We start from the raw sequence: 72,089 nt of genomic DNA, 5'->3' as shown, positions 1-72,089 counted from the left end.
CACCGGCCCTGCCTGCACACAGATCATTCCCTGCAGTATAGAGCCCTTTAATATCACACTGCGTGTCAGTGGCTTCTATAAGTATTAATCTCACAGATCTCGCATTCTGGTCATACAGTAAGTAGCATGTATAACTAATTTGTAAAACTGACACTCAGCGTAATCTTTGCCTAAGAACAAGACTTAAAGTCAAAGTATATATGTACAATAGGACAACACACAAATGAGCTGATGTTATAACATAATGCTGTGTAAATATGCTGTAACCGCCAGCAACTAATCAGATGTTTGCTTATATTTTCTAAACTACACTAGGAAAACAAAAGCTAATATTTGCTTTGTTGCTGCAGGCTACAGCACATTTGTATGCATTGTACTATTTTACACAATAATATTTCACACCGATGATTTAGCAGAGCAAGCAGTGAGTAGGGGTTGTGCGCGGTACAAAGGTCTGGAGGTATGGTATAGGTTCTTTACATAGTTGAATGTGCTGTCAACAAAATCAACCATGGTGGTCTGGATTTGGAGTCACCCTCAAAATGAAAGTGGAAAAACAGACTACAGCTGATCCAACTTTGATGTAATGTCCTTAAAACAAGTCAAAATGAGGCTCAGTAGTGTCTGTGGCCTCCTCGTGCCTGTATGACCTCCCTACAATGCCTGGACATGCTCCTGATGAGGTGGCGGATGGTCTCTTGAGGGATCTCCTCCCAGACCTGGACTAAAGCATCCGCCAACTCCTGGACAGTCTGTGGTGCAACGTGGCATTGGTGGATGGAGCGAGACATGATGTCCCAGATGTGCTCAATTGGATTCAGGTCTGGGAAACGGGCGGGCCAGTCCATAGCATCAATGCCTTCATCTTGCAGGAACTGCTGACACATTCCAGCCACATGAGATCTAGCATTGTCTTGCATTAGGAGGAACCCAGGGCCAATCGCACCAGCATATGGTCTCACAAGGGGTCTGAGGATCTCATCTCGGTACCTAATGGCAGTCAGGCTACCTCTGGCGAGCACATGGAGGGCTGTGTGGCCCGCCAAAGAAATGTCACCCCACACCATTACTGACCCACTGCCAAACCGGTCAAGCTGGAGGATGTTGCAGGCAGCAGAACGTTCTCCTTCGCGTCTCCAGACTCTGTTACGTCTGTCACATGTGCTCAGTGGGAACCTGCTTTCATCTGTGAAGAGCACAGGGCGCCAGTGGCGAATTTGCCAATCTTGGTGTTCTCTGGCAAATGCCAAACGTCCTGCACGGTGTTGGGCTGTAAGCACAACCCCCACCTGTGGGCGTCGGGCCCTCATGCTACCGTCATGGAGTCTGTTTCTGATCGTTTGAGTAGACACATGCACATTTGTGGCTTGCTGGAGGTCAGTTTGCAGGGCTCTGGCAGTGCTCCTCCTGTTCCTCCTTGCACAAAGGCAGAGGTAGCGGTCCTGCTGCTGGGTTGTTGCCCTCCTACAGCCTCCTCCACGTCTCCACGCTGACAGACACAGCAAACCTTCTTGCCACAGCTCGCATTGATGTGCCATCCTGGATGAGCTGCACTACCTGAGCCACTTGTGTGGGTTGCAGGGAGGTCATACAGGCACGTGGAGGCCACACACACTACTGAGCCTCATTTTGACTTGTTTTAAGGACATTACATCAAGGTTGGATCAGCCTGTAGTGGGTTTTTCCACTTTAATTTTGAGGGTGACTCCAAATCCAGACCTCCATGGGTTAATAAATTTGATTTCCATTGACAATTTTGGTGTGATTTTGTTGTCAGCACATTCAACTATGTGAAGAACAAAGTATTTAATAAGAATATTTCATTCATTCAGATCTAGGATGTGTTATTTTAGTGTTCCCTTTATTTTTTTGTGGAGTGTAGTTATTGAAAAAAATACTTCAGTTTAATACATTTTTTGAAACCAGGGATAGTATCAGCAATAGGGAAAATCCAGTCCATTGCTTATTAATAAATAGTCCCAAATATGGGGAGGTACAATAATTCAGACTGGATCGCTGCAGCGGCAGTGATCGCAGTCTGAATTACTTTGTGGAGTGCGCACGTGCAGCGGCTACGGGCCTGACATGTGGGGCGGACTAGCCCAGTGCTGGGCGTCCCCCCGCATGTCAAATTACATTTCACAGACCACTCAGCACACATCTCTCCCCTCAATGTGTGCTGAGCGAGGGGGGGGGGGGGGTGTGCTCATTTAGCGATGTGCTAGATTGTTCCTGCATGCAGGCCAATCTAGCGCCGCCGATAGTGACGCGCGGGGCCGCGCATCGCTATCGATGTGGGGCATACACACAAGTCAGATTGCTTAGAATTGAAGCACGGATCTCTCCGTGAGCACCGTTCTTAAATGATCGTAGATGTGCTAAATTTAGCACATCTACGATTAACTCTGAATTACCCCCATAGTCAGAGTGGAGTATTGTGGCTCAGACGTGTCTCAATATTAGCAGGTTATAAAGTTAGATCCTCTCACCTTTGTAGGACATTCTCCCCTAAATGAACAAGACGGTATCCGTACTCCAGGTCGACAACAAAAAGGTCGACGCGCCTTAGGTCGACGCCAATTGGTCGACACACCTTAGGTCGACATGGACACAATGGCGACATGGACAAAAGGTCGACATGAGTTTTTCACAATTTTTTCCTTTTTTTTGAACCTTTTCATACTTAACGATCCACGTGGACTACGATTGGAACGGTAATCTGTGCCGAGCAAAGCAAAGGCACCATGCCCGAAGCATGGCGAGCGAAGCGAGCCATGCGAGGGGACGCGGTGCACTAATTGGGGTTCCCGGTCACTCTACAAAGAAAACGACACCAAAAAAACTAATGTCGACCTTTTTCCATGTCGACCTTGTTCCTGTCGACCTTTTGTCCATGTCTACCTTTTATCCATGTCTACATAAGGTGTGTCGACCAATTGGCATCGACCTAAGGTGTGTCGACCTTTTTGTTGTCGACCTGGAGTCCCAGACCCGAACAAGACTACACTCTTCTTACAACATATGTCTTCTCAGGGCCGGATTAACAATGAGGCGGATGGAGCTGCAGCTCCAGGCCCCCCATGAAAATAGGCCCACAGGATCCTGCATCTGCTGGAGGCTCAAAAAAAAGCTTCCTGCTAAAATCTGCAGTGGTCGCCCGTGGTCCCTATTGAGCTGGGCTGACATCACACATCTCCCTGCTTGCCTTGGGGTCAAGTCGCCGCTGGTAATGCGCTGGGAAGTCACTTGTCCCCAGCAGCGAACAGAGGTGGTGGGGAGCAGGGCGACATTCTCAGAGAGATGCCAGGATCCTGTCCCGCTGCGCGCACGGCATAGGAGGAGAGTTGTACGCGGCTCACAAACCCCATAGACGCTGTCACGATGATTGTGCTGGGATAGGTGTCTAATCCAGAGCCGGTTCTCTGACTTTTTGCGCCCGGGCGGGTAGTATGGGCGTGGCTTCATACAGGGGTGTGTGGTCAGTTACGCCCCCTGTACAGTAGTAGCGCCGCTGAAATGCTGTGCGGTGCGTGATGACACAAAGGTCCTCTCCACAAAGTGCTCTCATCGCGCACCGCACAGTAAAGGTCCTCCCCACGAAGGGAAACTAGACGCTACGCGTCTAGTTCCCTGACGCCCTTCGCAGCGGGACACAGCGGGGGGCACAGCACTGCAGTAGCGGATCTTGCCATGGTGCGGCGCCCTCCAGATGGCGATGGCGCTCCGGGCAAAGTCCTGCTTGCCCGTGGCAAGATCTGCTACTGATTAATACCAGATATTTCTATGGTACCTATGTGAAGATATGCTCAGCTCAGAACGTATAGTCTTGGACTTACTGTTTATACTTTATATGATATTGATTGTTAGGGTTCACGTCAGAAAGTTGGGATCTTCGGATCACTTTAGGTTAATTACAAGTTTAAAAATTTACAAAAACTTATATTGATGAGAGTATAATAATACACGTACTTTTCTTTCTTACTTGATCCTTTTTTTGCATCACAGATTATTGTTTTGTTGACTTGTTTTATATTTGCCGACTGTTCTGGCAATCGACTGTATGTACTGTATACAGCTCTTCCCTCTATGTGATATTGTTTATATTATGAGTGTATGTGCTGCTCTTTTTTCAAATAAAAAAAATACTCTATTAAAAAAAAAAAAATCTGCCCCCCAAGTCTTAGTACATTGACCAAATTTGTTATATTAAAAAAAAAAAAATTTAAATTAAACATTTCACGTCATAAATATATACAGTACAGTATGTGGACTTTTGGGAAGTAATACGTTTAATTTCAATAAAGAATATATTCAAGTGATGTAATCAATTATCACATTGCAGATTGGGTCGATTTTATCACATCCCATCAGCTCCTAGCTGCCATGTCACAGGTGTTTGAAAAATGACAGTTAGGAGCTGGTTGGCTGGTACTTTATCTCCATCCACTTTATGTCGCTCCAAGGCTTTAGTGCATAGACCCCTTACTGAGGCAGTTCACTGGGCCTGTGTAGAAGGTACAGGGCAGTAACTAGGGGTGCCTCGCACGGTATCCGGACTCCAGGTCGACAACAAAAAGGTCGACACACCTTAGGTCACCGCCAATTGGTCGACACACATTAGGTCGACATGGACAAAAGGTCGGCAGGAACAAGGTCGACATGAGTTTTTCACATTTTTTTTTCTTTTGGAACTGTTTCATACTTAACGATCCACGTGGACTACGATTGGAACGTTAATCTGTGCCGAGCGAAGCGAGCCATGCGAGGGGACGCGGTGCACTAATTGGGGTTCCCGGTCACTCTACGAAGAAAACGACACCAAAAAAACATAAAAAACCCATTTCGACCTTTTTCCATGTCGACCTTGTTCCTGTCGGCCTTTTGTCCATGTCGGCCTAAGGTGTGTCGACCAATTGGCGTCGACCCCTTTTTGTTGTCGACCTGGAGTCCCAGACCCGCCTCGCACACAGCGCATGTGCACTGAGGGCGCACCGCTCGGTGTGTCCAGAAGTTTCAGTAACTGCAGCACCCATCAGCAGATTGTGAGGCCGGGTGAGTTTGCAGTTTTTCCTGTGCCTCCTCTGCCAGGCCGCCCGGTGATTACTGTATAGTTTTTTCCCCTCAAAGGGGGCGTGGCCACGGGTCCCTGATTAGGCCACGCCCCCGACTTTCCCTGTGGTTTGTAGTGTCAGTGTCACTCAGCTCTTCTGGACTCGGAGGTAACACAGTGGGAGCAGGGTAGGGTGCGGAGAGTGAGTGTGTGTGTGTGTGTGTGTGTTTGTATTTGGGGAACAGACTGTGTGTGTAGGGGACAGGCTTTGTGTGTAGTGACTGGAGAGGACAGGGTGTGTGTGTGTGTGTGTGTGTGTGTGTGTGTGTGCGTAGGGGACAGGCTGTGTTTGTGTAGGGGACAGGCTGTGTGTGTGTTTGTGTGTGTAGGGGACAGGCTGCGTGTGTGTTTGTAGGGGACAGGCTGTGTGTGTAGGGGACAGGCTGTGCGTGTGTTTGTGTGTGTGTAGGGGACAGGCTGCGTGTGTGTTTGTAGGGGACAGGCTGTGTGTGTGTGTGTGTGTGTGTGTGTGTGTGTGTGTGTAGGGGACAGGCTGCGTGTGTGTTTGTGTGTAGGGGACAGGCTGCGTGTGTGTTTGTGTGTGTAGGGGACAGGCTGCGTGTGTGTGTGTGTTTGTAGGTGACAGGCTGTGTGTGTGTGTGTGTATGTGCAGGGGACAGGCTGTGCGTGTTTGTGTGTGTGTAGGGGACTGTGTGTAGGGGACAGGGTGTGTGTGTGTGTGTGTGTGTAGGGGACAGGCTGTGTGTGTGTGTGTAGGGGACAGAGTGGGTGTGTGTAGGGGACAGGGTGTGTTGACAATGCTAAATTCCTTTGTCGTATAAACAACCCTTTATGAAGTCTAAGAACACTGTACGCTGTTTGCTTAAGAAGTACCGTAAGGGTACGCTATCTGCGTAACGATCGCTCAGCCGTAGGCGAGACGCTCAAGCGTCACGTTCGCTCGCGGCCCAGTGATCACAGGACACGTTATTGGCTATGACTAGAGTAATGATTCGCTATGGCGTAGCTTACGCTCGAGACCACGAGGAGGTCACCAGCGGTGCAGACGCTCACAATGCTATACCTTTATGTCTAAACCTTATACCAATGAAATACACAGAATACCTTAATGTGAATACAGGGTGTAAGTGCAATCTTGTGTAACCTGACTAACTACAAAGCTGCTTGAGCGTTACCGACGCTCAAGTGAACACTTAACACTATAGAAAATACACAGATACTGGTTTAGGGTCCAAAGCCTATTAACTGTATTATATCTAATATACTTGTAAAAAGGGGATAACAGTACAAGTGATACACTACAATATAACAGAGACTTCCTAACCACAGAACTAAACAATAAATACAAAAAGACAATACTACACTGACCTAAATGCAATACAATACAATGCTATAATACTATGAGAGATATAAGAGAAAAGAGGAGAGAGAGAGAGAGAGAGAGAGAGAGAGAGAGAGAGAGAGAGAGAGACGGAGAGAGATGAGAGAAATTGGCTCACAGAAAGACAATGATTACGGAGAGAAAACTTACGCACAAAGGGTATGGTCGCATGCGCCTCGATATCCAGCTCCCGGCTATCAGCAGATAACCGTTGATGAGAGAGTGAAGTTGGATATGGTCGGCCTGCCTATTTATGCCCCACACACAATGCAATCTCATAGTCCCTACAATCCCATTGTCCATTGGATGAAGGAATTCGACCCTGTATCACAACAAAAGGTCATAGGGTGATTCATACAGGTGGGCTGTGACGATTTCCAACAGCTCAGGTGGGTGGGAAACTGGGTTTCCCGCCGCATACCTGAGTATGTGTAAATAATAGAAATGGACATAAACTTCTTATGTCCATAACTATTCGCACGAGCGATTAATACGCTCCAAACCAACACCGGAATATTACTAATTAAATACTCTTCCGATGGGTACCAAACACTGCTGTATGATTCCTGTTAGACCCTTCGTACAATACAAAGAGGGATTCCTTTAAACAGGGACCTTCTATATTAACCAAACTTTCAGAAACTATCAAAGGGATCATGATCTATAAACTACATTAATTGTGAAAATATGTAACGAATGAGTCGCACGCTACGACTACATAAACTCTACCGTAAATACGCATACCGCGCCTGCGAGTGCACGCTATTGCGGGTATGCGCCTTCACGGGAGAGCGTACGCATGCGCAGCGCGGACCAGTGTGCGGTGCAAATATGGCAACGTGCATAGAGACATTTTTCTGACTTTGACAGTCCACCCTTTGGCAGTCAATAATAACTGCCACCTTCTAAAATATTTAAGGAGAAAAATGTAAGTCAGGGGTTAATTGATTTCCATGGTGGGGTAAGGAAGAAGAGAGGAGTAGGTGTGAAAAGGGTATGACCTAGTGAGAAAGTAGAAGCATGTGTGTATGAGTCCATGTTTGGAGGGTCATGTATCATCGTGCCGTACGTGTGGTAAATCAAGCTTCGAGGTATTGCGAAGTATACATTTGAATTCCTTCTTATCCTGTGGTACAGGTCTGTGGATGGGCTGTCAAACTCTACCGAGCTCATTTCGGCTTTCAGTTGTAACAAAATGGGGATGCACACTTTAGTCGATGATACATGAATGGGGGAGGTATGTGGCTGCTGACATCTGTGCCTGTACTCCCTATCGTCCATGTGTGTCGTCACCTGAGGGCCGCAGGGATGAAGACAAAGAACACTTACGAAAAATGCAATGACACTATGTCAGGGAAATGTACATCTGTTGTTGAAGTTGTGTTCGGTATCTGTTGAGAGTCGTCTTCTTTGCGCTGTTTTGCTCCTTAGGCATGAGCAACAAGCTTTGTCTGAGCCATCAGATTTACAAAAAATGTTGGGCTAGCGTGAGTTTAAAAGTACTAGGGAAACTGGGGATCCATGGCAAAGTTCATCAAGTGTCCATATCATAGGTTGTCAGAACTTCATCTTTGGTGCTTGTCTGTTGTCTGTACAGCGTCTCGTCAACTTCCTCGTCCAAGGGGGTCTTTGTATCTTGGAGAAAAGCAGAAAAACAGGTGAAAGAAACGGACCGTATAATCGCATTTTCATCACATCCTGGTTTCTATCATTGGGTCATAAATCAAATCCAGGTTAATTACAGTTTCCTCGCTCCTCAAGCTCATCACTCTTGTACTTTGTTTGCACCTCATTAAAGCCTGCCCGCATCTAAATATCAATCCAATCGATATAACGACACCCAGGATACATAGTAGAAACTTTCCAACATCCATTATGACTCCTTGAGCCCAGTCTCCTAAACCGGAGAACCAATTTCGCGGGTTCAACCATGACACCCAACCAGTCAGCTCATTACCTACAGCAGCAAGGGTGAGATTGTGTTTTCGACGAAATTCCCACTTCAATTGGAGAATATCGTCCATCTTTTGGTCTATGACCTCTACCGGATCCTCGGTGCTATTTGTGATATACGTGCAACACTTTATGCCGTACTGTGTTGCCAATGTAACACAATATCCGCCTGTTACTGCTGTAAGATAATTAAGAACCATCCTATGCTGAACTAGTTCTGTTTTGTAAGCTTGAAGTTCTCTTCCAGTGTATCTAAACGTGTCATCATACATTTCAGTGATATTATCTAACAAATTGGCGAGTGCGGAAATGTATCTATAATTCATCACTCCTCGAGCGGTACGAGTGAAATCTAACGCTACCAGAACCTGAATCCCGGTGGATTCATGGATAAGATCAGAGGCCGGATGCTCTAACCTTTCTGACAGTTGTCTTTTAACTCGGTGCTCGTAATGAGTGTGAGTATAAGGAGCTTGGGCACCATGGTGTATGTCTTTCATTTTGTCATGTGTAACAGTCATCACTTCAGGCAATACCTTTCCAATATAACACAATCCTTCAGAGTTTGGGGCAAGCCACTTGTACGCCTTTCTCCCGCATATGAAATATGCATCATCGGGGAGAACATAAGGGACGGAGAAGGACATGACCATGTTACAAACCTTCCAGGTGAAATCTCCTGACCCTAATTCTTCCATCTGCTTAATGCACGTATCAGTTTGTACGATATGTGCACAGTATCCTGGTGATACCTCTCCAACTCTAGTAATCCTATTTCCTAAGGTATATCGATACCGGAAAGATTTTCCTCTACTGGCTATGTGGCGTACGAGCTCTGTATCTGTAGGCATTCTATCTGCTCTGTGTGAAAAGGTCATGGTAAGGTTGCTCCATGACACTTCCCAATTTCCCGGTTTTCTGGGATTGGAGATGTTGAAACATAAGAGGGACCTATCCACATGGTATTGGTGGAGCTTCAAACTAGGAGGGCTGGAGATGTTAAACCTCCGGTCCACCGGTCTCCCACCACTTAGCTCAAGTACCTCCCCTAACGTTAAAGGAAATGGTACTAGCCCTGATTTGCTGTGACTCTGAGGTACTTGAGAGCATACCCAACAATCTGTTTGGTTTAATACGTTACCCACTAAGGAGTGATAGTCACTCAATGGATGCCGGTCCATATGGATATTAAAACTGGACTGGCATTTCTTTATGCATCCATCTTCAACCAGATTATCACAGAGCCTACAGATACAATTTTCTTCAGCTAACAATCCATCACAATTTCTTCTATCGGATCGTTTTCTGATACTCGCCTTTGCTTGTTGGTTTGGTTGATCTTGGAAAACTACGCCTCCATCATCATAATCGGAACCCATTCCAGAACCTCTTTCGACCTCTATGGTACTCTCGCCGGAACAGACTGCTCTGGTCAACATCATGGTTAACATCAAAATCCGGATCACAGTCTCTTGGGGCAAGTCCATCTTTGAGGAGGAAATAGAGAAGAATGAGAAGGGGGAAAAAGAAGTTTTAAGGGAGAGGGGCTGGGAAGTGGAGAAAAACAATAAAAGGGAGAAGGGAGTCGACAGCTGCTTTCGATCTTCAAGGCTCAGGTGCCACCTCAGTCCTCCTGGAACAGACACTCCAGTGATACAACCTCTACCGTCTGTTCCTTATCACGGGACTTCTCTGGATCAGCAACCTTTTTGCAGTGGGATGAATGGACCCAAGTCTCTCTCTCAGCAACCTTCAATGCTGTGGTGCTAGTCAATAAGACCTGGTATGGTCCTTCCCATCTATCAATAAGACAACCTGAGCGTAGAAAATTTCGTATCATTACATAATCCCCAGGTTCAATGTCATGACAATTACTATCTGGTAAATCAGGAATCACCAACTTCAGATTATCATTTTGATTCCTCAACTGTTTACTCATGTTAATTAAGTATTTTACAGTTACTTCATTGTTACATTTCAAATCATCCTGAGGGTTAATCATGACATGCGGTTGTCGACCAAACAAGATTTCAAAAGGAGACAGATTAAGAGGGGACCTGGGAGTGGTTCTGATGCTATACAAAACAATGGGTAAAGCTTCTGGCCACGTCAATCCTGTCTCTGTCATTACTTTACTCAATTTATTTTTAATAGTGCTGTTCACTCTTTCGACCTTCGCACTCGCCTGTGGACGGTACGGAGTGTGCAGCTTACTATCAATTCCCATCAACTTACACATTCCTTGAAAGACATCACCTGTAAAATGGGTACCCCTATCACTTTCAATGATTCTAGGGATACCATATCTACATACAAATTCCTGCACAATTTTCTTAGCTGTAAACATAGCGGTATTTGTAGCTGCTGGAAAAGCTTCGACCCAATTCGAGAAAACATCTATACAAACAAGTACATATTTCAAATTTCGACATGGGGGTAATTGAATGAAGTCAATTTGTATTACCTGGAAAGGGCCGCCGGCAGGTGGGATATGGGATGGTTCTGTAGGTATTGCTTTTCCAATATTCTTTCTCAGACAGGTAAGGCATGACATTGCTCTTTTACTCGCATGAGAGGAGAATCCTGGGGCGCACCAGTATGCTCTTACCAATTTGCACATCCCCTCCCTGCCTATTTGAGTCAGCCCGTGAGCTGCTTCAGCCAGACATGGAAGGTATGCCCTGGGGGCCACTGGTTTACCATGTCCATCCGTCCAGAGCCCTGAGGACTCCTGGCCATATCCCTTTGCCCTCCAGACTGCTCTTTCCTGTGTGGAACACAAATTCTGCATCTCACACAACTTCTGTGTGTTGATGGTATTAAATACCATCAGTTGTGTGGTGTCTGTCCGTATGGGGGTAGCAGCTGCAAGCTTTGCGGCTTCGTCTGCTCGGCTGTTACCAAGGGATACTGGGTCTTGGCTATATGTATGTGCTTTACATTTGATAACAGCCACTCTGTCGGGTTCCTGTATCGCTGTTAGAAGCCTTTTTATGTGAGCTGCATGCGCTATCGGTGTACCAGCCGCCGTCATGAAATTTCTGAGCCGCCATAGCGCTCCGAAATCATGTACTACCCCGAAGGCGTATCTAGAATCGGTGTAGATATTGGCAGACTTACCCTTAGCCAATTCACATGCTCTGGTTAGGGCGACCAGTTCAGCAACCTGGGCTGAGTGAGGTGGGCCTAGCGGTTCCGCTTCTATGGTGTCTTGGTCATCTACGACTGCGTATCCAGTACACAAGTCTCCCGAGTCTGACTGTCTATGACAACTACCGTCCGTGTAGAACGTGAGTTCTGCATCTTCCAGTGGATTGTCACTGATGTCAGGCCTTGCGGTAAAATTTTGGGTCAAATATTCCATACAATCATGTGTATCTTCCTTTGCATTAAATCCTCCTTCCCCATCACTCTCACCTTCCACCCTTTGTGCCTGACCAGGCACACCTGGGAGAAATGTTGCAGGGTTTAATGCACTGCATCTCCTTATGGTGATGTTTACTGGGGCCATTAATGCCAATTCCCATCTTGTAAACCTTGCAGATGAGACGTGTCTGGTTTGGGCAGAATTCAATAAGGCAGATACCGCATGCGGTGTATGGATTGTGAGGTTGTGGCCTAGCACGACATCTTCGCTTTTTGTCACTAGCAATGCTATCGCCGCAACGCTACGCAAGCATGTGGGGAGGGATCGCGCTACCGTGTCTAGCTGAGCGCTGTAGTATGCAATTGGCCTGCTGGCGTCACCGTGTTTTTGTGTTAGTACACCTGCTGCGCACCCAGCACTTTCTGTTCCGTATAGTTCAAAGGGTTTCCCATAGTCTGGCATACCTAGTGCTGGTGCCTGCGTTAGGCATTGCTTAAGTCTCTCAAATGCTGTTTCGGATTCGTCTGTATGCGAAATCCGATCAGGTTTGTTTGAAGAGACCATTTCCTGCAGAGGTAGCGCCAATATGGAAAACCCTGGGATCCAATTACGGCAATACCCACACATTCCTAGAAACGTCCTGATCTGTTGCTGGGTTCTACAGTGTTACCTAGATCCCTGATGTATTTTTGGCTAGCAACTAAGTCCTTCCTGGGGTCAGGAAATTCGGACACTATTGTTCTTAATTCCATTCTGGAAAATGGAGTGTACATGGCAATGTTCCTTATGGGAGTGGCTCCAGACACATCTGTTTTTCCATTGGGAACTGCTATTACCCTTACAGGAGCAATTCTAACAGCCTCTTCCTGTGTAGATTCTACTGCTTGTTGTGGTACAATTGTTTCAGTGTAGTGCATGGTGCCGTACTTACCCGTTGACACGACCTCACCTATCCCTCCGCTAGGGGCTTTCACTAATCTCGTGGGTGTCGCTGTGCCTACTGTGGTCTCGGCTATGGTGGCCGCAAGAGAGAGAGATGAAATTGTTGCTGAATCGTCTTCTTGATCACACTCCTGAGGAAGGTTCAAAACAGGGTACATCTTGCACGGGTTAATAATTGCATGAGTTACTTGGTTAACATCATTTACATTTACAGAGTTACTGAGTGTTTGTGTTTTACAACCCAGTGCGTTTCTCTCCGCAATCAACTTCTCTCCTGCAATGTATGGTGGAGGAGGAGCTGTGGCTATCAGCTTCCTGACTGCCCCAGATCCTGCCGCCAGAGCCAAACCTCTCTGTATCTCACCTTCCTGGTGCCATAACTGTAAATAATCATGATGTTGAATTCGTCTCTTTGTTGATTTTACGAGACATATCCTCCTCCTTAAATTTTGTAACACTTCTGGACTAAAGCTACCTATTCTTGGGAATTTGTCCCTGTCTTGTACAGTCATTCTCTCCCATTCATCACATAAAGATTCGGTGTGACTTCCATATTTTTCACACATTACATATCGTGCCGACCCAACTGGTCGGTTCACAGAATCAACCTGAACCAAGGTTGATCGCCCCCTACCTGAGCAACTGGCCCCCATAGTCTGCAGGTGTTGCTTAGTCCTCCTTGGATTTCTGTATCAAGGTTTTCAGCAAGCCTTTACAGACAACCAAATTACTCCACAGTAGGCCGGCGGTGGCGGTTTACCGAGTACCCCACTCACTCGCCCACCTCGACCAATACGACCTGATCACACCGACGTGGTGCTGGCGTACTCGATACAGGGCCCTACCAAAAACCTTCTGTTTACTGGAACATATGAGGGTTACCCGCAGGACACTTACTCTTTCCAGTAAAGGTGGGGTTGCTAGATAGTTCCTGAGTGACCAGCGAACTTCCCTTTAAAAATAAAAAATTACACAAATCACGTCAGAATGTACAAATAGCGTTTGTGACCACTTTACTCTAATGGTATTAGGTCAGATTACTAACTACTGCACACAATTACGTGCGGTCCAATCGTTCAGTACATAAGCACTACCTGTTATGTACTGAGAGATTTAATGGAATCGATGTTTCCGGCCGCGATTCCTTCAGCAAGAGCTTATGGCCTATATGGGTTCTGCACCAACGCCCCCAGGGGTTGTGCCACTGGACTTTTATAGCGGACCTCTTTAGTACCTTACGACCTCCTGGTCTTGTTACCTTCTGTTAATGACCTCCTGGTCTGTTACCTTATGGTCCGCTATACTCTAATGCTCAAATATTATTTAACCAGGGATGCCTCCCTAGCCACCGTATATGTCACTTACACGTATGTCCCTTGACGAGTACCCGACTTTCCTTTTGGTTCAACCTCTAAGTTATATAAACTTATGTGATAAAAACACACTCACTCAACACATGTACACTTTTGTTTCTATATCTATTTCTGCGCAGAAATTGTCTTCAGTCCAACAGTGTTACCAATTAGGAGCAGGATCTGTTAAACTAAATTTCAGATTTTTCCAAAAATAGATTTGCGTTATTTACCGCTTCGCGTTATCTACCGCTGTGCGTTACTTATCGCCTTTGCGCTAATTATCGCTTTGCGCTAATTCAACTTTTCGTGACTTGAGCTACGTGGGCGTAACCGGACGCTACGTTGCGTAATGTACGCTGCGTGCGTCTGCCTTTTGGATTGCGTACGCTAGTCTTTGTTAGCGACACGTGTACGCAATGCAAAGATCCACCGTAACACAATATATACTTTTATCAATGTAAATGATCCCTGATCATCTACCGCAATCCACACTGGCTGCCTTGTCTCCTAGACAGACCGTGTGTTGTTCTATACTTTAACTATTACCTCTACTATGAAATAACAGCAAATCTCTTTTTAGCACTTTCTATCAACTATAAAAATTGGCAAACAGGAATAGTGATATACGAAATTGAAAAAGAAATGCAGATAAATGTATGCGTGCGTGTATATGCAAGACAGAAGAGAAATAAAACAGTTTTAAAAGACACAAGCGTTTTGTTCTTACTTCCGGTTCCCGGATTCCTTCAGCACTCTTTATCTAAGCGAAGCAAGCAGACGCTTATCCCGTCAGCACTGCGAGACAACCTCCCACCCTTTGCTGGAGGGATAATGTCTGCTGATCTACCTAGTGCAGATATGAGAAGGATCGGACGAGCCCCCAATTGACAATGCTAAATTCCTTTGTCGTATAAACAACCCTTTATGAAGTCTAAGAACACTGTACGCTGTTTGCTTAAGAAGTACCGTAAGGGTACGCTATCTGCGTAACGATCGCTCAGCCGTAGGCGAGACGCTCAAGCGTCACGTTCGCTCGCGGCCCAGTGATCACAGGACACGTTATTGGCTATGACTAGAGTAATGATTCGCTATGGCGTAGCTTACGCTCGAGACCACGAGGAGGTCACCAGGGGTGCAGACGCTCACAATGCTATACCTTTATGTCTAAACCTTATACCAATGAAATACACAGAATACCTTAATGTGAATACAGGGTGTAAGTGCAATCTTGTGTAACCTGACTAACTACAAAGCTGCTTGAGCGTTACCGACGCTCAAGTGAACACTTAACACTATAGAAAATACACAGATACTGGTTTAGGGTCCAAAGCCTATTAACTGTATTATATCTAATATACTTGTAAAAAGGGGATAACAGTACAAGTGATACACTACAATATAACAGAGACTTCCTAACCACAGAACTAAACAATAAATACAAAAAGACAATACTACACTGACCTAAATGCAATACAATACAATGCTATAATACTATGAGAGATATAAGAGAAAAGAGGAGAGAGAGAGAGAGAGAGAGAGAGAGAGAGAGAGAGACGGAGAGAGATGAGAGAAATTGGCTCACAGAAAGACAATGATTACGGAGAGAAAACTTACGCACAAAGGGTATGGTCGCATGCGCCTCGATATCCAGCTCCCGGCTATCAGCAGATAACCGTTGATGAGAGAGTGAAGTTGGATATGGTCGGCCTGCCTATTTATGCCCCACACACAATTCAATCTCATAGTCCCTACAATCCCATTGTCCATTGGATGAAGGAATTCGACCCTGTATCACAACAAAAGGTCATAGGGTGATTCATACAGGTGGGCTGTGACGATTTCCAACAGCTCAGGTGGGTGGGAAACTGGGTTTCCCGCCGCATACCTGAGTATGTGTAAATAATAGAAATGGACATAAACTTCTTATGTCCATAACTATTCGCACGAGCGATTAATACGCTCCAAACCAACACCGGAATATTACTAATTAAATACTCTTCCGATGGGTACCAAACACTGCTGTATGATTCCTGTTAGACCCTTCGTACAATACAAAGAGGGATTCCTTTAAACAGGGACCTTCTATATTAACCAAACTTTCAGAAACTATCAAAGGGATCATGATCTATAAACTACATTAATTGTGAAAATATGTAACGAATGAGTCGCACGCTACGACTACATAAACTCTACCGTAAATACGCATACCGCGCCTGCGAGTGCACGCTATTGCGGGTATGCTCCTTCACGGGAGAGCGTACGCATGCGCAGCGCGGACCAGTGTGCGGTGCAAATATGGCAACGTGCATAGAGACATTTTTCTGACTTTGACAGTGTGTGTGTGGGGGGGGGGGGGGACAGGGTGGGTGGGTGTGTGTGTGTAGGGGACAGGGTGTGTGTGTGCAGGGCCGGTTCAAGCCCGCTCTGCGCCCCGGGCAGGAAATGGGGCATGGCTTAATACAGGGGGCGTGGTCAGTTACGCCCCCTGTACATTAGTAGCGCCGCTTAAATGCCGAGTGGTGCGCGATGACGTCATCGCGCACCGCACAGCAAAAGGTCTTCTCCACGAAGGGAAACTAGACGCGTAGCTACGCGTCTAGTTCCCTTCACAGGAGGCACAGACGGGGGACACAGCGGGCAGCGGAGGGCACAGCAGTGGCGGATCTTGCCATGGTGCGGCGCCCTCTGGATGGCGCCAGCGCCCTCCGGAAGTCAGCGCCCCGGGCAAAAGTCCTGCTTGCCCGTGGCAAGATCCGCTACTGCAGGCTTTTTCAACCAGTGTGCCGTGGCACACTAGTGTGCCGCAACCAGTTGCAAGGTGTGCCGCGGAACCAGAGCAGCTTCCTGCACCTTCACAGTGAACTGTTGGCCCGGGCTCTCCTTAGAGGATCAGTCATGCTCTGGCTGTGACCTGTGCCTTGATGATGCGGGGGTGTGATATCATAGGTCACGGCTGCCGCGTCTCACCACCCAGCCAGCCCACCCGACTGCATACACATCATCCAGTTCCTTGCCCACTCACATCAAACACCTGCCCGACCGCCCGCTGCTCAGTATTCGCAGCAATCCACTATGAACAACCCCCACCACTGAGGGACAGGGAGGAGGACAGCTGACCGGTAGGGGCTAATATTTGTTATGTTATTTCTCCTGTGTGGAGCAAGAGGATTTATGGATTTATGGGGGGAACAATGTGAGTTCATGTGGGAAGCAACATGATTCATGTGGGGAGCAATGTGATTGGCCTACACAAAAAAACAATGTATGTGTGGATTTTTTTTTTACTGTGAAGGTCAATGTGTGTTTTGTTATGTTTTTTTTTTCCGTGGAGAACTGATGGTGTGCCTTGGCATTTTAAAATAGTGTTTGGTGTGCCGCGAGTAAAAAAAAAGGTGAAAATCACTGCGCTACTGAGTGTGTGTGTGTGTGTGTGTGTGTGTGTGTGTGTGTGTGTGTGGGGGACAGTGTGTGCGTGTGTGTGTGTGTGTGTGTAGGGGACAGGGTGTGTGTGTGTGTAGGGGACAGGGTGTGTGTGTGTGTGTGTGTGTGTGTGTGTGTGTGGGGGACAGGGTGTGTGTGTGTGTGTGCATTGGTGGAACAGACTATGTGTGCAGGGGACAGGGTGTGTGTTTGTGTGTGCGCGCATTGGTGGAACAGACTGTGTGTAGGAGACAGGGTGTGTGTGTAGTGACTGGAGGGGATAGGGTGTGTGTGTGTGTGTGTGTGTGTGTGTGTGTAGGGGACAGGCTGTGTGTGTGTGTAGGGGACAGGCTGTGCATGTGTTTGTGTGTTTAGAGGACAGGCTGTATGTGTGTGTGTGTGTGTGTGTTTGTAGGGGACAGGCTGTGTGTGTGTGTGTGTGTGTAGGGGACAGGCTGCGTGTGTGTGTGTGTGTGTTTGTAGGTGACAGGGTGTGTGTGTGTGTGTGTGTGTAGGGGACAGGCTGTGCGTGTGTTTGTGTAGGGGACAGGGTGTGTGTGTGTGTGTGTGTGTGTGTGTGTGTGTGTAGGGGACAGAGTGGGTGTGTGTAGGGGACAGGGTGTGTGTGTGTGTGGGGGGGACAGGGTGGGTGGGTGTGTGTGTGTAGGGGACAGGGTGTGTGTGTGTGTGTGTGTGTGTGTGTGTGTGTAGGGCCGGTTCAAGCCCGCTCTGCGCCCCAGGCAGGAAATGGGGCATGGCTTAATACAGGGGGCGTGGTCAGTTACGCCCCCTGTACATTAGTACCGCCGCTTAAATGCTGAGTGGTGCGCGATGACGTCATCGCGCACCGCACAGCAAAAGGTCTTCTCCACGAAGGGAAACTAGACGCGTAGATACGCGTCTAGTTCCCTTCACAGGAGGCACAGAGTGTAGGGGACAGAGTGTGTGTGTGTAGGGGACAGGGTGGGGGTGTGTGTGTAGGGGACAGGGTGTGTGTGTGTGTGTGTAGGGGACAGGGTGTGTGTGTGTGTGTGTGTGTGTGTGTGTGTGTAGGGGACAGGGTGTGTGTGCGCGCATTGGTGGAACAGACTGTGTGTGTAGGAGACACGGTGTGTGTGTGGGGGGGGGGGACAGGGTGTGTGTGTGTGTGTGTGTGTGTAGGGGACAGGGGGTGTGTGCGCATTGGTGGAACAGACTGTGTGTGTAGGAGACAGGGTGTGTGTGTTTGTGTGTGTGTGTAGGGGACATGGTGTGTGTGTAGGAGACAGGTTGTGTGTGTGCAGGGGACAGGGTGTGTGTGTTTGTGTGTGCGCGCATTGGTGGAACAGACTGTGTGTAGGAGACAGGGGGTGTGTGTGTAGGGGACAGGGTGTGTGTTTGTGTGTGCGCACATTGGTGTAACAGACTGTGTGTGTAGGAGACAGGGGGGTAAATTTACTAAGATGGGAGTTCTATTTAAGATGGGATGTTGCCCATAGCAACCAATCAGATTCTACTTCTCATTTATCTAGACCCTTCTAGACGATAATACCTGGAATCTGATTGGTTGCAACTTCCCATCTTAAATAGAACTCCCATCTTAGTAAATTTACCCCATGGGGGGGGTGGGGTGGGGTGGGGTGGGGTGGTGTGTGTGTGTGTGTGTGTGTGTGTGTGTGTGTGTGTGTGTGTGTGTGTGCGCGCGCATTGGTGGAACAGACTGTGTGTGTAGGAGACGGTGTGTGTGTGTGTGTGTGTGTAGGGGACAGGGTGTGTGTTTGTGTGCGCGCGCATTGGTGGAACAGACTGTGTGTGTAGGGACAGGCTTTGTGTGTAGTTACTGGAGAGGACAGGCTTTGTGTGACTGAATATAGATATAGCACTGCTCCTTTAAGTGGAAATTCAGTTTTTTTTTGGTAAGAGCACTTAACAGTGTATGTGTGCGAGTTATATTTGTTCTGCGGCACCTGTAATATAAAAAAAATAAAAAAAATTGTTAGTTATCATTTACAAACACTTTTTTGGGAATGCGAATGTCAGACCAGTCCACTAAGTGCTTCCACTTCTGTGATGGGAACTGATGGTGAACAGGAACTATCGATGGTCAGTCTAGGAGCCGATGGTGAACAGGAACGGATGACTTATCGGTCTGGGAACTGATGGCGACAACTCGGAATAAACGATGGTCGGCCTGGAAGCCGATGATGATTGGAAACTGAGCTTTACACAGATACTTGGCAATGTCGATGATCGGCCTGGAAACCGATGGTAATTTGAAAGAAACAGGAATTGTATAGGCAATTGGTAATGCAGATGATCGGCCTGGAAACCGATGGTAACTTGAAACAGGATTTGTACAGGCAATAGATAATGCAGATGATCGGCCTGGAAACTGATAGGAACTTGCCTCAGAGCTACACAGTCAATAGGCAATGCTTGCATACAACAATAGAACCAGGTTAGGTTATTGCAAGAGACAGCTGAACTTTAAGCTGGATGCTTTAGTGCAGGTTAAATAGCACAGTGCTGATGCAGAGTAGTAACAACACACAGGTGAGAATGATATGCAGCACCTGGAGAGAGTCTCTTACTGCAAGTGATTGTAGGAGCAGAGTGTACTGTAGCTGAAGACGAAAACAAACTGGATGGCTGGTATCTGTAGTTCCATGCAGCACTGAGCTGCAACTGAACTGGATGGCTGATGCCTGTAGTTCCACAAAGCACTGACACAGGAGAGTCTCAGGGGACTACTAGTGAATGCTGGAGCAGAATGCAGATGGAGCTGCAACTAAACTGGATGGCTGGTGCCTGTAGTTCCACGGAGCAGTGATACAGGGGAATCTCTGAAGACATGAGACTGGAGCCAGGAGCAGCTTGTTCACAGGATGTGACGCATTGTTCAAGGCCATGATACTGAGCAGGAACTCTGGCTATATACCCCCTGGTCAGCAGGGATTGGAGAATCAAGTCATGTGAGCGCTCCAGTGCACATGAGTGGATAGCACCAAGTCAGCTGACTGCAGGTATCATGGCGGCCTCCATACTCTGGAGATGGTGGGAATACATCGGGGTACACGCTGTATGGCAAGCAGGGTACACACTGGAGAGAGTCTCTGCACATTGCAGCCAATCATGGAAAATGCTGCCACGCTGAGGATGTGACCTTTGGAGGCCAGTACATCAGAGCACCTGTAAGTGACATGATGCAAAATGCAGATTCCTGACACTTGTGTAGTCACTCGTCTTTAGGTCCTGGGTCCTGTGCGTGGATTGGAGCAACAGACTGTGTGTGTAGGGGACAGGCTTTGTGTGTAGTGACTGGAGGGGACAGGCTGTGTGTGTGTGTGTGTGTAGGGACTGGGGCAAGGCCGTAACTAGGTGCGTGCCAGTGTTGCCTGGCACACAGCACATATGCACTGTGGGTGCACACCACTGGCAACACCTGCTGGCCTGTGCCGCTGCCGCATTGTGTGGGGTCCGCCCGGCCACTTGCCCACCGTGAATATCACCCGCGCCAAACCGCCGCCCAGCTACCTCTCTCACATAAAGCCGGGTAGCACTGCAACTCGTCCGCCCCACCTCCTTTGCCCCTGTCTTCTGGGAAAGATGACATCTCTCCCAGTTCGTCCCCAACCCACCCACAGGTGCCCTGCGCTGCGAAGAGCTGCAGCATAGGACAGGAAGGACAAGAGGACTGCTGGCTGGTGGATGCTGCTGAACATAAGTATAACACTCGCTCTGTCTGTCTCTCTTTCTCTCGCTCTCCCCCTCCCTCCCTTTTGCGTGCCATAATGTGTAAAAAGGGGACTCTGCACGCGTAATATGTAAAAAGAGGACTCTGTCTGCCGTAATCAGTAAAAAGGGGGACTCTGCTGCCGTACTGTGTAAAAGGTGACTGCCTGCCGTAATGTGTAAATAGGAGACTCTGACTGCCGTAATGTGAGAAAAGGAGGACTCTGCTCCATACGGTTTAAAAGAGGACTCTGCTGCCGTACTGTGTAAAAGGGGACTCTACCTGCCGTAATGTGTAAACGATAGCTCTACCTGCTGTAATGTGTAAAAAGGGACTCCACCTGCTGTAATGTGTAATAGGGAGCTCTACCTTCTGTAATGTGTAAAAGGGCACTCTAGCTGGTGTAATGTGTAAAAGGAAGCTCTAGCTGCCGTAATGTGTTTAAAGGGGACTCTACCTTCCGTAATGTGTAAAAGGGAGCTCTAGCTGCTGTAATGTGTAAAAGGGGGCTCTACCTGGCGTAATGTATAAAATAAGATTTTACTTACCGATAAATCTATTTCTCGTAGTCCGTAGTGGATGCTGGGGAATCCGTAAGGACCATGGGGAATAGACGGGCTCCGCAGGAGACAGGGCACTCTAAGAAAGAATTAGGACTACTGGTGTGCACTGGCTCCTCCCTCTATGCCCCTCCTCCAGACCTCAGTTAAGGAAACTGTGCCCGGAAGAGCTGACATTACAAGGAAAGGATTTTGGAATCCAGGGTAAGATTCATACCAGCCACACCAATCACACCGTATAACTTGTGATAACATACCCAGTCAACAGTATGAACAACAACAGAGCATCAGACAAACCTGATGCAACCATAACATAACCCTTATTTAAGCAATAACTATATACAAGTATTGCAGAAGAAGTTCGCACTTGGAACGGGCGCCCAGCATCCACTACGGACTACGAGAAATAGATTTATCGGTAAGTAAAATCTTATTTTCTCTAACGTCCTAGTGGATGCTGGGGACTCCGTAAGGACCATGGGGATTATACCAAAGCTCCCAAACGGGCGAGAGAGTGCGGATGACTCTGCAGCACCGAATGAGCACACAAGGTCCTCCTCAGCCAGGGTATCAAACTTGTAGAACTTTGCAAAGGTGTTTGAACCTGACCAAGTAGCCGCTCGGCAAAGCTGTAATGCCGAGACCCCTTGGGCAGCCGCCCAAGAAGAGCCCACCTTCCTTGTGGAGTGGGCCTTTACTGATTTTGGAAGCGGCAATCCAGCCGCAGAATGAGCCTGCTGAATCGAGTTACTGATCCAGCGAGCAATAGTTTGCTTTGAAGCAGGAGCACCCAGCTTGTTGGATGCATACAGGATAAACAGCGACTCAGTTTTTCTGACTCTAGCCGTTCTGGCTACATAAACCTTCAAAGCCCTGACTACATCCAGTAACTCGGAATCCTCCAAGTAACGAGTAGCCACAGGCACCACAATAGGTTGGTTCATATGAAAGATGACACCACATTTGGCAGAAATTGCGGACAAGTCCGCAATTCTGCCCTGTCCATATGGAAACCAAATAGGGGCTTTTATGTGACAAAGCCACCAATTTTGACACACGCCTAGCCGAAGCCAAGGCTAATATCATGACCACCTTCCACGTGAGATATTTTAACTCCACGGTTTTAAGCGGCTCAAACTAGTGTGATTTCAGGAAACTCAACACCACGTAAAGATCCCAAGGTGCCACTGGAGGCACAAACGGGGGCTGAATATGCAGCACTCCCTTTACAGACGTCTGAACTTCAGGTAGAGAAGCTAGTTCTTTTTGAAAGAAAATGGATAGGGACGAAATCTGGACCTTAATGGACCCCAATTTTAGGCCCAAAGTCACTCCCGACTGTAGGAAGTGAAGGAAACAGCCCAGCTGGAATTTCTCTGTGGAGGAATTCCTGGCCTCACACCAAGCAACATATTTTCGCCGTATACGGTGATAATGTTTAGCAGTCACGTCCCTCCTAGCCTTTATCAGCGTAGGAATAACCTCATCCGGAATCCCATTTTTCTACTAGGATCCGGCGTTCAACCGCCATGCCGTCAAACGCAGCTGCGGTAAGTCTTGGAACAGACAAGGTCCCTGCTGCAACAGATCCTGCCCTAGAGGCAGAGGCCATGGGTCCTCTGTGAGCAATTCTTGCAGCTCTGGATACCAAGTCCTTCTTGGCTAATCCGGAACAATGAGTATTGTTCTCACTCCTCTTTTCCTCATGATTCTCAGCACCTTGGGTATGAGAGGAAGAGGAGGAAACACATAAACCGACTGGAACATCCACGGTGTCACCAGTGCGTCTACAGCTATCGCCTGAGGGTCTCTTGACCTGGCGCAATACCTCTGTAGCTTTTTGTTGAGGCGGGATGCCATAATGTCCACCTGTGGCAGTTCCCCCCGACCTACAATCTGCGCGAAGACTTCTTGATGAAGTCCCCACTCTCCCGGGTGGAGGCCGTGCCTGCTGAGGAAGTCTGCTTCCCAGTTGTCCACTCCCGGAATGAACACTGCTGACAGTGCTCGTACGTGATTCTCCGCCCATCGAAGAATTCTGATGGCTTCCGCCATCGCCACCCTGCTCCTTGTGCCGCCTTGGCGGTTTACATGAGCCACTGCGGTGATGTTGTCTGATTGAATCAGCACCGATTGGTTGCGAAGCAGGGTCTCCGCTTGACTTAGGGCGTTGTATATGGCCCTTAGTTCCAGGATGTTGATGTGAAGGCAAGTCTCCTGACTTGACCACAGCCCTTGGAAACTTCTTCCCTGAGTGACTGCCCCCTACCCTCGGAGGCTTGCATCCGTGGTCACCAGGACCCAGTCCTGAATGCCGAACCTGCGGCCCTCGAGAAGGTGAGTACTCTGCAGCCACCACAGAAGAGACACCCTGGCCCTGGGGAATAGGGTGATCAGCCGATGCGCATCTGTAGATGCGATCCGGACCACTTGTCCAACAGATCCCATTGAAAAGGTCCTCGCATGGAACCTGCCGCAGGGAATGGCCTCGTATGACGCCACCATCTTTCCCAGGACTCTCGTGCAGTGATGCACCGACACCTGTCTTGGTTTTAAGAGGTCTCTGACCAGTGTCATGAGTTCCTGAGCCTTCTCCGTCGGGAGAAGAACCTTCTTCTGGTCTGTGTCCAGAATCATGCCCAGGAAGGGCAGACTCGTCGTAGGAATCAGCTGCGACTTTGGAATATTCAGAATCCAGCCGTGCTGTTGTAACACTTCCCGAGAGCGTGCTACACTAATCAGCAACTGCTCTCTGGACCTCGCCTTTATGAGGAGATCGTCCCAGTATGGGATAATTGTGACTCCTTGCATTTGCAGGAGCACCATCATTACTGCCATTACCTTGGTAAATATTCTCGGTGCCGTGGACAGACCAAACGGCAACGTCTGGAATTGGTAATGACAATCCTGTACCACAAATCGGAGGTACTCCTGATGAGGTGGATAAACTGGGACATGAAGGTAAGCATCCTTCATGTCCAGAGACACCATAAAATCCCCCTTTGAACTTGAACTTTTCAAGTATATGTTCAGGGATTTAAATTCAATATGGGTCTGACCGAACCATCTGGTTTCGGGACTACCACATGGTCGACAATAACCCCCTCCTTGTTGCAGGAGGGGAACCTTGACCACCACCTGTTGAAGATACAATTTGTGAATTGCAGTTAACCCTGTTTCCCTCTCGTGGGGGGAAGCCGGCAGGGCCGTCAGTGAGGAGGCATCTTTTTTTTTTTAAAGTCCAGCTTGTATCCCTGAGACACAGTATCTATTGCCCAGGGATCTAACAGGGAGTGAGTCCCCTTGTGGCTGAACTTACGAAAGCGTGCCCCCACCGAGTCTAGCTCCGCCTGTGGAGCCCCAGCGACATGCGGTGGATTTTCGTAGAGGCCGGGGAGGACTTCTGTTCCTGGGAACTAGCTGTGTTGTGCAGCTGGCTTCCTCTGCCCCCGCCTCTGGCAAGAAAGGACGCACCTCGGACTTTCTTGTTTCTTTGTTCGAAAGGCTGCATTTGATAATGACGTGCTTTCCTAGGCTGTGCAGGAATATAAGGCAAAATATCAGAATTACCAGCTATAGCTGTGGAGACCAGGTCCGAGAACCCTTCTCCACACAATCCTCAGCCTTCCATATGCCACTTAAGTTGGCATCATCGGTCCATTACATATTCTACAGGACACGTCAAGCAGAAATCGACATAGCTTTGCCTCTAGGACCCAGTATACTCATGTCTCTTTGGGCATGTTTTATGATATATCTCTTAAGACAGCATATTTAATATATATATATATATATATATATATATATATATACACACATATACATACATACATACTAGGGTCTCAATTTCTGCTGATAAGGTACCTGTCCACGCCGCCACAGCGCTATAAACCCATGCCGACACAATCGCCGGTCTGAGTGTGTATCAAAATGTGCACACTATCTGCAGGACCCCTGAGAATAGCTAGGGCTACCCTTTGGGCAAACGTGACACCCTAGGGGAAGATTCTCATTACATCCTGGCCCTAGTGGGGAAAGGATACTGCCTGAGAATTCTTTGTAGGAAGCTGCAGTCTCTTGTCTGGAGATTCCCGCTCTTTTTCCTCCTGAGAGGAGGGAAATTTACCTCAGCTTTCTTCCCCTTAAACATGTGTACCCTTGTGTCAGGGACATGAGTCATCCGTGATATGCAAATCATCTTTTATTACAATAATCATATATTGAATACTTTTCTGCCACTTTGGCTGTAACTTTGCATTATCGTAGTCGACACAGGAATCAAACTCCGTGTCGATATCAGTGTCTATTATTTTGGATATTGAGCATTGTGAGACTCTGAAGGTTCTGCGCCATAGAGACAGACATGTGTAGATTTCCTGTCTGTTCTCTAATCTTTTGTGCAATAAATTCACCTTATCACTTACACATATCCAAACAGGTGTCGGCGTTGTCGACGGAGACACCCTCTCACACACATTAGCTCCATCTCCTCCTTAGGGGAGCCCTTTACCTCAGACATGTCGACACACGTACCGACACACCACACACACAGGAAATGCTCTATTTGAAGACAGTTCCCCCACAAGGCCCTTTGGAGAGACAGAGAGAGAGTATGCCAGCACACACCCCAGCGCTATATTACCCAGGAATCACACAGTAACGTAGTGTTAACCCAGTAGCTGCTGTATACATTGTTTTTACGCCAAATTTATGTGCCCCCCTCTCTTTCACCCTCTTCTATCGTGCTTCTGCAGGGGAGAGCCAGCGGAGCTGTGGAGAGAATATGGCGCTGGTGAGTGCTGAGGAAGAAGCCCCGCCCCCTCAGCGGCGGGCTTCTGTCCCGCGATTTTGTGTAAAATAATGGCGGGGGCTCATGCATATATACAGTGCACAGCTGTATATATGCTCTATTTTGCCAGGAGGTACTTAATTGCTGCCCAGGGCGCCCCCCCCCCCTGCACCCTACAGTGACCGGAGTGTGTGGGTTAGTGTGGGAGCAATGGCGCACAGCTGCAGTGCTGTGCGCTACCTCATATGAAGACTGAAGTCTTCTGCCGCCGATTTTGATGTCTTCTTGCTTCACTCGCCGGCTTTTGTCTTCTGCCTCTGCGAGGGGGACGGCGGCGCGGCTCCGGGAACAGACGACCAAGGGTGAGTTCCTGTGTTCGATCCCTCTGGAGCTAATGGTGTCCAGTAGCCTAAGAAGCGCAACCTAGCCGCAGTTAGTAGGTTTGCTTCTCTCCCCTCAGTCCCACGTAGCAGAGAGTCTGTTGCCAGCAGATCTCTCTGAAAATAAAAAACCTAACAAAATACTTTCTTATTAGCAACCTCAGGAGAGCTCACTAAAATGCACCCAGCTCCGTCCGGGCACAGATTCTAACTGAGGTCTGGAGGAGGGGCATAGAGGGAGGAGCCAGTGCACACCAGTAGTCCTAATTCTTTCTTAGAGTGCCCTGTCTCCTGCGGAGCCCGTCTATTCCCCATGGTCCTTACGGAGTCCCCAGCATCCACTAGGACGTTAGAGAAAAAGGAGATCTACCTGGCATAATGTGTGACAGGGGCTCTACCTGGCGTAATGTGTGACGGGCTCTGCCTGGTGTAATGTGTGTAAGTGGTGCTACTGTGCGGCGTAATTTGAATAATGGAGACTACTGTGCAGCGTAATATGAATTGGTATTATTTGTGTGGCCACGCCCCTTGCTCATGAAGCCACCCCTCTATTATTTTTCCGTGCGCCATAGGTGCGCACTGGCCCTATTTTAAATATGGGGGGGCGCTGATGCTGTTTCTAGTTACGGCACTGGTAAGGTACATTAGTGCCTCGCATCTAATACATCACAAAAAAAAAAACACAAAGAAAAATTAACAATCACACACACACACTGCTACACACCCACTCACACTGATAGAGACACACAGTCACACATACACAGAGTCACAGTGACACACTGACAGTGGCTTTCTCACAGTCACATACAGACACACACGTCACACCTACAGAGTGACACACTGACACACACACACACACACACAGTGACACACTGATAGTGACTTTTGCACAGTCACACTCACGTACAGTTACACACAAGTCACACATACAGACTGACACACTGATAGTGGCCTTCTCGCAATCACACACATAGTTACACCGTGGAGCACAAACAGACACACAAGTCACACAGAGTGATACACATTGACAGTGGCTTCCTCACATGCACAACACAGTCAGTGACATTCCCCCCCCCTCAGTGCAGGGAGGGGGGTTAATGATCCGCCCCGCACCCTCCCCCGGCCTGTGATAGGCCACTGTGTCTCCCTGAGCCCTGGGGCTGGCTGCCTGGTCCTCCTGTGTTCCTGCTTCCTGGCCCTGGCACCCGGAACACAGGGTCCCCCAGCCGCAGTGAGTATGGAGCCTGGACCCCAGTGTCTGATCTGACACAGCTGCTGCATACCTCCCAGCATGCCCCTCTCCAGGACACAATGCTCTGCTCCTGCACCTCCCAGCATGCCCCTCTCCAGGACACAATGCTCTGCACCTCCCAGCATGCCCCTCTCCAGGACACAATGCTCTGCTCCTGCACCTCCCTCTTACTGTAGGATTGCCGGCACCTGTGCTGCTGACATACCTTTCTTATCCATTATCCTGTTCTACACAGGTGCCGGCAATCCTACAGTGAGAGGGAAGTGCAGGAGCAGAGCATTGTGTCCCTCCTGGAGAGGGTCAGGTTGGGAGGCATGCAGCTGGGTTGGAACTACATGTCCCAGCATTTCCTCTCAGGCTGTATACTGTAACATGTTCTGTTGCAGCTGTGCCGGAACTACCAATCCCATCATGTCCTTTTTGCTGCAGTCTGGCAGGGAATGCTGGGACTTGTAGTTGAGTAGTAGCTGATGCTAGGTAATAAGAGGGTAAAGGATACATGACACAGGGGAAGGGGTCTGCAGGATGTGTGATTTGCACTCTCCCTATTGCTGGATTACACACAGTGCACACAGTATACACCTCTCACATTACCAGACACCTATATACTGGTGATGACTCCTGCAGATGTTTGGCTGTTAGTAAAATAAGAAAGTGTGTACAGGAGACAGCATTAGTAAATATATATATATATATATATATATATATATATATATATATATATATATATATATATATATAACAGCAGATGCCTCTTCCCATAATGTGGCTGTGTTTTGTGTCCTCCTGTCTGCACACTGTGTAACCTGTGGTCACTGCTACTTGGCTGCATATAGTGGTGGGTACGTAACAGAAAGAGAAACTAAGATGAAGACTTTCCCATCCAGCATACCCTCCAACATGACCCGCCCCACTAGGTACAAAATGCTCTGTTTCTGGACTTCCCTCTTAATTTATTATTGCCATCACCTGTGAAGAAACAGCTTTCTTATCATTTAACTAGTTTAACACAGGTGATGGAAATCATAAATTAAGAGGGAAGTCCAGAAACAGAGCATTTTGTACCTAGTGGGGCGGATCATGTTGGAGGGTCTGATCCAGATGACTGGCCTATGCCTGACATCACACCATTACATGCACTGCTTCTGCTCGTCTTCCTGGTATATATGTCTACAGCATATGTTGTGGGATCGGTATGTAATCCCGGCGGTCACATGACTGACAGCGGCATCCCGACCCTAACCGTTCTGGGGGTGTCGGCTAGGGCTACAGCCGAGTAGACACAGTGCAATTCTGGCTAAAGGCCGATTTTGACTTTTGGATTTCTCGTGACCTCTCCAGAGCCCAGAACCAGCGATATTGACTATACACACGGTGCAATTTTGGCTATATACAATTTTGGCTAAACCATGTACTAGATGTTCACACAGTAAATTTTTCCTTGCGATACCGACTCCGCGGGAGTGTGCATTGTCATCGTAAGCTGTATACACACAGGGCCTAATTCAGACCTGATCGTAGCAGCAAATTTGTTAGCAGTTGGGCAAAACCATGTGGACTGCAGGTGGGGCAGATGTAACATGTGCAGAGAGAGTTAGATTTGGGTGGGTTATATTGTTTCTGTGCAGGGTAAATACTGGCTGCTTTATTTTTACACTGCAGTTTAGATTTCAGTTTGAACACACCCCACCCAAATCTAACTCTCTCTGCACATGTTACATCTGCCACACCTGGGGGGTAATTCCAAGTTGATCGCTGCAGGAATTTTTTTTAGCAGTTGGCCAAAACCATGTGCACTGCAGGTGTGGCAGATATAACATTTGCAGAGAGTTAGATTTGGGTGGTTTATTGTATTTCTGTGCAGGGTAAATACTGGCTGCTTTATTTTACACTGCAAATTAGATTGCAGATTGAACACACCCCACCCAAATCTAACTCTCTCTGCACATGGTATATATGCCCCCCCCCCCCCCTGCAGTGCACATGGTTTTGCTCAATTGCTAACAGAATTCTTGCTGCGATCAACTTGGAATTACCCCCATGGTTTTGCCCATCTGCTAACAAATTTGCTGCTACGATCAGGTCTGAATTAGGCTCCAGAGGCGTAACTAGGGATTTTGGAGCCCAGGGCAAGATCACTAATGACGCTCCCCCCCCCCCCCTTCCCCAAAAAAAGGGTGAAATTATGCGCGGCTCCGGTGTCCTTCAGTGTAGTAATACCCCTTATGCTCTCTAGTACCGGTGCCCCTTTCAAATTTTAGCACACTGAATGAGCCGAAACTCACATTGTAGCACACTGAATGAGCCGAAATTCACATTGTAGCACACTGAATGAGCCGAAATTCACATTGTAGCACATTGAATGAGCCGAAATTCATATTATAGCACACTGAATGAGCCGAAATTCACATTCTAGCATACGGTGTGAACCAAAATTCACATTCTAGCACACGGTATGAACCAAAATTCACATTCTAGGACACGGTATGAACCAAAATTCACATTCTAGGACCCGGTATTCTAGAGGGGGTCATGGGGGGAGATAGCAAGGGGGCATGGAAAGAGAGGCATACAGAGAGAAAGGAGGCATGAAGAGAGATGGGGCATTAAGAGGGAGAGAGGAAGGGGGCTTGGAAGAGAGGGGCATGAGGAGAAAGAGGCATATGGGGGGAGAGAGCGCAAGGGAGAGTGGCAATGGGGAGAGAGATTTCAGCAGAGGAGAGGTGCTCTGGACAGCAGTTACACATACAGACAGTACCTTCAGGTGGGGAGGCAGCTCCGTGGTGTCACAAGCTGGGCGATCCGGTATTTGCAATGCTCAAATGCTTCTGGACCCCGCAGCCCAGCAAAACATTATGCGGCCATGGGGGGATATAAGATAAGCGGGAGGAGAAGACGCGGGAGGCAGGAGGAGGCGATGCGGGAGATTGACGGGGATAGGCAGAGAGAAAAGGAGATTGACGGGGATAGGCAGAGTTGCGCAGCGGCTGATCCAGGAGTCCAAGACAGACTCTTCAGACTTATACTGTCCTGGACTCCTGGATCAGCCGCTGTGCAACTCTGCCTATCCCCGTGAAGTGAAGAGTAGCCGAGCCCGCTTGCCTGTACAGCTCCGGGAGTTTGACACTGTCATTGCGGTCACGCTCCCGGTTCCCAGCAGCAGCACACACAGGACGGAGGCAGGGAGCTGCATAGTGCGCCGATGCAGTGCGGCGCTATGGTAACGGGCGGCAGCAGCGCTATAGTAACGGGCGGCAATAGCAGGGGCGGGCGGGCATGATGACCTGGCCGGCAACGCCCCCCTCTGCTCGGCCTGCTATGGCGCCCAGGGAACGTGCCCTGCCTGACTCCCCTTAGTTACGCCTCTGACCGACACCCAGACACTAACTACACAACTGACACCCAGGCACTAGCTACACAACGAACGCCCAGGCATCTGCAGCCGTGTGATGCTATATGCTGTAATGAGGACTGTGGCTGAGGATGAGGAAAGGAGTAATGTAGGTGGATGGTGAGGAAGGCTTACTGCTAAGTATAGAGGTACTAGGAGAACACCACCTCTGTAGCGCGTGCGCGCACACACACACACACACACACACACACACACAATGCAATAGTGGGGCGGGCGGGCATGATGCCCTGGCCGGCAGCGCCCCCCTCTGCTGGGCCTGCTACAGCGCCCAGGGCACGTGCCCTGCCCGACCCCCCTTAGTTACGCCTCTGTTTGGCTCTCAGTGCGATATGTACTATGGGGGTCATTCCGAGTTGTTCGCTCGTTATTTTTTTCTCGCAACGGAGCGATTAGTTGCTAATGCGCATGCGCAATGTCCGCGACTGCGCCAAGTAAATTTGCTATGCAGTTAGGTATTTTACTCACGGCATTACGAGGTTTTTTCTTCGTTCTGGTGATCGTAATGTGATTGACAGGAAGTGGGTGTTTCTGGGCGGAAACTGGACGTTTTATGGGTGTGTGTGAAAAAACACTGCCGTTTCTGGGAAAAACGCGGGAGTGGCTAGAGAAACGGAGGAGTGTCTGGGCGAACGCTGGGTGTGTTTGTGACGTCAAACCAGGAACGACAAGCACTAAACTGATCGCACTGGCAGAGTAAGTCTCGAGCTACTCAGAAACTGCACAGAGAAGTCTTTTCGCAATATTGCGAATCTTTCGTTCGCAATTTTGATAAGCTAAGATTCACTCCCAGTAGGCGGCGGCTTAGCGTGTGCAAAGCTGCTAAAAGCAGCTTGCGAGCGAACAACTCGGAATGACCCCCTATGTTTTCTACTGCTAGAATGTAAGCTCTCACGAGCAGGGTCCTCTTCCCTCGTGCTATTACGTCTCTTACTTAACCTGTCTTCTTTTCAATACTCCCTTTGACGGCACCAAATCCCTCGGTTTTCTGGCACCCTGATACTTATGTCAGTGCTGTTTACTGACACCGCTATGTTTATATACCCTGTACTTGTCCTATATTGTATTGAACTGTAAGTCACTGTCTTCATGTTTTGTTTATTTGTTTACTCTATAATTGGGCGCTGCGGATCCCTTGTGACGCCATATAAATAAATGATAATAATAATACTGATATGTGAAAGGGGCGTGGCTTCGTGATAATGCCCCCAGTCCTTCTAACTCCTGTGAATAGACGCTGGCTGTTCTGCTAAGCAGGGCAGCGAGTGCAGGAGCCTCCCCACGGCCCCCCTCCCCCACCGCGGGACACTGCTGCCCGTGGGTGGGACAGTCCCAAAAAACGGGACTGTCCCGTGAAAATCGGGACAGTTGGGAGGTATGATATTGCACTGCGTGTTACTACCCACCCTGTGCCTAACCCTAACCCCCCTCCCCTCCCATCCCTAGGCCCTAGCCCTAACTGGTACACTGGTACCTTCAGGATATTGGCCGTCGGTATTCTGGCGCCGGTCTCCTGATTCGTGTCGGAATTCCAGCGTTGATCACGTGACCGCCGGCAGCCTCTGTCAGTAGTCTGTATATAATGATATAACTGCCCCTCTGGGCTGTTACTAGGGCAGGGCAGACAGCAGGGATTCAGCTTCCACGGCTGGGGGGGGGGGGGTAGTTCTAGTTCTGTAGTTCATTCATATTACATTTTCTTATTCTCAATTGTTTTTTGTTTATTTTAGATAAAGCAGAGAGATTGGTCCTCAGCCATTCCTACCGACAGTCCCCATTGCCCTGGGACACCCCTGAATGTACAGCCTATAGGAGAAGCTGTGGCCTCACCCAAAAAATGCAGGGTGAGTGCACATCTGGGTGTTATTTGGTTGATCATAAATATCGGCAGGTTCTCCCCCTCTGACCCTTGTCCTGGCCCCCAAGTTTGTCCATTCAGGAGAAATATTCCCGTTCTTGTGTTATTAATTAGCCACTAATAAGGTTTAATCCAGGTTTTACTGACATGGAAGCACAGAAATGCAGCAAAGCTCGGGGGGGGGGGGGTTGGCATCAAGGTTTGGCCGCATTTCCCATATGCACCAAGCTCCGGAATGTGATACATTACGGAGCTTGAACCTGGTAGGTGACACCTTCTGTAGGTAGCGTTACCTATAGAAGCCTATGGGCTTCTTAGGATCCAGTCTTTAGGTCGACAGTAAGTAGGTCGACACTGTCTAGGTGTATATCTCCTCCACAGGTATCCGGGATATACAGCTGCTGATCCCCTCATCCTGCAGAGATACAGATAGATAGATAGACACAGAGACAGAGATTACTTCATGCTCTGGGGATTATGTTACAGGGAAGCTTTGCAGACCTGTACAGCAATGACAGGATTGCAGGATCAGCTAACACAGAGCCCCGGAGATCCCTCTAGTAGCAGATGAAAGTCTCCCGTGTACTCCAACACTGAGTCTGGCTCTCTCGTCCGCAGGTATCCGGCCTCACCCCGGGGACAGCATGGCCCAGCTGGGCAGAGAAGTGGACGACTTCCTCATGTACTTCATACTGATGGAGAAGATCCCCGTGGGCACCCGTGTGGTGGAACCCGGCAGACTGTGCTGCATGAGCGAGGAGGCCTACATCCAGAGCGTGTCGGCGGACCAGAATCCAGCGCACTCCCTCTACGTCTCAGTGATAGAGGAGAACGTCCAAGTCGACGCAGACGTGGAGGTGCTGCAGGCTCTGACCAGGAAACAGGCTGCTATGCTGCTGGCCATTCCCAGCCCCACGGAGCGGCTCAGCTGCTTCCTGGAACGGACACTCCTGCAGCAGGCCGTCCAAGCAGAGGTCGGGCAGCAGGTCCTGGTGGAGCACGAGCAGAGGCTTTTCCCAGCCCTGTTGCATTATGTGGGCAGCACCCTGAACAGCAACACCTTACTGCCCCCTGTCTGCTTCGGAGTGGAGCTGGAGGTACGTACGGCTGGCGTTTCTTACCTCCATGTCTGATATCTGCTGCGGCCCCCTTCCCCCATAGACACATTCAGGGTGTGTGTAATATTGGTGCATACCCCCGTAAAACACCTCTTATATATCCAGCAAAGGTAACTAGATAAATAGGCCCCTGAGGTTTGGAAATGTCTATAGGGGAGAGATACAGATGGGTCCATGTTTATCTTGACCTTTAATAGGATTAACTGAGACTGGGCAGTCGGACTTAATCCCCTGCTGTAGTGCTCTCTGTATTGTATTGCAGCTGAGAACAATAGATGACGGGTTTATGTTAATAAGTCATGTTGTGCCTAGGCGCAGCTAACTAGCCAAGATAACCGTGGACCCATCTGTATGATGTATGTAAGTGGTGGCTAATGGCACAGAGTGGGTAATAATACAGTATATTCTCTGCGTTACCTGCAGCCGCCGCTATATTCTGGAGTTTGTATGCACAAAAGGACTTGGTATCTGCACACTCAATATAATATTCAAATATTGTGGGTGTATGTGATTCGTCACCATATATCCACTACTGGAGTCCCCTTTCTCAAGAATCTTAGACAATGCTCAATATATGTTAGGGGGTGCTGTCAACTACAGTGTACGTAAACTCAAATTTGGAGGGAGAAACAAGAAGAAATCTGTATTGTTGACGCACTAAACAAGAATGATTATGTCGTAAAATATAACCTTTATAAGATATGCATTAAAATAGGATATATGCTACTGTTATTATCCGGGGTATCCGTTCAGATGGTCGACCATGTTATGGTCGACCACTATTGGTCGACATTGACATGGTCGACATGGACACATGGTCGACACATTAAAGGTCGACATGAGTTTTGTAACTTTTTTTCGTTTGGGGAACTTTTCCATACTTTACGATCCACGTGGACTGCGATTGGAACGGTAATCTGTGCCGAGCGAAGCGGTAGCGGAGCGAAGGCACCATGCCCGAAACATGGCGAGCGAAGCGGTGCACTAATTGGGGTTCCCAGTCACTTTACGCAAAAAAACGACACCACAAAAAGTTTAAAAACTCATGTCGACCTTTTCATGTGTCGACCTTTCATGTGTCTACCATTTTCACGTGTCGACCATGTGTCCATGTCGACCATGTCAATGTCGACCAATAGTGGTCGACCTAATGACTGTCGACCATAACATGGTCGACCATTCATACCGGAACCATTATCCCGGACTACAGTGAAACATAGAGGTTAAAATCACAAAAACTGACAAAAGATGTGGATTAGAAAGATTAGAAAATGTGAATAAAGGATTAAAAAGCGTGTCCACGTGTGATTTTCTGATACGCAACTCTCTAAAGGTTGCTATGTTGATATGTGTATTTATCAAGATTCAATCACTTCTAGTGCAATATTCTTCAGCAGCTGTCTATCTGTGATGCTTAAATTAATCCCACTGAGTCGTGTCATATACGCCACTTTCACTCCACAGAGAATACCTCCTGGGAAATGTCCCTAATGAGGAGGCTGTAGGTGTTAGTGGGTGTGACAGTAATAGTTAGTCACCAATTTGGGAAATAATTCTGGATTACCATTCCTCTATATCTCCTATAATAATATTCCCAAGTCGGTTTCACTTGGAGATAGATCACTATGTATCAGGGTTGTTTCACAAATATTAGTGATGTCCCTGAGGGAGAAATAGCGTTTACTCTGACTGGTCCAATTAGGAGGGTTGCTTTAAGAAGTATAGCAATTCCAGTTTTAATATCTAGCACCCTACATGCATATTGACATTTTAATTAGAGATGAGCGGATTCGGTTTTACTCGGTTTTACTCGGTTCTCAAAACGGCATCCGATTGGCTATCCAAAACACGTGACATCAGTGAGCCAATAAGATGCCGTTTTGAGAACCGAGTAAAACCGAGTAAAACCGAATCCGCTCATCTCTAATTTTAATCTTATTTGGTCTGGCTACAGATATAGGAGGTATTGCTTTCGTTAGGGGTATAGCAACTCCAATTCTACTAGAAAGCGAACTGCCTGTAAATATGGCTTTTTTCTTTCTATATGATTCCAGATAAAATTTCAGCTGGAATCTGCCGTAGGCTTCTATATGTCAGAGCACGTTATATTCGCCAATCACACTGTTAAAGGAATGATCCTTATTGTTTTACAGTGTAATACATATATGTTAGTCCTCATGGGTATTAATTCAGCAAAAAGATAGGGAGATATATGAGGGAGATTACTAACTTAGCAGGAGTATATGTCGCCCCCCTTATAAATCCAGAGGGGGATACAACCAAACAAATTAGGGTCTATAAATAATCCATTAAATAGGTGCACTTCTAGTTATCAATCATTAATTTATGCCTTCAATTCTGCCATAAATGATATCACAGTATGACCAATCAGGTCGAGCAACTGATTTGCGTATTATGGCCCTCATTCCGAGTTGTTCGCCCGCTTGCTGATTTTAGCAGCATTGCACACGCTAGGCCGCCGCCCTCTGGGAGTGTATCTTAGTTTAGCAGAATAGCGAACAAAAGATTAGCAGAATTGCTACTACATAATTCTTAGCAGTTTCTGAGTAGCTCCGGACCTACTCACAGATAGCGATCAGTTCAGTCAGTTTCGTTCCTGGTTTGACGTCACAAACACGCCCTGCGTTCGGCCAGCCACTCCCCCGTTTCTCCAGCCACTCCCTTGGCACGCCTGTGTTTTTTAGCAAACGTCGTGAAAACGCTCAGTTTCCGCCCAGAAACACCCACTTCCTGTCAATCACACTACGAACACTTCAGCGTGGAAAAAACGTTGTTCGCTCGTGAGTAAATCTACTAAGTTCTTAGTAAAATTACTAAGCGCATGCGCTCTGCGTACCATGCGCATGCGCATTTTCCACCTATTCGCTGCGTTGCGAAAATCGGCAACGAGCGAACAACTCGGAATGACCATCTATATTCCCTACTAGTGATGCTTTAACAGTAGGATATCTACATTTATGCTTGTAAATTCAGGGTATTCCAAACATTCATATCATGCTATTGTGTAGTAGCAGATGTATTTAGATACACCGTTTCACTGGTGACTGTTGCAATAGGGTGTGGTTCGTTTTATCGACAGTATCTAGGTCGACCACTATAGGTCGACAGTCACTAGGTCGACATGGATGGAAGGTCGACAGGGTTTCTAGGTCGACAGGTCTAAAGGTCGACATGAGAAAAAAAAAATGTGTCGTTTTCTTCGTAGAGTGACCGGGATACCAAATTAGTGCACCGCGTTCGCTCGCCATGCTTTGGGCATGGTGCCTTCGCTCCGCTACCGCTTCGCTCGGCACACTTTTACCGTTCCAATCGTAGTCCACGTGGATCGTTAAGTATGAAAAAAAAAAAATGTGAAAAACTCATGTTGACCTAGAAACCCTGTCGACCTTCCATCCATGTCGACCTAGTGACTGTCGACCTATAGTGGTCGACCTAAACATTGTCGACCTAGACACTGTCGATCTTCAGACCGGATCCCATTGCAATAGTCCTTTGAAAAACACTCAGCTGTTTACTGGCTCATAAATATTGCCAGTTTGGTTGTTACATTATATTATATTAGGTATGTCTTTGAAGCATGCTGCTGCTTCATAGCTTTTGAGTGCTGTCAATTAGTTCATGACTTGGGAATATTATTATAGGAGATATAGAGGAATGGTAATCCAGAATTATTTCCTAAATTGGTGACTAACTATTACTGTCACACCCACGACTAACACCTACAGCCTCGTCATTAGGGACATTTCCCAGGTATTCTCTGTGGAGTGAAAGTGGCGTATATGACACGACTCAGTGGGATTAATTTAAGCATCACAGATAGACAGCTGCTGAAGAATATTGCACTAGAAGTGTTGAATCTTGATAAATACACATATCAACATAGCAACCTTTAGAGAGTTGCGTATCAGAAAATCACACGTGGACACGCTTTTTAATCCTTTATTCACATTTTCTAATCTTTCTAATTCACATATTTTGTCCGTTTTTGTGATTTTAACCTCTATGTTTCACTGTAGTCCGGGATAATAACAGTAGCATATATCCTATTTTAATGCATATCTAATAAAGGTTATATTTTACGACATAATCATTCTTGTTTAGTGCGTCAACAATACAGATTTCTTCTTGTTTCTCCCTCCAAATTTGAGTTTGTATGCACAAAACTGATCTTAACACCCGCAAGGGTCACCACACGCCTGAGCTTTTGCAGCAACTCCCTGTTGCCTCCTCCGGCGGTGAGCGTCTTTGATACGGCACCTTGGGACATGTGTGCAGTGCGACTTAGACGCATGCAGAGTTTACCGATAATCACTCATGTCTGTAACTATCTGCATTGCGTACAACTCTGAATTGCGCACAAGTCTGTACGTGCCTATTGGCTGTTAGCCCGCACATATTGCCCCTCTCCGTGTCTCTGTGGGTTCTCTGCTTGTCCCTATACCAGTGCCATACAAATAAGTGTCACTGGGCTACCTGGCTACCAATGCTGGGCACACACGGCACCATAGATACCGTCTGTGCAGCCGACGAAAGATATATCCGTCCCGACCATCTGCAGGTGAGTGCGCTCAGTCGGGTAAATTTACTAAGATGGGAGTTCTATTTAAGATGGGACGTTGCCCATAGCAACCAATCAGAGTCTACATCTCATTTATCTAGCACCTTCTAGAAGATAATACCTGGATTGGTTGCTATGGGAAACATCCCATCTTAAATAGAACTCCCATCTTAGTAAATTTACCCATGTATATCTATGTATGATGTCACTCACAGATATATCGCAGCGGCCGTCCAAAGATGAAGCAGCGATGAGACAAGCGTCCGTGTCAGGCCCTTAGAGTACATTATGTGTCCTACACACTATTGCTGCTGTCACGCCAAACAGCCCACCGCAGTGCACCAGGTCCCGTATGGCGGCCCACGCCAAATGTCTTTTTCTCTCGTAAGAGCGCTTGATTTTATGATTAGAAAACTGTATGTAATGTGTGTAAATTTTTTGCAATCCCAATTGTTTTTAGCTCCTTATGTATAGAACTTGTGGGTAGGGGCGGGGGGACCAGGCGTTCCCAATGTTATTCTTGTGCGGTCCGGATCACTCCGTCAGGCACTCTCTGTTTGTCTGAGTGCGGGCGGTGATCTTCCGGTAGGAGTGCGAGAGTACAGTGTCCAGATGTCCCTATATGTCTCCTATGGGGGAGGGGGACCTTGGACTGCACAGCCTAATTACAAAAATAATGAGAGGTGCTATCATGCTGAGACTTGTAGTTCCACAAAGAAAGACAACATATAATGCCGATGCACACTCTATTATACCAAGCACGGCTAATCAGAATAATAATAAGTAGCTGAAGTTTCCGGCGTTGCCCGGGTTTAAATCTTCAGGTTATCAATGAGTTGGATGTAACTGTTAACATATTAAAATAAGTAGCAGCTCTTCCAACACACCCATGAGGTGGCCGCCCAGTGTCGTTTTTGTTTTTGGAGTGTCGCCAGTAGCCCTAATCCCCATCTTTTCTTGCTGATCAGTTTCAGAATCACTTTTACATTGCGAGATGGGTTTAAAGTTTTCATTTTGTTATTAATGTTGCTATTGCAAGGCTTTTGGGTACAAAACATTGTTTGTCTTCCTACCTCCATTTCTGTCAGTTATTTCAGGTCATTAATATATGGTTATTCATTCAGTTTTCTCTAACGTCCTAGTGGATGCTGGGGACTCCGTCAGGACCATGGGGAATAGCGGCTCCGCAGGAGACAGGGCACAAAAGCAAGCTTTTAGGATCACATGGTGTGTACTGGCTCCTCCCCCTATGACCCTCCTCCAAGCCTCAGTTAGGTTTTTGTGCCCGGCCGAGAAGGGTGCAATCTAGGTGGCTCTCTTAAAGAGTTGCTTAGAAAAAGTTTTTAGGTTCTTTATTTTCAGTGAGTCTTGCTGGCAACAGGCTCACTGCATCGAGGGACTTAGGGGAGAGATTTTCAACTCACCTGCGTGCAGGATGGATTGGATTCTTAGGCTACTGGACATAGCTCCAGAGGGAGTCGGAACACAGGGCTCGCCCTGGGGTTCGTCCCGGAGCCGCGCCGCCGACCCCCCTTGCAGATGCTGAAGATGAAGAGGTCCGGAACCAGGCGGCAGAAGACTCTCAGTCTTCATCAGGTAGCGCACAGCACTGCAGCTGTGCGCCATTGTTGTCAGCACACTTCACACAGCGGTCACGGAGGGTGCAGGGCGCTGGGGGGGGGCGCCCTGGGCAGCAATGTATAATACCTGTATGGCGAAAAATACATCACATATAGCCCTTGAGGCTATATGGATGTATTTAACCCCTGCCAGATATCTAAAACTCCGGAGAAGAAGCCCGCCGAAAAGGGGGCGGGGCCTATTCTCCTCAGCACACAGCGCCATTTTCCCTCACAGAAAGGCTGGTGGGAAGGCTCCCATGATCTCCCCTGCACTGCACTACAGAAACAGGGTTAAAACAGAGAGGGGGGGCACTGATTTGGCGATATGTATATATATTAAAATGCTATAAAAGGAACACTTATATAAAGGTTGTCCCTGGATAATTATAGCGTTTTGGTGTGTGCTGGCAAACTCTCCCTCTGTCTCCCCAAAGGGCTAGTGGGTCCTGTCCTCTATCAGAGCATTCCCTATGTGTGTGCTGTATGTCGGTACGTGTGTGTCGACATGTATGAGGAAAATATTGGTGAGGAGGCGGAGCAAATTGCCTGTAATGGTGATGTCACTCTCTAGGGAGTCGACACCGGAATGGATGGCTTATTTATGGAAATTACGTGACAATGTCAACACGCTGCAAGCCGGTTGACGACATGAGAGGGCCGGCGAACAAATTAGTATCTGTCCAGGCGTCTCAAACACCGTCAGGGGCTGTAAAATGCCCATTTACCTCAGTCGGTCGACACAGACCCAGACACGGACACTGATTTCAGTGTCGACGGTGAAAAAAACAAACGTATTTTCTTTTAGGGCCACACGTTAAGGGCAATGAAGGAGGTGTTACATATTTCTGATACTCCAAGTACCACAAAAAAGGGTATTATGTGTGAGGTGAAAAAACTACCTGTAGTTTTTCCTGAATCAGATAAATTAAATGAAGTGTGTGATGATGCGTGGGTTTCCCCCGATAGAAAATTATTGGCGGTATACCCTTTCCCGCCAGAAGTTAAGGCGCGGTGGGAAACACCCCTCAGGGTGGATAAGGCGCTCACACGCTTATCAGAACAAGTGGCGGTACCATCTACGGATAGGGCCGTACTTAAGGAGCCAGCTGATAGGAGGCTGAAAAATTTCCTAAAAAGTATACACACACATGCTGGTGTTATACTGCGACCAGCGATCGCCTCAGCCTGGATGTGCAGAGCTGAGGTGGCTTGGTCGGATTCCCTGACTAAAAATATTGATACCTTTGACAGGGACAGTATTTTATTGACTATAGAGCATTTAAAGGATGCATTTCTATATATGCGAGATGCGCAGAGGGATATTTGCACTCTGGCATCAAGAGTAAATGCGATGTCCATATCTGCAAGAAGATGTTTATGGACACGACAGTGGTCAGGTGATGCAGATTCCAAACGGCACAAAGATGTATTGCCGTATAAAGGGGAGGAGTTATTTGGGGTCGGTCCATGGGACCTGGTGGCCAGGGCAACTGCTGGAAAATCCACCGTTTTTTACCCAAAGTCACATCTCTGCAGAAAAAGACACCGTCTTTTCAGCCTCAGTCCTTTCGTCCCTATAAGAGTCATATCTGCCCAGGGATAGAGGAAAGGGAAGAAGACTGCAGCAGGCAGCCCATTCCCAGGAACAGAAGCCCTCCACCGCTTCTACCAAGTTCTCAGTATGACGCTGGGACCGTACAGGACCCCTGGATCCTACAAGTAGTATCCAAGGGGTACAGATTGGAATGTCGAGAGGTTTCCCCCCTCGCAGGTTCCTGTAGTCTGCTGTACCAATGTCTCCCTCCGACAGGGAGGCAGTATTGAAAACAATTCACAAGCTGTATTCCCAGCAGGTGATAATAAAATTACCCCTCCGACAACAAGGAAAGGGGTATTACTCCACACTATATGGTGGTACTGAAGGCTAGGTGAGACCTATTCTAAATCTGAAAAATTTGAACACTTGCAAGGGTTCAAATCCAGATGGAGTCACTCAGAGCAGTGATAGCAAAGAACAAGGGGACTATATGGTGTCCCGGGACATCAGGGATGCTTACCTCCATGTCCCAAAATTTGCCTTTTCTCACCAAGGGTACCTCAGGTTCGTGGTACAGAACTGTCACTATCAGTTTCAAGACAATGCCGTTGGATTGTCCAAGGCACCCCGGGTCCTTACCAAGGTAATGACCGAAAGGAGGATTCGTCTTCAAAGAAAATGGACGACCTCCTGATAAGAACAAGGTCCAGAGAACAGTTGGAGGTCGGAGTAGCACTATCTCAAGTAGTTCTACGACAGCACGGGTGGATTCTAAATATTCCAAAACCGCAGTTGTTCCGACGACACGTCTGCTGGTCCTAGGGATGATTCTGGACACAGTCCAGGAAAAGGTGTTTCTCCCAGAGGAGAAAGCCAGGGAGTTATCCGAGCTAATCGGGATCCTCCTAAAACCAGGAAAAGTGTCAGTGCATCATTGCACAAGAGTCCTGGTAAAAATGGTGGCTTATTACGAAGCGCTTCCATTCGGCAGATTTCACGCAAGAACTCTTCAGTGGGATCTGCTGGACAAATGGTCCGGATCGCATCTTCAGATGCATCAGCGGATAACCCTATATCCAAGGACAAGGGTGTCTCTCCTGTGGTGATTACAGAGTGCTCATCTTCTAGAGGGCCGCAGATTAGGCATTCAGGATTGGATGCTGGTGACCACGGAGGCCAGCCTGAGAGGCTGGGGAGCAGTCACACAAGGAGTGTGATCAAGTCTGGAGAATTCTCTCCACATAAATATACTGGAGCTAAGAGCAAATTTATAATGCTCTAAGCTTAGCAAGACCTCTGCTTCAAGGTCAGCCGGTATTGATCCAGTGGGATAACATCACGGCAGTCGCCCACGTAAACAGAAAGGGCGGCACAAGAAGCAGGAGGGCAGTGGCAAAACTGCAAGGATTTTTCGCTAGGCGGAAAATCATGTGATAGCACTGTCAGCAGTGTTCATTCCGGGAGTGGACGACTGGGAAGCAGACTTCCTCAGCAGGCACGACCTCCACCCGGGAGAGTGGGAACTTCATCGGGAAGTTTTCCGCATGATTGTGAACCGTTGGGAAAGACCAAAGGTGGACATGATGGCGTCCCGCCCGAACAAAAAATGGGACAGGTATTGCGCCAGGTCACGAGACCTTCAGGCGATAGCTGTGGACGTCCTGGTAACACCGTGGGTGTAACAGTCGGTGTATGTGTTCCCTCCTCTGCTTCTCATAACCAAGGTATTGAGAATTATAAGACATAGAGGAGTAAGAACTATACTCGTGGCTCCGGATTGGCCAAGAGGGACTTGGTAACCGGAACTTCAAGAGATGCTCACAGAGGACTAATGGCCTCGGGAGCTAAGAAGGGATTTGCTTTCAGCAAGTACCATGTCTGTTCCAAGAGGAACCGTGGCATCGGCCTTTAAGAAAGGACCTGCTCCAGCAGGGACCTTGTCTGTTCCAAGACTTACCGCGACTGCGTTTGACGGCATGGCGGTTTGAACGCCGGATCCTAAGGGAAAAGGCATTCCGGAAGAGGTCATACCTACCCTGGTCAAAGCCAGGAAGGAGGTGACCGCACAACGTTATCACCACATGTGGTAAAAATATGTTGCGTGGGTGAGGCCAGGAAGGCCCCACGAAAAAAAATTTCAACTAGGTCGATTTCTGCACTTCCTGCAAACAGGAGTGTCTATGAGCCTCAAATTGGGGTCCATTAAGGTTCAAGTTTCGGCCCTATAGATTTTCTTCCAGAAAGAATTGGCTTCAGTTCCTGAAGTCCAGACGTTTGTCAAGGGAGTATTGCATATACAGCCCTTGTGTGCCTCCAGTGGCACCGTGGGATCTCAACGTAGTGTTGGGATTCCTCAAATCATATTGGTTTGAACCACTCAAATCTGTGGATTTGAAATATCTCACATGGAAAGTGACCATGCTGTTGGCCCTGGCCTCGGCCAGGCGATTGTCAAAATTGGCGGCTTTGTCTTACAAAAGCCCATATTTGATTTTCCATTCGGACAGGGCAGAACTGCGGACTCGTCCCCAGTTTCTTCCTAAGGTGGTGTCAGCGTTTCACCTGAAACAACCTATTGTGGTGCCTGCGGCTACTAGGGACTTGGAGGACTCCAAGTTGCTAGACGTTGTCAGGGCCCTGAAAATATATATATATATATAATTCCAGGACGGCTGGAGTCAGAAAGTCTGACTTGCTATTTATATTGTAGGCACCCAAAAAGCTGGGTGCTCCTGCTTCTAAGCAGACTATTGCTCGTTGGATTTGTAGTACAATTCAGCTTGCACATTCTGTGGCAGGCCTGCCACAGCCAAAATCTGTAAATGCCCATTCCACAAGGAAGGTGGGCTCATCTTGGGCGGCTGCCCGAGGGGTCTCGGCTTTACAACTTTGCCGAGCAGCTACTTGGTCAGGGGCAAACACGTTTGCAAAATTCTACAAATTTGATACCCTGGCTGAGGAGGACCTGGAGTTCTCTCATTCGGTGCTGCAGAGTCATCCGCACTCTCCCGCCCGTTTGGGAGCTTTGGTATAATCCCCATGGTCCTGACGGAGTCCCCAGCATCCACTAGGACGTTAGAGAAAATAAGATTTTACTTAACGATAAATCTATTTCTCATAGTCCGTAGTGGATGCTGGGCGCCCATCCCAAGTGCGGATTGTCTGCATTACTTGTACATAGTTATTGTTACAAAAAATCGGGTTATTATTGTTGTGAGCCATCTTTTTTAGAGGCTACTTCATTGTTATCATACTGTTAACTGGGTTCAAATCACAAGTTGTACGGTGTGATTGGTGTGGCTGGTATGAGTCTTACCCGGGATTCAAGATCCTTCCTTATTGTGTACGCTCGTCCGGGCACAGTACCTAACTGAGGCTTGGAGGAGGGTCATAGGGGGAGGAGCCAGTACACACCATGTGATCCTAAAAGCTTGCTTTTGTGCCCTGTCTCCTGCGGAGCCGCTATTCCCCATGGTCCTGACGGAGTCCCCAGCATCCACTACGGACTATGAGAAATAGATTTATCGGTAAGTAAAATCTTATTATTTCAGGTCATAGAATGTTGGTTACAGTATTTCTGGCAGTTATTACAGTTCATTAAAGTTTTCATCCAAGTCCATCCAGTGGGATGCCCAAAACAGGCCGCCCAGGTCAAAGTTCTGTCCAGAGTACACCAATGGGAGGTCCAACCGGGACCTCAGCTCCCTAGTATGTCTTCTGGGATCCACTGTTACCACTCAGTGAAGTTGTCATCCATATCCATCCAGTGGACGTCCCAGAAAAGGCCCCTTAGGTCAAAGTTCTGTACAGCGTAAACCAATATGGAGGTCCGACCGGGACCCTAACCTCTCTAAAACCTAGCCAGGATCCTGTAGGACTCAAAGTCTCTTTACAGACATCAAACATAGGGCCTTATTCAGGTTTGTTAGCAAACCAGAAAAGCAAGCAAGCAACTGAGCAAAACCCTGTAACATGTGCAGAGAGCCTTGGAGAGAGATAAAGTGGATGGAGATGCAGCTAGAGCAGCAGTATGACAGTGTTCTCTCAACTATCTGCAGGACACTGTGTGTCGCTGGTGGGACTGTCCTGCTGAAACTGGGACATTTTAGGAGGTATGATATAAGTCTATATGAGGTATATAACTTCTTTCAGATATATTCTGTAACACCGTCTTTGTATTTGTGTTGCCCTCTGATATTAATGTTCTGGTTATTCTACAGGGGGAAGGTGAAGGCAGAGGGAATATTGATGGATCTTATAAAGGGGTGATCTTCTTCAAATGCAAGAAGGATAGTGGCCTTCTCTTACCATTCAACAAGATCATCTTCTGTGGAATGCCACCAGCGGTCGAAGTGGGGACCCCTTCTCCACAGAGAAGTTCCTCCAAATCTGTAAGTCCAAGAGACAAAGTTGTGTTCCTTGTTTATTCCTCACTAAAGTGCAAACTGGTCTTCTCCAGTGACCGGGCAGCCGCTGGCTTCATGGCTATGTGCTGTAATAACTTGGGGTGGAGTATCCTACAGTATGTCTGTATAGGGTGTAATAGATGTATTATGGTCATGGCCAGCGGTCAGGTCATGTTGGGGGTGTAGTGTTCTATGTCTGTATAGAGTGTAATAGATGTATTATGGTCATGGCCAGCAGTCAGGTCATGTTGGGGTTGTATTGTCCTATGTCTGTATAGGGTGTAGTAGATATATTATGGTCATGGCCAGTGGTCAGGTCATGTTGGGGTGTAGTGTCCTATGTCTGTATAGGGTGTAATAGATGTATTATGGTCATGGCCAGTGGTCAGGTCATGTTGAGGTGTAGCGTCCTTTTTCTGTATAGGGTGTAATAGATGTATTATGGTCATGGCCAGTGGTCGGGTCATGTTGGGGGTGTAGTGTCCTATGTCTGTATAGGGTGTAATAGATGTATTATGGTCATATTGGGGGTGTAACATCCTATGTCTGTATAGGGTGTTACAGATGTATTATGGTCACAGCCAGTGGTCAGGTCATGTTGGGGGTGTAGTGTCCTATGTCTGTATAGGGTGTAATAGATATATTATGGTCATGGCCAGTGGTCAGGTCATGTTGGGGGTATAGTGTACTATGTCTGTATAGGGTGTAATAGATGTATTATGGTCACAGCCAGTGGTCAGGTCATGTTGGGGGTGTAGTGTCCTATGTCTGTATAGTGTGTAATAGATGTATTATGATCATGGCCAGTGGTCAGGTCATGTTGGGGTGTAGTGTCCTATGTCTGTATAGGGTGTAATAGATGTATTATGGTCATGGCCAGTGGTCAGGTCATGTTGGGGGTATAGTGTACTGTGTCTGTATAGGGTGTAATAGATGTATTATGGTCATGGCCAGTGGTCAGGTCATGTTGGGGGTATAGTGTACTGTGTCTGTATAGGGTGTAATAGATGTATTATGGTCATGGCCAGTGGTCAGGTCATGTTGGGGGTGTATTGTCCTATGTCTGTATATGGTGTAATAGATGTATTATGGTCACAGCCAGTGGTCAGGTCATGTTGGGGGTGTAGTGTTCTATGTCTGTATAGAGTGTAATAGATGTATTATGGTCATGGCCAGCAATCAGGTCATGTTGGGGTTGTATTGTCCTATGTCTGTATAGGGTGTAGTAGATATATTATGGTCATGGCCAGTGGTCAGGTCATGTTGGGGTGTAGTGTCCTATGTCTGTATAGGGTGTAATAGATGTATTATGGTCATGGCCAGTGGTCAGGTCATGTTGGGGTGTAGCGTCCTTTTTCTGTATAGGGTGTAATAGATGTATTATGGTCATGGCCAGTGGTCGGGTCATGTTGGGGGTGTAGTGTCCTATGTCTGTATAGGGTGTAATAGATGTATTATGGTCATATTGGGGGTGTAACATCCTATGTCTGTATAGGGTGTTACAGATGTATTATGGTCACAGCCAGTGGTCAGGTCATGTTGGGGGTGTAGTGTCCTATGTCTGTATAGGGTGTAATAGATATATTATGGTCATGGCCAGTGGTCAGGTCATGTTGGGGGTATAGTGTACTATGTCTGTATAGGGTGTAATAGATGTATTATGGTCACAGCCAGTGGTCAGGTCATGTTGGGGGTGTAGTGTCCTATGTCTGTATAGTGTGTAATAGATGTATTATGATCATGGCCAGTGGTCAGGTCATGTTGGGGTGTAGTGTCCTATGTCTGTATAGGGTGTAATAGATGTATTATGGTCATGGCCAGTGGTCAGGTCATGTTGGGGGTGTATTGTCCTATGTCTGTATATGGTGTAATAGATATATTATGGTCATGGCCAGTGGTCAGGTCATGTTGGGGGTATAGTGTACTGTGTCTGTATAGGGTGTAATAGATGTATTATGGTCATGGCCAGTGGTCAGGTCATGTTGGGGGTGTAGTGTCCTATGTCTGTATAGAGAGCAACCCCCATTCCCCAGTGCGGCACCCTCACCTCTAGTTCTCTGTGTGAGACGGGGACTGTAGCTCTGGGCAGTGACCTCATCCCAGGGTCCATCATGGACATGGAGGAGCCCCAACTAGAAGCTGATGTTCCGCCATGTCAGCAGCTGGCTGGAACTTTGGCTTCCGATGCACCCGCCTTATGTCATGGAATGGCCTAAAATGATGTGTCTGCATATATCCAGCCTCAATACGCCATGCAGAACCAGGTGCCTAGGATGACTGGAAATTGAGCTCATGTCCTTAGTGCTGTGAGACGACAATGCTAACCACTACCCCACACTGCTGCTCACATGACTGAGTTTGCATTTGCCCGCCAGCTTCTCCCGTGTGTATAAAGTGAGTTGAGTCTGTTTAGGATGTCTGTATTAATCATGTAATCTATAACCTCCAGTGTAGGGAGTAATAACTCTCCTTATTGTTTCGGCAGGAGGATAGATTATCGGGCGAGCTACTGAGCATTCGGCTGGACACTGTAGTAAAGGAGGAGACGGCTTCTGCAAGTACAGTGCACCTTCTAATTTACTGCTGGGTGTCTCACGTGCTTAGTTTATGCAGAATAAGCAGGTGTTGGAATCTCTGAGAAATCCTGTGTATATTTCAGCCCATTTGGCCAATACTTTTCCCACATGTAGAGTCATTTGGTGGCCGCATAGAAACGCCCAGGGTGCGTACCACTCTGAATCGTACGTGCATTTGCAATGATGTGTATCCACCCCAGGATGCGTGCACGGGGGGTAATTCCAAGTTGATCGCTGCAGGAAATTTTTTAGCAGTTGGGCAAAACCATGTGCACTGCAGGGGGGCAGATATAACATTTGCAGAGAGAGTTAGATTTGGGTGGGTTAATTTGTTTCTATGCAGGGTAAATACTGGCTGCTTTATTTATACACTGCAATTTAGATTGCAGATTGAACACACCACACCCAAATTTAACTCTCTCTGCACATGTTACATCTGCCTCCCCTGCAGTGCACATGGTTTTACCCAATTGCTAACAAACTTGAAGCTGCGATCAACTCAGAATTACCCCCCACAGTATGAGAAACATCGCTAGATGTGGACGCATTCAGTCTTGCACGCAACTCGGAATCCAACTGAAAATGCATGTAAGGAACATTTTGAGGCTCATTTTGTGTTTGGAGCAAAGCCAAAAGTAACTCTGTATCTGTGACAAACCATGCTGGAATTGAAGGTGGAGCAAATATATTTGTTATTTTGCATGCAGGGTAAACACTGGTTGCTATTGCATATAGGAGGTCATTCCGAATTGTTCGCTCGTTGCCGTTTTTCGCAACGGAGCGATTAATGCGAAAATGCGCATGCGCATGGTACGCAGTGCACCTGTGCTAAGTATTTTAGCTCAAAACTTAGTAGATTTACTCACGGCAGAACGAAGAATTTTTATTGTTGAAGTGACTGGAGTGTGATTGACAGGAAGTTGGTGTTTCTGGGCGGAAACTGGCCGTTTTCAGGGAGTGTGCGGAAAAACGCAGGCGTGCCAGGATAAAATGCGGGAGTGTCTGGAGAAACGGGGGAGTGGCTGGCCGAATGCAGGGCGTGTTTGTGACGTCAAACCAGGACCGAAACGGCCTGAGCTGATCGCAGTGTAGGAGTAAGTCTGGAGCTACTTAGAACTGCTAAGAATTTTCTATTCGTATTTCTGCTAATCTTTCGTTCGCAATTCTGCTAAGCTAAGATACACTCCCAGAGGGCGGCGGCCCAGCGTGTGCAATGCTGCTAAAAGCAGCTAGTGAGCGAACAACTTGGAATGACCCCCATAGCCCACACATGCTGGACAGCTTTATTGTTACACTGTAATTTAGACCTGAGTTAGAACATGCCCCTCCCAAATCTCTCTCTGCAGATGTTACATCTGCCCCCCTGCAATGCCGCATGGTTTTCCCAAGGTATACAGTTACTGGCCCATATTCACTTTGCTCCCAATTCAGAACCAGACCCATAATGTGCATCACAATTTCCGTCAGTTGGAGTTGATCTGAAAAGAGCAAGTTTTGTGGAGTGAAAAGAGCTGTGTCGCTTTTCACAAAAAGAGGAACATCTGTAAAGATTCATCCTCTCCCCACCCTTCCTTTATCTCCTCTCACTAATATCACAGTGTAACAGAAAATCTTGCTGCTTCATGTCTGACCACGGAACGGCCTCACGTTGCATAACTCATCCTATTGGCAGAAGGAATTCTGCCCGTCCGCCGCAATATGACGCCACAAACCGATACACTTAAGTGAAAATCTCTGCAAAATGATTTGCGCAGCGTGGCAGAACTTTGCCCTAGTGATGTGTAACAGACATATTGCACTTAGCAGATCATTGTGTGATACAAAGCAAGACAACGCTTGTGCTCTGCGCGTTTAGTGTGAGCTCAGCAGATGCCGGTTACTCGGAGCCCGGGTGAAGTGATTGGGGCTGTCACAGAGAACACATTGAGTGATGGAAGCACACGGAGAGCGAGGGAGCTCCAGCTTTGGCTTCCATAGTACACATTTTCCAATATATATCTATAATTGATTGTCATCAGAGTGTGCGAAGATATGTCATGTGTCATTCCCTTGTGCATGCATACTGTATAGAGCAAGAGCGAGTACTCAGTATAACCCCCTCCTTATTACAGACATCTGCTGCTAACATATCACTTCAAAAGCCGTATGCAGTAGCATTACACTTGTTTGTCTATCTATCTATCTATCTATCTATCTATCTATCTATCTATCTATCTATCTATCTATCTATCTAATCTCTGTGTTTTCTTAGAAGATAATCCAAGCTCTGCCAGTGAATTGAAGATCCCCAGTAATGGGGAGAAGGTGAAAGAAAATATTAGAGACAGATACTTGGATGTAAACTCTCTGGTACAGATCCAGTACAAGGAGGAAGAACTGGCGTTTGGGATCATTAGATGGTTGGGATACCTGCCCCAAAAGGAGGACGCAATGGCTGGAGTGGAGCTGGTAAATTCCGTTGCTACTCTGTGAAATTTTATTATTTACTAACGCGCACCTTAGTTTCTGAAAACTGCGGGCGCTTTTCCACCCATTCACTAATGCAGCATCCACTCATCCACTATTGCATCATCCACTAATGCAGCAAAATACACTCATCCCCTAATGCATCATCCACTATTGCATCATCCACTAATGCAGCAAAATACACTCATCCCCTAATGCATCATCCACTATTGCATCATCCACTAATGCAGCAAAATACACTCATCCCCTAATGCATCATCCACTAATACATCATCCCCTAATGCAGCAGCCACTCATCCACTAATGCTGCATCCACTAATGCAGCAAGCATACACTCATCCCCTAATGCATCATCCACTAATGCAGCAGCCACTCGTCCACTAATGCAACATCCACTAATGCAGCAAGCATACACTCATCCCCTAATGCAGCATCCACTCATCCACTAATGCATCATCCACTAATGCAGCAGCCACTCATCCACTAATGCAGCATCCACTAATGCATCAGCAACTCACCCACTAATGCAACATCCACTCATCCACTAATGCATCATCCACTAATGCAGCAGCCACTCATCCACTAATGCTGCATCCACTAATGCAACATCCACTCCTCCCCTAATGCATCATCCCCTAATGCATCATACACTATTGCATTATCCACTATTGCAACATCCACCAATGCATCATCCCCTAATGCAGCATCCCCTAATCAATCATCCACTCATCCACTAATGCAACATCCCCTAATGCATCATCCACTTATGCATCATCCACTTATGCATCATCCACTCATCCACTAATGCATCATCCACTCATCCATTATACAACATCCACTAATGCAACATCCCCTAATGCATCACCAACTTATGCATCATCCACTAATGCATCATCCACTCATCCACTAATGTGACATCCCCTAATGCATCATCCACTCATCTACTAATACATCATCCACTAATGCATTATCCACTAATGTATCATCCACTAATCCATCATCCCCTATTGCATCATCCACTTATGCATCATCCACTTATGCAACATCCCTTAATGAATCATCCCTTAATGAATCATCCATTAATGCATCATCCACTAATGCATCATCCACTAATGAATCATCCGCTTATCCACTAATGTGACATCCCCTAATGCATCATCCACTCACCCACTAAATGCACCATTCACTCATCCACTAATGCATCATCCACTCACCCACTAATGCACCATCCACTAATGCACCATCCACTCACCCACTAATGCATCATCCACTCACCCACTAATGCATCATCCACTCATCCACTAATGCATCATCCACTCATCTCCTAATGCATCATCCACTAATGCAACATCTCCTAATGCATCATCCACTCATCCACTTATGCAACATCCACTTATGCATTATCCCTTAATGCATCATCCCTTAATGCATCATCCACTAGTGCATCATCCCCTAATGCATCATCCACTAATGTGACTAATGCATCATCTACTCATACACTAATGTAGCATCCCCTCATCCACTAATGTGACATCCCCTAATGTATCATCCACTCATCTCCTAATGCATCATCCAATCATCCACTAATGCATCATCCACTTATGCAACATCCACTAATGCATCATCCCTTAATGAATCAGCCACTATTTCATCATCCCATAACGCATCATCCACCAATGCATCATCCACCAATGCATCATCCACTAATGCATCATCCCCTAACGCATCATCCACTTATGCATCATCCACTAATGCATTATCCACTAATGTATCATCCCTTAATGAATCATCCACTATTTCATCATCCACTATTTCATCTTCCCCTAACGCACAATCCACTAATGCATCATCCACTCATCCACTAATGCATCATCCACTCATGCATCATCCACTAATGCAGCAGCCACTCATCCACTAATGCTGCATCCACTAATGCAACATCCAGTCATCCCCTAATGCATTATCCCCCTAATGCAGTAGCCACTCATCCCCTAATGCATCATCCCATAATGCATCATACCCTATTGCATTATCCACTATTGCAACATCCACCAATGCATCATCCCCTAATGCAGCATCCCCTAATCAATCATCCACTAATGCAACATCCCCTAATGCATCATCCACTTATGCATCATCCACTCGTCCACTAATGCATCATCCACTAATGCATCATCCCTTAATGAATCATCCACTATTTCATCAACCCCTAACACATCATCCACTAATGCATCATCCACTCATCCACTAATGTGACATCCCCTAATGCATCATCCACTCATCTACTAATACATCATCCACTAATGCATTATCCACTAATATATCATCCACTAGTCCTTCATCCCCTATTGCATCATCCACTTATGCATCATCCACTTATGCAACATCCACTAATTCATCATCCCTTAATGAATCATCCATTAATGCATCATCACCTAACGCATCATCCACTAATTCAGCATCCACTAATGAATCATCCGCTCATCCACTAATGTGACATCCCCTAATGCATCATCCACTCACCCACTAAATGCACCATCCACTTATCCACTAATGCATCATCCACTCACCCACTAATGCACCATCCACTCATGCATCATCCACTAATGCACCATCCAGTCACCCACTAATGCATCATCCACTAATGTATCATCCACTAATCCATCATCCCCTATTGCATCATCCACTCATCTCCTAATGCATCATCCACTTATCCACTTATGCAACATCCACTTATGCAACATCCACTTATGCATTATCCACTAATGCATCATCCCTTAATGCATCATCCACTAATGCAACATCCACTAGTGCATCATCCCCTAATGCATCATCCACTAATGTGACTAATGCATCATCTACTCATCCACTAATGTAGCATCCCCTCATCCACTAATGCATCATCCACTCATCCACTAATGCATCATCCACTCATCTCCTAATGTATCATCCACTAATGCATCATCCACTAATGCATCATCCACTAATGTGACTAATGCATCATCTACTCATCCACTAAGGTAGCATCCCCTCATCCACTAATGTGACATCCCCTAATGTATCATCCACTCATCTCCTAATGCATCATCCACTAATGCATCATCCACTCATCTCCTAATGCATCATCCACTCATCTCCTAATGCATCATCCACTCATCCACTAATGCATCATCCCCTAACGCACAATCCACTAATGCATCATCCACTAATGCATCATCCACTCATGCATCATCCACTAATGCAGCAGCCACTCATCCACCAATGCTGCATCCACTAATGCAACATCCAGTTATCCCCTAATGCATCATCCCCCTAATGCAGTAGCCACTCATCCCCTAATGCATCATAAACTATTGCATTATCCACTATTGCAACATCCACCAATGCATCATCCCCTAATGCAGCATCCCCTAATCCATCATCCACTAATGCATCATCCACTTATGCATCATCCACTCATCCACTTATGCATCATCCACTAATGCATCATCCACTCATCCATTATACAACATCCACTAATGCAACATCCCCTAATGCATCATCCACTCGTCCACTAATGCATCATCCACTAATGCATCATCCCTTAATGAATCATCCACTATTTCATCAACCCCTAACACATCATCCACTAATGCATCATTCACTCATCCACTAATGCATCATTCCCTAACGCATCATCCACTAATGCATCATCCACTAATGTGACATCCCCTAATGCATCATCCACTCATCTACTAATACATCATCCACTAATGCATTATCCACTAATGTATCATCCACTAATCCATCATCCCCTATTGCATCATCCACTCATCCACTTATGCAACATCCACTAATTCATCATCCCTTAATGAATCATCCATTAATGCATCATCACCTAACGCATCATCCACCAATGCATCAGCCACTAATGCATCATCCACTAATTCAGCATCCACTAATGAATCATCCGCTCATCCACTAATGTGACATCCCCTAATGCATCACCCACTCACCCACTAAATGCACCATCCACTTATCTACTAATGCATCACCCACTCACCCACTAATGCACCATCCACTCATGCATCATCCACTAATGCACCATCCAGTCACCCACTAATGCATCATCCACTCACCCACTAAATGCACCATCCACTTATCCACTAGTGCATCACCCACTCACCCACTAATGCACCATCCAGTCACCCACTAATGCATCATCCACTCACCCACTAATGCATCATCCACTCACCCACTAATGCATCATCCACTCACCCACTAATGCACCATCCACTAATGCATCATCCACTCATCTCCTAATGCATCATCCACTAATGCATCATCCACTCATCCACTTATGCAACATCCACTTATGCATTATCCCCTAATGCATCATCCACTAATGTGACTAATGCATCATCTACTCATCCACTAATGTATCATCCCCTCATCCACTAATGTGACATCCCCTAATGTATCATCCACTTATCTCCTAATGCATCATCCACTAATGCATCATCTCCTAATGCATCATCCACTCATCTCCTAATGCATCATCCACTCATCTCCTAATGCATCATCCACTCATCTCCTAATGCATCATCCACTCATCCACTAATGCATCATCCACTAATGCATCATCCACTAATGCATCATCCACTAATGTATCATCCCCTCATCTCCTAATGCATCATCCACTCATCTCCTAATGCATCATCTACTCATCCACTAATGTATCATCCCCTCATCTCCTAATGCATCATCCACTCATCCACTAATGCATCATCCACTCATCCACTAATGCATCATCCACTCATCTCCTAATGCATCATCTACTCATCCTCTAATGTATCATCCACTCATCCTCTAATGCATCATCCACTCATCCTCTAATGCATCATCCACTCATCCTCTAATGCTTCATCTACTCATCTCCTAATGCTTCATCTACTCATCTCCTAATGCATCATCCACTCATCCACTAATGTAGCTGCCACTGAGAGCTTGCATTGTCTTCCAGCAGCATAAACTGTCCGTAGAACGTGTTTGTCAGACATTTAGTATAAAAATGTTTTTCATGTATTTATCGCTTTCACCTGTGGCACCCTCTCACCCACCCCCATCTGGAATCGGGTGTGTATCAGTTGGATTGAAGCCATCAGTATGTGTGTATGTGGGATAATAGTGCAGTAATAATGAGAGCAGAGAATAATCAGACCTGCCTTCACTGATCCGTACATTGTGTGGGCTACATCCTGTAAATTGCGCAGTAGTTGGTCCCTGATGCCTGTTCCCGTCCATACAGGAGGAAGATAAAGGTTGCACCGACGGCATGTGGTGTGGTCACCGGTATTTTTTCTGCCCGGCGAAACGGGGAATCTTTCTGAAACTGAAAGCTTGCCAGCCGGATACTCGCTTCTTGTCCAACAGAGACGGTCAGCCAAAGAGCCTGGAGGTCACAGAGCACGGTGAGTCCTCCGTGGCTAGCCTAGAGAAAGCCAGCTACTAATGGGGTGTAATTACTATATGCAATGTCTGTAAAATGAGTCACACTTTTCTTAACACAAAAGTTTTGCATGGTAGGGATTGAGTTGCTAAAAACCAGGGAGATGGAGCCTAGACCATTATTTCCGTCTAAAAGCCCATTCTGCAAACCTTTATATAGTGACCTAGAAATTCTCATATCAGGGGCGGCATACAAGGAGTGTGAAGCGGGCTGGTTTCCCAGGTAATCAAACACATTTGCTGCTTCTTGCAGGAACGGATGATAGTCAGCGGGTTCTGGGGAAGGTCCCCCCTCTGCAGGAACAAGCAGCAGTGGAGGTTTTAGAAGGAGATATGAGGGGGATTCAAGGACATTGCAACTCCTGCTACATGGATGCTGCGCTTTTCAGGTACCTCAGGGGCGGTCCTTGCTGTGTGACATGCTGTGCGTGGGCGGAGCAGCACTGCATGATGCTGTTGTATAGTTACATACCACTTGCAGTCATCTCAATTTCTCTGGAATAATTATCCAGATTTATCAACCTTGGGGAGTGGCAAATTGCACGGTGATAAAGTAACAACCAACCAGCTCCTAACTGCCATGTTACAGGATGCGTTTTAAAAATGACAGTTATGAGCTGATTGGTTGGTACTTTATCACCTCCACAAGGCTTGATAAATCTGGGCCTAAATCTGCTGTATACTATGTTAATAACAGAATTACAGTGGTAGTTCCGATGTTTTTATCATTGGTTATAAAACATTGTTTAGTCCTAAATATTGGATCCAGTAATCTAGCTACTTCACAACACTCCAAGCAAAGGACTGAACACCAGGGGAGCAATGTAACAGCCTGTGGCTTGCAGACATCACTGAGACCCAGGCGGTGCTGCCCAATCTTTCAAAGTGGCAACAATTAAAAAGGCAAAACCAGGTTGGTTATGATTTATGAAGTGAAGACCACTTTAAAACATTGTGGGAGCTCACTGATGACTGCAAGACGCATTTCCTCCAAAACCTTCTATGACATATTCACACATTTGTGAGCTTGTGATTTATGTGCACCTTGTCATTCAGTTAAATCCATATGTATTTAAAAAACACGTTCCGTAGCATGCCATCCATGGAACTGAAACTCACAACCTCATACACCGCCGTCAGACCTCAAACACATGGAGCTGTTTGCTCCTGCATAGGAAGCCTGGTAATTCTAACGATATGACGCTACTTATAATTGTCAGTTTGAACCATTACAGCAATTGGTCCGTCAGGGCGGTTCTCTGGGTACCCAGAAACCCCCCATATGTGTGCCACTGCTATTTGACATCAACCTATAATAAAATAAGATAAGTGATGCTTAAAGGTTTTGAACTGGGGGTGTTGGCTGCAGACCTGATCTGGGACATGCCTAAGAGCCGCAGGCCTCCAGATGTGCCCCCGTTATGTATCAGTGCAGCCAGTGCTCTGTATTAATCACTGCTTTGTGTCTTCTGCTTGTAGTCTCTTCTCCTGCAGCTCCATTCTAGACTCTCTTCTCTTCAAGCCATCGTATTTCCCAAATGGACAAATCCAGCAGACCCTGCGGGAGGAGATTGTGAACCCCTTGCGCAAGTGAGGCCTCCCCCTGTCTGCCGTAATTGTAGATTGCAGGACGGTAGGATAAAAGTCACAGTCAGGACCAGCATGCATTAGTGACAGTAGTAATTCCAGGTGTCCAGGCTCTTGTCGTTACATAACAATCCTCTGAGTTCTTCTATATGTTAAATGTGACGGTGAATAGTCTCTTATTTCCTGACACCTTAAACCTGAAACTGGCGTTTGATTGTCAGCTACCGGACAGCGACTTGCGGCTTTGTGCCTGTGATACCAGCAGTGACCGGTCCGCCTTGTTTTCGTCAACTATTTGGCATTTATCAGGCGCTGTTAGGGATATATTTATATATTTTTTGCCCCACCGAAAAGTGACGCGGTTAAAGGTCAGACACTTGGAAAACGTCCTTTTATCATAAATCGTATTTGCATTCTGATGAAACGAAGTTCTGTAGAGTAAGGCTGGCTAAATAATTACTGTGGTTTATACTCTGATGCTGTATTATATAGTACGTAACATGCAGAATGTGGAGCTCATTACTTCAGCATTAACGCGCCATGGGGATATTTATTAAAGAACATTTGCAGGCTATCCCCTGAGCTAATGCAGCAGATATCAGAGACCCTCCTCCACTTCCCACCACACAGCAGCCCCCATGTAACGTCTACCTGCCTGCCCATGCTTACCGGTGGTGTCTATGTATTATATATGTATAACGTTACATCTCGGTAAGAATGACGCACCGCTGTCACCCACAGGAAAGGCTTCGTGTCCGCGGACAGCGTGATGAACCTCCGACATCAGCTGATGCAGGAAAGCCAGTGCCCCAGCTTCACTACTTCCGAGAAAGGTATTTATGTCTGACTGAGCCGGCCAGGGGAGACTCCCGAAGGGATTGTGATCAGTCACTAGTTGTAGAGAGAAATAGTGTCGTTTAGTTTTCTAGACTTTGGCACTAGTCATATCTGCTGTCCAGTGCTGATCACGGCTGCACCAGGATCCGCAGCCCCCTGAGGCCACAATGGTACAGCAATGTTATTAGGCAACCTAGACTACTGGCTTAGAGATATGTGTATATATACTGTAGATATTATATTTATATGGATACTTTACTGGGGTCCTTTAATGGGGTGTAGCTGATAGTACAGGTTGATTCAAAAGTTGCAGTACACCCTTTTGTTTCAAAAACTGTGCAGGGAATGGGAAAACTGAATACTCCAGTAAGGTATGGGTGAGATGGGCTATCTTTTAGGGTATGTACCAAACATGGGCGCCATGTTGAAATCGTCCATCTTGAATTTAAGTCAGTTTTTTAAATGGAAAGGGGGTCATGTAACATGTACAACATCAGAATTTGCTGAAAAGTTTATTGCTGCAAACAGATTTCAAGCAGCGATTATGGTTCAAAAGTTACAACACTTTTTTTGGCTCAACTGTTCTCCATAAAGGACAGTCATTTAATGTGTGGGCGTTGTGCTGCATTGTGGGCTCTTCACAAAGGATGCCAAAACCATCGTTGAGGTTGTCTCGTCAGTAGCACTTTTTGGATGACCACCTCGTGACTTGTCAGCCACAGTCCCAGTTTCTCGGAATTTGGAAATTAGGCACCTGACCGTGTTATGTGAAATTGTAGGTCTTTCTGGGTGCCGGTTGTTAAAATCTGCAGCTATGACACGGAAACTTAATTGTCCAGACATCAAAATGACCTCAATTCACTCCTCTTTTGTCAAAGCCATCTTCAGTTACCTGCAACAATAAAAGTGTTGTACCTTTTGAAGCATAAACGCTATTTCAAATAATTTTTTCAGCTAATTCTGATGTTGTTTGACATGTTGCACGACCCCCTTTCCATTTGAAAACACTGACTTAGATTCAAGATGGCGCCCATGTTTTGTACATACCCTAAAAGATAACCCACCTCACCCATGCCTTACTGGAGTATTCAGTTTTCCCATTTCCTGCAAAGTTTTTGAAACAAAAAGGGTGTACTGCGACTTTTGAATCACCCTGTATAAATAGTTCCAGGAGTAGAATAACTGGGAAGTATATAATGTGGGGGATTGTACCTATTTTCCTTATATAATTCCCATAGAAAATAAAGCTACTGTATATAATATAACTGACTACGTACCATATATAATCTTTAGTATGTCTGTAACAGAGAAACCATATAAAACTCCCTTGTTTGGGCCCTGACAGCCCAGGAAGCCATTCCCGCTACAGCCACAGCATCCCAAGAACCCAAAACAATGATTTAGTCGTTAAGGTGCAAACTTGCTCCTATATAATAAAAGGCTAACGCTTCTCCTCATCTCTTTGGGGGGAATTCAAGTGCTTTGCGCACCGGCAGCTAGTAGATGGTGGCCGACGGAGCAATTCAAGTGGTGCTTCGTTCAGGAGCGCACAGCCGTTGGCGCTGACGTTACTGTTATGTTGTTATACTTCTGTATTCCCCCTATAGATTCCAGCTCTGCATCAGCTGTCCCTCAGCAGGTCACAGCAACTGATTAATCAGGGATATAATGTCTGCAACATTGAGCAATGGTATAATGTAGGGTTACTGCAGTCTGGGGGCCGGGCGGATGCATTGTCAGCGATCTGGTCACTCCCAGGCAAAGAGAAGACTTTTATCTCCTGTATGTGGGGAGTGTGATCTATTCTGGATATGGGAGACCCAATCTGTATAGCATCGAGCCGTCGTCATGGAAATTTCAGTGCAATGATAGATCGTTCCTGCGGATGCCCTTATTTATGGGCTGAAGACTTAATTCACCTCTAAACCCCAATCTGTCAAAAAAAAATTAAAAAAAATCTTCCGACTCCATTCCAAACAACTGAAGTTCCTCCCACATGTTCAGCACTGTATCATAACTGGTCTGCAGGAAGTTGAGCTGCTGTGACCTCACTGGCCCCACCTCTGTGTATGAGTCCACCAATCCGCACTGTGCATTCCTACACCGTTAGTCTGACTACCGATCAGTCGCTCAGTGTCTGCTCTGCCGGGGAAGCCCTAACTGCAGAGGAGTGAGAGCAGGACGTGATGGGTATAGTCACTCATGAATAACACTTGCTGGCTGAAGTGTTATGGACGACTGTATTACGCTGCTTTTATTATAATCCATCTCTGTATTACACCGCCTTCCATTTATATGTATGTGTCCTGCTGTACTCTCTTTAGAGGAGCATTGTTCTAGAGCAGTGGTCAGGAAACAGGGGTAAATTACCCCAAATGGGGTAAAAATGTAATTCCTGGGGGTAATGGACGGTCGCGCTGCTGAGACACAGCCCTGTCCAGCACCGGCCGGCTCACGATGTGACGTGCTGACGTCACACCGCGCTCCCTCCTGGCCGCCCTGTGCTGTGTTCCTGACCGCGGTGTGACATGCTGACGTCACAACGTGCTCCCTCACCCCGCCCGTCCTGCGCTGTGCTCCTGGCCGCCCTGTGCTGTGTTCCTGGCCGTGGTGTGACGTGCTGACATCACACCGCGCTCCCTCACGCCCGCCCGTCCTGCGCTGTCCTGTCCTCCCGCCCGCGGCCCGCCAACCCATACACAGAACTTGAAGTGTTCTGTGGCTGACCGCTGACGGCGTTCTGCAGGATCAGACAGTGGCCCACATAACAGTGGGAAATATCCACTGACATTACTGAGGTGAGGATGTGACCATCTGTCTCCTAAAAGTCGTGTCCCCCCCTTCCCCCCTCATCCATCTTTCTTACATTCATTCTGGTGTTTTGGGGAGAAAGTGTTAATTAACCCATTCATTGCCAAAGAATAATTGGCGGGAAAAATAATAATAATAGTAATAAGTGTGTGTATATATATATATATGCATATATATATATATATATATATATATATATATGTATATATATGTATATATATATGTGTGTATATATATATATATATATATATATATATATATATACACACACAGTATCTCAGAAATGCCATATAAACAGTGATAGCCAGTATATATGCACAATAATATATGATTTCCTTCCTTTCAAATCAAGGGGGTCACGTCGGCGTATCTAAATATATTTTGTATATTTTGGGGTAAAAGGTAAAAAAGTTCCCTGACCCCTGTTCTAGAGCTTCCATGCTTCCCTCCCTCTCAGATCCTGAAGAGTTCCTGAATGTGATCATGCACCGTATCCTGGGAGCGGATCCTCTCCTGAAGCTGCAGTAAGTTCCTCAGTGACCCTGCAGAGCGGGCGTTAGAATAATCCCGTATCGGGGTCCCTGCTGACCATCGCTTTGTTGCCCTGTTTCCGTGGATTGAGCTTTGTCGCTGTGATTGATTGCTCCTTGCAGGTCGCAGGGCCGGGGGGTGCAGGAGTGTTACTGCTACCAGATCTTTATAGAGAAGAAGCAGGAGATGACCGTGCCCAACGTCCAGCAGCTCCTGGAGCAGTCCTTCCATCACTCTAACCTGAAGCTTACTGAGGTGATGGGGACGGGGTACCTGTGTAATGATGGCGCCCGGTCTCTTAGTGTGGAGGGGTTTGTGCGCCATCTGCTTTTCAGCAAGTGATTAATACCGTGTTCCTGGTCAGCACCTTTCCCTCAGTGTTCATTACCCCGCCCACATTCGCTGCCAGTTGTCCAATCAGTGTGCAGCATGTGGGCTCCTCACACCCAATCAGTATTAGCGGGATCTGATTGTTTTTAGGGAAAACAAGGAATTATAATCCCAACCGCCGCAACTTCTAATTCCTCACCGGGGCAGGAGTAGAGGCGTCCAAATGTGCGTCACGGTGCTCATAAATCCAGCTCATTTAAATGTGTCTCATTTGGGGAATTTTGCAGTAAAAAAATTTTATATAACTTTTAGTAAAGCTTAACAGTTTTTAACTTAAATTACTATATTGTGTAACATTTGTAAATTTTCTTTATATTACCTCACACTACAAACTGGGACACAATAGTGCTCCAACACAGTAATGATCCAATGCAGTAGTGCTCCGGTAGTGTAGTGCTCCGGCAGAGTAGTGTTCCAATACAGTGTGCTCCAACACAGTAGTGCTCTGGCAGAGTAGTGTTCTGGAAGTGTAGTGTTCCACCACAGTAGTACTCCGGCAGAGTAGTGTTCTGGCAGTGTAGTGTTCCAACACAGTAGTGCCCCAGCAGAGTAGTGTTGCAAAACAGTAGTGCTCCAACACAGTAGTGCTCTGACAGAGTAGTGCTTCGGCAGTTTAATGTTCCAACACAGTAGTGCTCCGGCAGTGAAATGCTCCAACACATTTGTGGTCTGACAGAGTAGTGCTTCGGCAGTGTAATGTTACACCACAGTAGTACTCCGCAGAGTAGTGTTCTGGAAGTGTAGTGTTCCACCACAGTAGTACTCCGGCAGAGTAGTGTCCTGGCACTGTACATAGTGTTCCAAAACAGTAGTGCTCTAGCAAAGTAGTGTTCTGGCAGTGTAGTGTTCCAACACAGTAGTGCCCCAGCAGAGTAGTGTTGCAAAACAGTAGTGCTCCAACACATTGGTGCTCTGACAGAGTAGTGCTTCGGCAGTGTAATGTTCCAGCACAGTAGTGCTCCGGAAGTGAAGTGCTCCAACACATTTGGCATAGTAGTGCTTTCAGAGTAGTGCTCCAACACAGTAATGGTTTCATACATTAACATTTGTGGGTCAGATAAAAAAAAAAAAACTATAACACTGTAGTAATACATTGTATCATTTATTTTAGCATTTCTGATTTTAATTGTGTACCCAATCCTAGAATTGTTGCAATGAGCTGGGAAACAGGGACGTGGCCTGCACTGTAGCAGCCGGTTTATATGTTTAACACCTTACAGCGTCACTGCAGGATAAGAGGTTGCCCAGAACTCCTTACATAGAGGGTCATCTGTGACGTTATATTATTATTATATGTCTAATCTCTCCCTTCCCGCTACCAGGTTCCATCCTGCTTTATCATCCAGATGCCGCGATTCGGGAAGGAGTACAAGATGTTCAGTAAAATAGTCCCGTCTCTACAGCTGGACATCACAGATCTGCTGCTCAACAGTGAGTGCCACACCAGACACGCTGAAGGCTTATACCCACCATCTGCGCACGTGTGTCATGTATGTGTTCTCCTTGGCAGGTCCCAGGGAGTGCGTGGTGTGTGGACATTTGGCCACTCAAGAATGTGCCGAATGCTTCAAGGATGTCATCCTCTCCGACCACGGCCTGAAGCAGTACTGCTCGGTGTGCTGTATACAGGTATTGCGCACTCACACTCCTCTCCCAAAGCCAGTGTTTGTGTACTGTATTATCCCGGCACTGGGGGGTGTATGCCATGGCCAGTACATAGCAGATACCAGCATTGGCCGCCCATGACATGATTTGCATTAGAGTACCCAGGTCACCTATCTGCAGTGCAGTCGGCCATGTTGTTGTGGCCCAGTCTGTAACAGGACTATGAGGTGATGGCAGGAATACAAGGTGTAGTGAGAGGAGTCACTAGACTTATAGCTATAACTGATGTCTGCATCCTTACTGTGTGGGAGGGCGCAGGGCCCGTGCTGCTCATGCTTTGTCATCGGTACATTGTGCACTTTATGTCATTGCGACGGGACATGACTCAGGCCCCTGTGCGGAGAATGTGATGCATTATCTATTATGTATCACGTGCCGTGTCTGATACGATCATATATCTGCCCTCACAGGTTCACACTCATCACAAGAGGAAGGACCACAAGCCTGTCCCTCTAAAGGTCCCTAAGGGCTTCCTGAAAGATCCGGGCCTGAGCAAGATCCCGCGGGAGACCCTGGAGCTGTTTGCCGTGCTGTGCATAGAGACCAGTCACTATGTTTCCTTTGTGAAGTACGGCGCAGGGACAGACAGCTGGATATTCTTTGACAGCATGGCCGACCGATTTGGTGAGGATGAGCGGTGGAAGGTTCGGTCAGCTCAGCACGTGTGACTAAGGGGGAGATGTAGCGAAGCTTGGAGAGAGATAAAGAACCAACCAATCCGCTCCTGTCATTTCTCCCTCACAGCCTGTCACATGACCGTTATGAGCTGAGTGGTTGGTTTTCTCACCAGGCTTTGATAAATCTCCCCCCTTAGCCCCTAAGTCCTCTTACGGTGTCCGGCATTTCATTCTTGCAGGTAGTGAGAACGGGTACAACATCCCCCGGGTCAGCCGTTGCCCAGAAGTGGCCACTTACCTGTCTTCTCCGCTGGAAGAACTCGTCAGCCAGAACCCGCGTGAGATGAAAGGCGTGGCTAAGCGGCTCTTCTGTGACGCCTACATGTACATGTATCAGAGCAAGAGGATGGCCCTCTACAAATGAGAGATATAAACGCTGAGTATCGCATTTAGCAGGATACCTGGCCGCCTTTTCCCATGGTCCTGTGACCTGTATGCTGGACATATATCTGGGATAAACTGTCAGCATCGGACTCCATGTGGAATTATACTGGAAGGAGGTCACCCCTCCATCACTCAGAGGATATCTAATCCCCCATCTTCATGTCCCGGACTGAGCCAAGTGTGACTGTGATGTGAGTACACAATCATACACAGAATGCTTTCATTGCTGGTTGCAGAATGAGGAACGTTGTGTACATTGCACATTCCTACACAGGAGCCTGTATGCCCAGCTGACCACCAGGGGGAGCTTCCCTCCCAGAGGAGGAGACCACCACCAGCTCACAGGTGATAGAGGTCAGCCTAGGTGTTACAGCAGGAGCACAAGGTGCAGAGTGCGGGGTGACTGGCCTTACACCTATACCTGTTATGCAAAGCATTGTTTTATATCTAGTGAATAATATGTACAGTGCTGGACCTGGATCTGCGTACGCCACAAATTGTGGCTGTAACTTTCTTGATTTTTTTTGTGTGTAAAATCTCAGGGTTCTGTAAAGATCTTTATAATGGCGTAAATAAAACAAGATTGTGCGCAGTGTGTCCATTGCATGGAGAACCGGCGAGACGGGCTGCGATGGCTTCATTCTTATGGCTGAGAAAATAGTGCTGAAAGTATTTGTGTACAGTTTACTCCGTGTCAGGTATAATGCCATTAATAGGATATCTGCCCAGGAGAAGTGTGCGTGCAGCTTTGTGCTATTATATAATGCATCCAGCGTCAGCTTTCCCCAGCAGGCAGCTCTATACCCCAGCTCCGCCCTACACAGCCATCGGGGTCACAACCCTGGTCTTACCACTCTGCGATCAGCTGCTCTAGAGTGACAGTTGGTGGTGGATGACAGATAGGCAGTCAAAAGGACTACAGTCAGTAGGTTGGCACCATATGGTCGACGGGTACAAAAGGCCGACATGACATTGGTCAACATGCATATTGTTGACGCTTTTTTTTTTTTTTTTTACAACTTTACAGCTGTCACAAACTATTACCTTTAGTAACCTTGTGGGGAGCGAAGCAAGTCACCATGCCCAAAGCTTGGTGAGAGAAGAGAGCCTGCGAGGGGACGTATTTCTACTAATTTAGGTCATATATGGTTAAAAATACAAAATTACACCCCCAAAAACACTTGTCAACCTTTTTCATGTCGACTTTTTGTACCTGTCGACCTATTGACTGAAAGACCTTTGGACTTTCTATCTGTTACTCCACACCCTGCGACAGCACCGTATCAGCCGCCCGTTCTGACGGGGCGAGCGCTGTGTTTGGGTTCCTTTGTTACTGACATTTGCTCTGGGTGAACACCCTCTCGTGCAGCAGCAGCTCATACAGACCAAGGCATGGTGGGAATTAGTTCTTTATTAAGACCAATTTCGTTCCAGTTCTTCCAGTTTATCTTCCAACAACTTCCCTGTTGAAGAAAACACTGGGACATTCTCCTTGAAAAATACATTATTTGCAGCAAAACAAAATCACTCTATGGGGTATATTTACTAAAGTCTGGGGTTTTAGCAGTCTAGGTGTTGGCCATAGCAACCAAACAGATTCTACTTATTTATCTAGCACCTACTAGAAGATAATAGCTAGAAACTGGTTGCTATGGGCAACATCTCCACTTCTACAAAACCCTCACTTTAGTACATATACCCCTATATCTCTGATAAATGCGTCTGTGCTCCACCCTTCTGTTCCGTCTCGGACAAGGCAGTAAGGCACTCCAGTGTTTACATGAATGACTTGTGGCATCCAGTAGGCCGGGTGATAGAGCAGTAAGGAACTCCCGGGTTAGCGAAGAACCAGTCTGTGTCTTACTGTAAGAATCTCCGCAGTCTATCATGTAGAATATCCCCTCTCACTCCCCGGCACATTGGATAAAGCACCGCCTACGTTAGCGAGAAGGCAGCTACAACTTGTACCCAGTGACCGTGGTATTGTACCGTCTGGACCAATCCCCACGTGGCAATGCTCTGCATCAGTAACGATGGGTACAATAGGCATCAAAGCTCCTCTTTGGTAAAGTCACCCACCTGGATTCACACAGGTTTCCACCGCACCGAATAGGTTAGTGGAGTGACAGGTTATGTCGCTGCCACTGGATGCTTGTCTGTGACACCCCGCTCACACACTCGTCTGTAGTCTCTCGGTCCCTGTCTGCAGTCTGTAGGTGAGCGTAGACAGGCGTCTGTAGTCCCTGATTGCACTGGGCTATGAGTAAGGTCTCTGGACAGCTCTCTGCAGTGGTTCAGTTTCAGTAGACAGTCCTGAGTGAGCAGAGACTCTCAGTTCCTCTTATTTGCAAGTTGTCAGTCTCACTTCTTCTTTTCCATGAGTCTGATTGACAAGAGATTATATAAAGTCAACTTCCAACGGCAAATCATTTTATATAAATATCTCAATTTCCATTGATAGAGCAGAAGACACTGAGCAACAGTGTAACAGCGGGACAGCAGACCGGGCTAACGCATATGACCCCGTGTTACAGCAGGCTGGATTAAAAATGTAACAAGTTACAGCTGGATAAACATACGTATTATTTCATGTTACAGAAGATCACAGTAACACGTTAATCATTCAGTGTTCCATTAAACATTGCAGCAAGCAGACTGACACATCGAACATTAAACGTTACAGCAGGACAGACTGACACATGGAACATTGGCCCTCATTCCAAGTTGATCACTAGCTGAAAATGTTCGCTGCGCAGCGATGATGCAAAAAAACGGCACTTCTGCGCAATGCGCACGCGAGACGTACTTTCACAACGGCCGATGTAGTTTAACACAAGGTCTAGCGAAGCTTTTCAGTCGCACTGCTGGCCGCAGAGTGATTGACAGGAAGTGGGCGTTTCTGGGTGTCAAATGACCGTTTTCAGGGAGTGTTTGAAAAACGCAGGCGTGCTCGGAAAAACGCAGGTGTGGCTGGGCGAACGCAGGGCGTGTTTGTGATGTCAAAACAGGAACTGAATAGTTTGAAGTGATCACAAGCACTGAGTAGGTCTGAAGCTACTCTGAAACTGCACATAATTATTTTGTAGCCGCTCTGCGATCCTTTCGTTCGCACTTCTGCTAAGTTAAAATACACTCCCAGTGGGAGGCGGCATAGCGTTTGCACGGCTGCTAAAAACAGCTAGCGAGCAATCAACTCTGAATGACCCCCATTAAGCGTTACAGCAGGACAGACTAACACGTGGAACATTGGCCCTCATTCTGAGTTGATCGCTCGCTAGCAGTTTTTAGCAGCTGTGCAAACGCATAGTCGCCGCCCACGGGGGAGTGTATTTTCGCTTTGCAGGAGTGCGAACGCCTGTGCAGCCGAACGGCAGCAAACACTTTTTGTGCAGAACAAGAGCAGCCCTGTAGTTACTTGTCATGTGCAATGATTACTGCGACGAATGACATGGTAATGACGTCAGATACCCGCCCAGGAAACGCCCGGCCACGCCTGCGTTTTTCCAATCACTCCCAGAAAACGGTCAGTTGACACCCAGAAACTCCCAATTCCTGTCAATTTCCTTGCGTTCGGCTGTACGATTGGAATCGTCGCTAGAACCAGTGCAAAACCACAAAGGACTTCGTACCCGTACGACGCGCGTGTGCATTGCGGTGCATGCGCAGATTAGCCATTTCTCTATCGTCCTAGTGGATGCTGGGGTTCCTGAAAGGACCATGGGGAATAGCGGCTCCGCAGGAGACAGGGCACAAAAAGTAAAGCTTTTCCAGATCAGGTGGTGTGCACTGGCTCCTCCCCCTATGACCCTCCTCCAGACTCCAGTTAGATTTTTGTGCCCGGCCGAGAAGGGTGCAATCTAGGTGGCTCTCCTAAAGAGCTGCTTAGAAAAAGTTTAGCTAGGTTTTTTATTTTACAGTGATTCCTGCTGGCAACAGGATCACTGCAGCGAGGGACTGAGGGGAGAAGGAGTCAACTCACCTGCGTGCAGGATGGATTGGCTTCTTGGCTACTGGACATCAAGCTCCAGAGGGACGATCACAGGTACAGCCTGGATGGTCACCGGAGCCGCGCCGCCGGCCCCCTTGCAGATGCTGAAGTCAGAAGAGGTCCAGAATCGGCGGCTGAAGACTCCTGCAGTCTTCTAAAGGTAGCGCACAGCACTGCAGCTGTGCGCCATTTTCCTCTCAGCACACTTCACACGGCAGTCACTGAGGGTGCAGGGCGCTGGGAGGGGGGCGCCCTGGGAGGCAAATGTAACCTATATAAAGGCTAAAAATACCTCACATATAGCCCCCAGAGGCTATATGGAGATATTTAACCCCTGCCTGATTTCTCTAAATAGCGGGAGACGAGCCCGCCAGAAAAGGGGCGGGGCCTATCTCCTCAGCACACGGCGCCATTTCCTCTCACAGCTCCGCTGGTCAGGACGGCTCCCAAGTCTCTCCCCTGCACTGCACTACAGAAACAGGGTAAAACAGAGAGGGGGGGCAAATTTATGGCGATATTTTGATATAACAAAGCAGCTATAAGGGAGCACTTATTATAAGGCTATCCCTGATATATATATATAGCGCTTTTGGTGTGTGCTGGCAAACTCTCCCTCTGTCTCCCCAAAGGGCTAGTGGGTCCTGTCTTCGTTAGGAGCATTCCCTGTGTGTCTGCTGTGTGTCGGTACGTGTGTGTCGACATGTATGAGGACGATATTGGCGTGGAGGCGGAGCAATTGCCAAATATGAGGATGTCACCCCCTAGGGAGTCGACACCAGAATGGATGCCTTTATTTATGGAACTACGGGATAGTGTCAACACGCTAAAGCAGTCGTTTGACGACATGAGACGGCCGGACAATCAATTAGTGCCTGTCCAGGCGACTCAAACACCGTCAGGGGCTGTGAAACGCCCTTTGCCTCAGTCGGTCGACACAGACCCAGACACAGGCGATGACTCCAGTGGTGACGGTGACGAATCAACCGTATTTTCCAGTAGGGCCACACGTTATATGATTTTGGCAATGAAGGAGGCGTTACATTTAGCTGATACTACAGGTACCACTAAACAGGGTATTATGTGGGGTGTGAAAAAACTACCTATAGTTTTTCCTGAATCAGAAGAATTAAATGACGTGTGTAATGAAGCGTGGGTTGCCCCTGATAAAAAGCTGATAATTTCAAAGAAATTACTGGCATTATACCCTTTCCCGCCAGAGGTTAGGGAGCGCTGGGAAACACCTCCTAGGGTGGACAAGGCGCTAACACGCTTATCTAAACAAGTGGCGTTACCCTCTCCTGAGACGGCCGCACTTAAAGATCCATCAGATAGGAGGATGGAAAATATCCAAAAAAGTATATACACACATGCAGGTGTTATACTACGACCAGCTATAGCGACTGCCTGGATGTGCAGTGCTGGGGTAGTTTGGTCAGAGTCCCTGATTGAAAATATTGATACCCTGGACAGGGACAATATTTTACTGTCGTTAGAACAAATAAAGGATGCATTTCTTTATATGCGTGATGCACAGAGGGATATCTGCACACTGGCATCACGGGTAAGTGCTATGTCCATTTCGGCCAGAAGAGCTTTATGGACGCGACAGTGGACAGGCGATGCGGATTCAAAACGGCATATGGAAGTTTTGCAGTATAAAGGGGAGGAGTTATTTGGAGTCGGTCTATCAGATTTGGTGGCCACGGCTACAGCCGGGAAATCCACCTTTCTACCTCAAGTCACTCCCCAACAGAAAAAGGCACCGACCTTTCAACCGCAGCCCTTTCGTTCCTTTAAAAATAAGAGAGCAAAGGGCTATTCATATCTGCCACGAGGCAGAGGTCGAGGGAAGAGACAGCAACAGGCAGCTCCTTCCCAGGATCAGAAGCCCTCCCCGGCTTCTACAAAAGCCTCAGCATGACGCTGGGGCTTCTCAAGCGGACTCGGGGACGGTGGGGGGTCGTCTCAAAAATTACAGC

At 47.1% G+C, this 72,089-nt stretch overlaps 1 protein-coding gene across 4 annotated transcripts; it reads left to right on the top strand.

The window, feature by feature from the left end:
• Positions 1–28,055: 28,055 nt before the first annotated feature.
• LOC134927149 (ubiquitin carboxyl-terminal hydrolase CYLD-like) lies at positions 28,056–66,714 on the top strand. Of its 4 annotated transcripts, none has more exons than XM_063921219.1 (16): positions 28,056–28,161; positions 33,322–33,435; positions 34,068–34,546; positions 46,526–46,696; positions 49,197–49,269; positions 51,542–51,735; positions 57,041–57,203; positions 57,494–57,629; positions 58,720–58,830; positions 59,569–59,660; positions 62,933–62,999; positions 63,129–63,261; positions 64,719–64,827; positions 64,907–65,025; positions 65,472–65,685; positions 65,918–66,714. In XM_063921219.1, exons 2-16 carry the CDS (start codon positions 33,429–33,431, stop codon positions 66,100–66,102), a joined length of 2,253 nt encoding a protein of 750 aa, XP_063777289.1. In that variant the 5' UTR covers positions 28,056–28,161; positions 33,322–33,428; the 3' UTR covers positions 66,103–66,714. The 4 variants fall into 4 exon arrangements, with proteins under 4 accessions (XP_063777289.1, XP_063777286.1, XP_063777287.1 ...); XM_063921216.1 differs by having other exon boundaries at positions 51,539–51,735; XM_063921217.1 differs by lacking the exon at positions 28,056–28,161 and adding an exon at positions 29,478–29,556 and having other exon boundaries at positions 51,539–51,735.
• The last annotated feature ends 5,375 nt before the right edge of the window (positions 66,715–72,089 follow it).

Source organism: Pseudophryne corroboree, chromosome 5 (assembly GCF_028390025.1).
Source record: "Pseudophryne corroboree isolate aPseCor3 chromosome 5, aPseCor3.hap2, whole genome shotgun sequence".
Taxonomy (NCBI): Eukaryota; Metazoa; Chordata; class Amphibia; order Anura; family Myobatrachidae; genus Pseudophryne; species Pseudophryne corroboree.
This window is presented reverse-complemented; position numbering and strand designations above follow the sequence as displayed.

Coding starts and splice junctions, on each gene's coding strand:
- LOC134927149 (XM_063921216.1), top strand. Junction 49,270..51,538: donor GGAGGAGACGGCTTCTGCAA/GTACAGTGCACC, acceptor GTGTTTTCTTAG/AAGATAATCCAAGCTCTGCC. Junction 63,000..63,128: donor GATCCTCTCCTGAAGCTGCA/GTAAGTTCCTCA, acceptor TGCTCCTTGCAG/GTCGCAGGGCCGGGGGGTGC.